This window comes from Ipomoea triloba, chromosome 1 (genome assembly GCF_003576645.1).
Source record: "Ipomoea triloba cultivar NCNSP0323 chromosome 1, ASM357664v1".
In the NCBI taxonomy this organism is placed as follows: domain Eukaryota; kingdom Viridiplantae; phylum Streptophyta; class Magnoliopsida; order Solanales; family Convolvulaceae; genus Ipomoea; species Ipomoea triloba.
Window position 1 is genome coordinate 1,352,328 of NC_044916.1, and position 52,973 is coordinate 1,405,300.

Below are 52,973 nucleotides of genomic sequence, written 5' to 3' on the forward strand. Positions count from 1 at the left end.
CATAATTTAAATACTAAATGTTCACAATTTACCTTTTAAAAATTCACAATTTATATACTACGAACACAATATTAACATACACAATTTATGTGTTTTGACTTAGAAACACAATTTATATTACGTAACCTATGTTTTACGACCTATTTTACGACCTTCGTTGGATAACTCAGGTTTTCTTGACTTCACCGAACTTGTCCTTCACATCCATGAGAAGGTAAATCCAGTCAATCTAATTTCAAAATTTGAGACTCAATATTAAACTGTACACTTTTGTGCACAGAGAGTTTAACCAAAACGCAAACCCTACCTACGTCCCTACTATTGGAAGTAAGTTTAAGCAGGGCTCCTCATGACCACCGATAAAAGTGTATGGTATTGACCGGTGGTCGGTAATATTTTAAGATCTTAAAATTGGTAAGATGACGCGAAAATCTTAAATTTCTGACTACTTTTGAATGGTCAGAAATCTCAAAGTAGGATATATTTTCTTCCTAGGAATCCATCTAAGAACATTATCTTGGAAAAAAAGAATCAAGTGGGTGCTACTTACGTGACATTTCAACTATCAAATATTGGACTCTTAATAAACTGTTGATTTCTTTCAGCTTCTCTTCTTCATCAGACAACCATCTTAGTATCCTGCAAAAGAAAACCCAGAATTGAACTTCAGTGTTGAACTCTAATCTAGTAGAAACAGTAGTTATAGTGAATTTCCAACTAAATAAACTGTTGACTTGATAACCACAAAGTTACAAGTTCGACTTTCGGTGGAAGCGGCCTATAGGCCTTCGGGGCAACCTAGGCTGGTTTATTTCCTTTTGGTCTTTTGCCAACTAAAGTCACAAAACGAGGTTTACTCAGTGCACACCCCACACAGTAGTTATAGTGCAACTCCAACTAAATAAATTAAACTGTTGATTTGATAACCACAATGTTACAAGTTCGACTTTCAGTGAAAGCGGCCTATAGGCCTTCGGGGCAACCTAAGTTGGTTTACTTTCTTGTGGTTTTTTGCCAACTAGGGTTACAAAACGAGGTTTACTCCGTGCACACCCTCAGATAGTGGCTGCGAGTTTCCCTCATCACTAAAAGAAACAGAAGTCACTAATTTAGGTACCTGTCCCTTGCATAATTGGAATTGGAGAAGTATATTGCAGAATCTATTCTAACAATCAGAATCCCAGGAATCCTTGTTGCATCAGGATACTGCTGTATGTTCCTGTAAACATTAGTCCTAGGAATCCTTCCGAGGACTGCGATCCGTGGCCTTGTAACTTGGAGAAGGATTTTCGCAAAGGAAATGGCTACCTGTTGTGCAAATCACCATTAAGAAGTCCGGTGGACAAAGAATCAGAATTGAATGATGTGTTTCGTCTCAACTAAAAGTATAAGCTGATAGTAAAACAGGAAACCCAAAAGAGGCTTCGTTTATTGTCCTTACTGCAATCAAGAGGCCTATTTCGACCGAGTGGAAGAGGACGCCCAGAAAGGCGCCCATACATGCGACGAAATCAAACTTATCAATCTTCCATATGAGCACCATTGCAGGAATGTCAATAATCCCAGCAACTGCAGATATGATGATGGAGGCCAAGATGGCATTTGGGGTGTATTTGAACAGTGGGGTGATTAGTTCCAGTGTCAAGAGCACGACAAGTGACATCACAATGTTAGACACCGCGGTGTGGCATCCCGCCATATAGTTCACTGCAGACCGCGAAAACGATCCTAGAAAAGTTCCGAAACATTTCACAACCAGTTCCTCCACAGAAATAAAACCATTGACGGGTTAATTCCATTTTCTGTCCTGGATTTTTAGTAGGTGTCATTCCACTTTTAGTATTTTTTTTTTTCCAGAATATCCCTTATTGGTCCTAGTATTCTGCAATAATACTAGGACCGACAAGGGATGTTCAAAAAAAAAAAAAAAAAAAAAAAAGGACTAAAAGTGAAATGACACATAAATCTAAGACAAAAAAACCATTGACAGAAAAGTTCTGGTACCTGTGGCTATATAGCAAGATGTTAACGAGCCTACTACGTTCATCGTCCCTAACGCTACCATTTCTTTGTTCCCGTCTATCTGGTAATCCTTCATTGCTGCAAACGTTCTTCCAATGGCTGTGGCTTCCTGGAAACCTAGAACTTGTTAGTGACAGTGACTGACCACAAACGCGGGATACTGTTAAGAATGTCGGACAAGATTTTAACTTACTGTCAATGCAACCATACCAGCAATCGCTCCAATCCTGAACCCTTTAGCGAGGTAATCACCCGAGAAATACAATTTATTGACAGACGAGGGATTGATGCCCTTCTCAATATGATTAACCTTTTTTAAGGTTAAAGAAAAACATAAAACAGTTAGCACAAAGTTACCACAGAAACAACATTGTTGGATCGAACTTATGTTGATGAGCACTTACAATCTTGACGCCATGCTTTTCAGCGTGTGTGATGTAGACAGAGAACGTTGAGATGATAACCGAGATTAATGGAGCAATTGCAGGCACCCAGAAAAACTTCTTGCTCTTCTTCCCCTGCAACGGGTAAGAAAAATATTTGCAGAATTGAGGAAAAAAAAATACGCAATCTGGCTATAAACAAGAAGTGCTATAATTTGAAGATTCTTACGATGTACTTGGCAGCGAGAAGGAAAGCCAAGAAAGTGACTCCTATTACTATAGTCTGCCAGTTCCACTGCATTTTTTCAAGAGAAAAACGTAACTACCCCTGGATTCATTCAAGAAAAATCGATGGAAAGCAGAAAAAATATATATAAAAATAGAAAAATAAAAAAATTCTCACCCCGTGATGAACTGAACCCCACACCGATTTCATCACAGATATAAGATCGGTTTTCTTGGTGAACTTCTTTATGCCAAGAAGGCCTTTGAGCTGTTGAAGGGCGATGGTTATGCCTGCACCACCCATGAAGCCAACGATAGCAGCATGAGATAGAAAATCGATCAAGAAACCCAATCTGCAGGAAGTTGTGAAGTTAAAACGAAAAAATAATTAGTTAACTTGATCATATGCATCGTGTCATGCTTCTTTCTCGATTAGTGAATAAGTCTGCCCATGGTTTAGCTCGGGTTGCTAATTCTCAGTCTGGTTCTAGTTGGATTAATTCTGTTCCTATTTGTATTGAACACTTATTCTAATATATGCATTGGCTTTTGGTTTTCAAAACAAAAAAGAAAATAAATAAATATGCATCGTGTCATTTATGTATTATCTAGGAGGACATTAAACAACCTGAAGAAACCGAGCACGAACTGAGTAATCCCAGCAAAGAATGTAGCAGTGAAAGCGAGGCGTTGATACTCCAACTTCTGTTTAGCGGGATCAATTTCATTCTGTAACATGTTTCCCAGCAACAGAGACACCACCGCCACTGGCCCAATGGCGATATCTCTCGAACTACCCATAAATGCATATATCAATGGTGGGACGAAGCTACTATCTGTAACGCCACAAAGAGAAACGAAAAAACAAAATAAATCAACACAGCTAAAGAAAGGCAGACTAGAAATACGAGATTCAGAACAGGTTTAGCATACAAAGCCCAAACTGAGGATCCAAATTCGCGAGTTTTGCGTACCCAATGTCCTGCACATAAGACAAAGTTAACAAAACCATCGCAAAAACATCCTAGTAAAACCTACATTGCTGCATCCTCAACTAACCTGCGGAATGCACAGGCTAGCAATGGTGAGTCCGGCAATGAGATCGTCTTTCAACTTCGAAAGATTGTAGCTTCTCCCCCATTCAAGAATGGGGAAAACCGCTTGGATTCCTAGGAACAACTTCTTCAGCAAGGACTGATCCTTAAATTGGCGCAAAGGGTCGTCGTGGAAGAAGGTCTCCTTAACAGTTGCTTTGAATTCATCGAACCAGCTCTGCTTAGGAGGCACTCCCACCTTGTGAACATATGGCAAGCTATCCGAACGCCTGCCCGAATTAGCACTAATGTCTATACTATGAGATGAACTCGGCCCTGCCCCCTCGTCATCATCTATCTTACTCATTGTAACCAGACAACAACAAAACAACCTTGTACAAGGAAACACAAAACAACAGATTGTCACAAAGGAAATCAAGCTGTAATTACAAGAACCAAGAACACAAATGCAGTCATACATGGCAGGGAGTGAACAAGAAGCTATTGCTTATATAAAGTGAGAAAAATTGAAGACAACTAACACTGTCTAGATGCAGAAATCCCATACAGCCACTAAACGAACCAAACACAAACAAACAGAGCATGTTCATGTTCATTTGTTAAGGTTTTTGAAAATTATGTTCATTCATTAGTGTTCGTTAGCATGTTCCTTTGTTTTGTCAATTAGTTGCGTTCGTAACAACCAAGCAACTTTGTTCATGAACATTAAACAAACAAACACATGTACATGTTCATGATCATAATTTGTTCATGAACAAGAAGCAATCTATGATCACGAACAACAACATAACAACTATAAAAAAAATAATACAAATAAGTCGAAAAGTAACATCTAATATCAAAGTAAAACACGAGCATGTTTGTAAACATTAGTAAACAAACTATCAAACGAACAATAAACAAACTTGTTCACGAGCTCTTAGCAATAAGCATACAAATGTTCAGACTTTGTTTATTTATTACACGAGCTCTAAAATTTTTCATTTATATTCATTTACCTTAATAAACAAACATAAATACTCACACGAACACAAGTAGTTTACCGAAAGCTCTATTCAGCACACACTAAAACAATCTAATCCCATAGGTGGAGTGCTATAGGGATGAATTTAGTGTCAAAACTCAAAATACATACAGACAGACTTGTGACTTGTGAATCAGAAACATGTAAACCCAAAAAATGGGGGAAAATGCTTACTTGGATGGACGGCAGAGATGAACTAAGGTCTTCGGAGACTGAAATCGAATATCGCCGCCATGAACGCGGTTAGTATTGTTGATCTTCCCGTCCGGGTTCAATGCATCCAAAACCAAACTGTTTTCTAGTTTTAAGATTTCCGGGCTGTCTCCGCATCGATTGTTCGATACCACGACGAGAGTTTCTCGTTAATATACTGTATGTATATGTATATGTGCGTATAAATGTATATAAGTTGTTGGCCGGATAACGGCATAACAACTGTTTTCCCAATTATATTATATTATCATTAGGATTCTATGTATTCTTTTTTAGTAATATTCACTGTGTTACCGTGCAGTATGCGTTCATAACTACTTGAAAAATCGTTAGGTATCTATGAAAATCGAACCAAATTCTTCCGAAATTCTTCTCACAAAGAAAGTTTACTTGTCACTTGAGCTACCCAATTATGCTTAATTACCCCAATTATGCTTAATTATATATGGTACTATTAGAATTGTAGAAAAATGACAGCATGTTGCCACGTTTTCCCATAGGACAAAGTAGGAACGAATTCCCGTAGATTTGGAACCATTTTTTAACGAGCAAATACCAATTTTAGTCCCACGACTATTAGCAAAATGACAATTTTGGTCCACATGTTTCATTTCTACCAATTTTGGTCCCACGACTATTATTTTAGTGTCAAAATTCATTGCGTCGGTCACCCATCCGTTTAAAACGTGCCGAAATCTAAAATTTTTGAAGATATTTTCGTCCTTTTCAACTCAATATCCCAATTTGAGCATGAATAAAGAGATTTAAGCCCTAAGATCGATCACAATTCATAATTCCCCTCCTCAAATTAAGGTAAAATAAGGAGAAAAACTGCGAATTTTGATCGATTTTAGGACTTAAATCCATTTATTCATACTCAAATTAAGATATTAAGTTGAAAATGATGAAAATACGCTTAACAATTTTAGATTTTTACACGTTTTAAACGGATGGGTGACCGGCGTGATAAATTTTGGCACTAAAACAATAGTCGTTGATGAAAATTGGTACTAAAACAATAGTCGTGGGACCAAAATTGGTAGAAATGAAATATGTGGATCAAAATTATCATTTTGCTAATAATCGTGGGACTAAAATTAGTATTTGGTCATTTTTTAACAAACCAGTCAACAACTTGGTTCGGGACGTTTGATCATTTTCCTTATCACATTAAATAACGTCATATTTTAGCATCGATACTCATATATATAGTCCTAATATAGCTAGAATGGCACCGTATTGTAGCATAAGTGCTCATATAGTCCTAATACAACTAGATATAATTAAAATTGGATCATTGACAAATAATAAACAAATATAAAGATACATGAAATTGGATTGAAGAAAATATTATTTGGTATGGAGTCTGCAGGCAAATATATTAAAATATTTATGAATGAAATTTTATTTTCATAGAATAGAGGATTAGAAAGGTATGTTTTAGCTGGTATTGTTCACACTTTAGTCAAAGAAATTGAATTATTGTATAATTATAGATGGGTAAGTCCGCACGTTAAGACAAGTATATCATCACTAATTCTCTAATTACTAAATTACTAAATTTAGATTAAGTAACGATGAAAATGATGGAGGGAGAGTGCCGTATATATAGGTGTGTGTGTGTGAAGAAACACAAAAAAATTGTTTTCATATTCAACTTGCGAGCCAAGCTTAATTTGAATTGAGTTAACTATTGTAACTATTTTAGATGAAAAATGTCATAGAAAATGACAAATTTGTTCTTAAATATAAGTCACTTAACTATTGTATATTCATGTTAAATAACATAGAGATATAAATTTAGTCACCTGTAACCAAATATTAGATCGGAAGACCAAGTGTAACAAGATTTAAAAAATCGTGAAATTAAATATGAAAAAAAAAATTAATACTCAAAAATCAAATATGAAAATGGTCCAATAATTATGAAAACAAAGTCGGATCGGAAATCATTATAGTTGAAAATTAAATATAAACCCATACATACATACAACACTCCAAGCTGCGAGTACATGTTATACTCCCTAAGCTATCACTTACATTATATTGTCATTAATTGCTAGCATATATAGGCTGAGGGAAAAAAAAACATGAAACACAAAACATATTGAAAATCAGAATGTCGCACATAAATCAAGGCAATGCAATAGCCACATTGGATCAAGATCCAAGTACTTATGTATGACTAGGTTTCCCTATAATTCTTTACTCTCTTTGTCATGGGGACCAGCCCCATTAATTACACAACCACTTGTTCTAACTACATACACTGCATGCATGTGATCATCTGATCGGTATTAATGGCACTTTTCCGGCGATGTTCCGGCGGCCTGCCGGCTTCAACAGGGCCAAAACTCTGCCCTTTTTACTTTGGATACGCTCTCCAGTACTCCCGTAGGGGACACGTTCCCCATCACCGTCACCTTCTTGTTTTCCAAGTCTATACTGAAAGATGTCACTCCTGTATAGTAATGGATTTGGTGAGTCTATATAGTTTGATGGTAAATTACGCTTTTATTAAGTAATTTTACACTTCAATTTTTTGATTCGTGTTACATTTCCAATTAGAATCACACTTGTGTGAGACCGTCTCAATTTGTGAAACTAGTCGGATCAACATAAGTTAGGTCATACAAAAATTTATTAAAAAAAAAAGAAAAAAAAAAAGACCAACTTATAACAATAACCATAACTCAAATTAGAATGGTCCGACCCGACCCACGGATTAAGACTCTTGCGAGACACTCTCACCCAAATGTTTGGATGAACTATCATTTTTCATTATTAATCTATTGATTATAAATTTGTTAACATCTTTAATCATTTTGATGAGTTTTTTTGTTATGGGTAACACTTGTGTAAGACCATTTCACGGGTCTCAATCCGTCTTTAACTAATGGATCAAATCTTTGATTAATAGATCGGATATTTGACATCATTAATCAAATATTCAACGCTTTTCACAAATTAAGACTCGTGAGACGGTCTCATACAAATTTTTGTCTTCTATTATAAATTGACCAATTGAATTAACAATGTTTCAAGCTCTATATTACCGTTCTAAATAGATGGTTACAGGATTGAATCCTTGGTGGAAGAAGAATCATGTGTAAACAAAAAAACAAAAAACAATGTACCTTCCATTTTAGAGAGGTGTTTCTTGACTTTACTAGCACAGCCCTGACAATGAAGAGAAACTCTCATCACCACCACCTGCCGCCACCGCCGGAAAACACAAACCACCACCCGTACACATGCATTTATACCACCCATTTGATTATATTAAACCACCTCAAATCATCCAATATAACAAAACATAAAACAAAAAGTAATAATAATAATAATAATAATAATAATAATATATGTATGACTACCTGGAAGACATGAGTGTTGGAAGAGGATAATGTGGATGCCGCCGGCGGTGGTTTCCACGCTCTTTCTCGACGACCTTCGCCGCCGCTACCTTTTCTGACAGGAGCCAGTGCGAGTGAGGCGGCGGAACAGCCGCCGGAAAATAATAACGTCTTGCTACTACGCCTCGCCGGTGGTTTCTTCCGTGCTTTTTCTCGACGCCCGTCATCGCCGCTACCTTTTCTGATGGGTGCGAGTGCGAGCGAGGCGGCGGCGGCGGAGCATCCGCCGCTAAACAATAACGCCTTGCCACTACGCCTCGGCGGCGACGTCGGCAATGACCCATACTCGCGGAATGTGGCGCGTGGTCTCTGCACTAACCGCATATACTTCTCGTTCCCGGCAAAAGGCGAAATTCCCTCTACTCCAGAATGTTCAAATTTCGGCCCAACAGAATAATAAACAGGTAAATTACTATAACTCAGCGGTCCATTAGATGGGAGCAGCATGTATGTTTCATTACTAGTAGGGACGAAGAGCGTCGGGCGTTGATGATGATGACGGCGAGTCGGCGGGGTGTGCAACACGCGCCCCCGCGGCAGGGCAACGGCGGCGCGGGAACCAGTGGTGGTCATGCTGCGGCGGAGAACCGCCGTGGCTTTGTCGGACCGGCACGAAAACCCTCTCCTCATCATATTCATAGTCTTCTTCCCCGTGGATCCTAACACCACCTTCTTCATCTTCAATTTCATGCTACCTTAATATGTATGTACGTCTGCAACCAACGGAATCTTGGTCGGCCGGTGAATATTAATTGGAGACGCCGGAGAATTTAAAACTAGGTGCATAGATGTCCCAAGAAAGGGTGCGCATATATAGATGCACATAGTAGTGTTACTTTTACTTCTGGAATTTATCTCTAAATGTTTACCTTTAAATGTGACAATAAATGTTTTATGATTTAATTTTATGTTGATATATGGAACAATAATTTTATTATTATTATTATTATGACAAAACCTCCAAATATATTTATATTATAAAATTATTGTTCCATATATCTAATGTGTTGAAAATGTATGATGTAATGTAAACTACTATATTGGCATATTGCCATGTATTGTCAGAATCAACATGGAGAGCAAAGTAGTAGCAGCAAGAACTGAAACCTGCTCTTACATTATTTTCAAGTAAAATAATAATAATAGTAATATATACCCATGGAGTGTGGATGAGATGGCAAGGCCGCACGAGTCCCTTCTAGCTTAATAGTAGTGTTAATTTATGGGTGTGATCTTATTAATTGATTATTTTGTTAAAGATAGAGATTTTTTTTTGTCAGGTGATGAGGTATCCTAACTAAATCCTAACGGTAGGAAGTACCATACTCAGGGTCGACCCAATCAAGGCCAGATTGGTTTTTTCATACAAGAGGGGATTTGAACCTTCAACCTCTTTTAAGGGACAAGAGTGCACGATTACTCACACCAATTAAGCTGGTTTTCAAGTCAGAAAAGTTGGTCCAACAATAATATGCATTTAGTAGTTTACATTTAAATATTCATCTCGAGATATTCCACCTCACGACAAGAAAAAATAACAAGCAGTGTTGTAATACAAGTAAAACATTTTATTTCCCACTTTTTAATTTGAAGTGCTAATTAACCATTGATTCTATAAGTAACTCACTTCTCTGACTTTTTCACTCGATCAATACAGAATATGTGACGATGATACGTATTCCCGAACATATCATTAATAGTTTCCAAATAGCAATGGTTTTTAATACATGCATGTACGGATAGGAGGAACTAGTTGATGTATATGCATGCCTCAAATTAAATTAGAACAGTTGATAAAGGTAAGTAAAAAAGCTAGGGTAGATACCTCAATAATTCAACTCCTATTTCATTACCCTGAAAATGACTTGAGAAAGCTCTTGTCTTTGGGGTACAACTGCCCTACCCACCTACTAAGTATACATGCATATGTATGTATAGTTCTCCACATGTAGTATATTTAGCAGGCGGTTCGACTTTTGTAAACGGTGTATAGTTCTCCAATCTCCACATGTAATATATTTATCTAGAGGTTTGATTCTTGTAAAGGCCGGGTGCGCATTATTATGGGTAAACGCTTGTCCTGATGCGACTTGAATCGAATTTGAATTAGTCTTACTGTAATTAGACATCCAAGGTTATTGTAAGGAAAAAATGAATAATAAAAATAGATTATCTCTTATCTATAACCCATATAAGAAAATAACAAAATAGTAACAAATTTAGTAACGGAATAAATAACTGTAACTTAAATACTTACAACGTAATTAGACATCTAATTAGTGTTTCAATATTTTACCAACAAAAATTTATGAGTAATTTAATAATTTACCAATAGATTTTTCCTTGGTCAATTTGATTTTTTTTTTATAATATATCAATGTGGTAAAGAATTTTACCCCTAATAAACAGCAAACCAAACACAAGTGAAGGTAAGAAATGGCAGAAGATGGTGGGTAAAAAGTGCAGGGAGAATCAGAAAGTAGGGAGGGCAAGTAGATCAGATAGAGATCTACTACCCATATAATAAGAATAGTATAATAGCAAGTCACGGTAAATTTCTCTAGTCCCTCGAAAAGAATATGTTAATAATTTTTTTTGTTAAAAAAATAAAATAAAAACGTTACCAAAAGAAAAAAAATGTTACATTTGATAGTTTGATAAACTCAAGATATACGGAGTAATTTTTAGTGTGTAAAAAGGAATTATATTTTTAACATAAAACTCTGGAAAAAAAAATACAGTGAATCAAACTCTCATGAAATAAAACCCTGTCACATATCTAGATTTTATTGGAAGAACAAAACACATAAAATAAAAATTGTGACGACCAACTTCGTTACGTTTTTCTTTAATCAATCGGACTTAATCCTCCAATAAAATCGAGTAAAAATTGAAGAATAACTATTCAGAATTAGGCCAAATACCATTATCATACGGAGTATAACTCAATGACAAGGCCCCTAGTAAACAGCAAACAAACCAAAACAATTTAGAAGGTAAGAATTGGTAGAAGATGGTGGGTCAAAGGTGCATATATATGGAGAATCAGAAAGTTTGGAGAAGAGCAAGTACAAGTGCATACAGAGTTGCAGAACATATATCAATTGCATGTAGAGAGAGAGAGAGATGTAGATCATCAGTCATAAATGAATGTAAGGTCAAGATTCTAGCTGACAAAACACTGCAGATTTCAGCTTCCTACACTGTTCTCCCACCCCCACTCTCACCCACCCACCCACCCTGGTCCCTAGTATTGCAGCAAAAAAGCTTCAAGCTCCGAAAATGATATATAGATTCTCATAGAGTAAAACTCATGATTACCCATCATGATAGATGAGAATAATAAAAACTTTTCATAGGGAGCTCTTTATTGATCTTCTTAGTTTGAACCAGTTAGATGGGTAATCTAAGCTGACTTGACGGGGATTTCATTCAGAATGCACTCTCGGGCAGTCGGCTAATTACTGTGTGGACCATGGTGCACACAGTGCTACGTGGACTATAACAAAAGATACATTTTTAATATACTAAAAGTACATTATTTAATGTACATTATATAAAATAATGTACTTTAGTATTCAAATAATGTATTTTTTCTAAATACAATATATATTTTTAATATACTAAAAGTACATTATTTGTGTACTGAATATACGTTATTTGATAATATGGTCCACACAATAATGATAGTGTAGTTAGTGAGGACTTTCCTATAAATCAAAGAGAACAATAAAATAACCCAATGGGTAGTTCAAGTGGCAAATGAACTCTTTTTGTGGGGAAGAATACCCGGAGAACCCGGGTTTGACTCCCCCTGGACCAGCTTCTGTGCCTCCTGGAGCTACGGACCACTTTTCTTCTTCTTTTTTTTTCCCTAAAAGAAGTCTATCTAAGCTGAAAGTGAAAATAAAATAAAAGTTGAGTAGTGTAATATTACTTTTCAAACTCTATCCGATTTCGCCCTCAACAAGTAACCAGTACCACTGTGTACGCTCCATATATGTACATGCAAAATAATTGAAGATGTAATTAATTAAAGTCAACTTTTCAAGAAAAAAGTTTGAGATGATCTGACAATATAAACCAACTTTACTAAATGGGATGGCTTTTGATTTAATGATAGTCAAAGTTGATAGAATTATAAGAGTTAATATCATAAAGACTACCCTAATATATGGTAAGTAAATTGAAACCAACTAAATGATTAAATAATATAACAAATGTATATAGGAGTGTTTGGTAAATAGTTGTTAGTTAATTGGGTTAGTGAGTTTGACTAGCTAATAGCATTAATTGATTGAAGAAACATATTTGGTAAATTGATCGTTAGGCTGTTAGCTGATAACTGATTACATGCAAAATGATTTTCTCAAAATCCTGATCGAAACAGTTTTTTGAGTAAATTTTTTAAAATTTTAACATTTTGAAGCAATAAATTGTTACAAAAAGTTGACTAATCAAATATTCATATTAGTTATTTAACCAAGTCAAACGACTAATACTGATCAAACAAATCAAAATTGACTGCCTCGAAAATTAAATAATGTAGGATGATAGGAATGAAGTGCATTGATAACATTGGCCACAATTTCAAAGCTTTGGTATTACGTACATAGGTGTTCCTGGTCCCTTTTACGCAGTACAACCGTAGCTAGCTAGGAACCTAGGACCACCGATGAATAAAAAATTGTTGGGTCGGGGCCGCCATCAACTTGAAGGGAATTGTTAGAAAAAAAAAAGAGTGAAAAAAAAAATATTTTTAAATTTTAGAAAAACAAAAAAAAAAAAATAGATAGAGTTAATATTAGCTGAGTCTTCTGAGTATAATAGCATCATGTTTAATTTTTAAAATTTCTGTGATCCTTTCGTTTCTTAAAGTAAAGACAAAGTTAGGACTAAGACTGATTATAATTTTGAAAGTTGAAGAACTATTGATGATATTAAAATTTAGAACTAAACGTGACAGTGATACTATGCTCGGAAGACCTCAACTGATATTAATGCTTAATGCTCAACATCTTCTGGCCTATTATATTTACATATTTGTTATAAAATAAAGGGAAATTTGCACGTTTCCTATCTAAGTTATATAGTAATTGTAGGATTCATCCATACTTATCGTGCTCACTTCTTATCCCTAAGCTAGTAAACTATAACTAACGTTGCAAATTTAATCCCTAATATTTTGTTAGAAAAGATAAAATTTACAACGTTAGTTATAGCTTAAAGACAAGAAGTGAGTACAAGTAACAAATAAGACTAATCCTAACGATGACAAATGCAATTTTCTCTAAGGGTGTGTTTGGTAACCCGGAAAATGTTTTCTGAGTTTTCGGTGTTTGGCAACGTTCGGAAAATGCGGTCAACGGAAAATGTTTTCCGTTAACCAAGGAAAATCAGTTCATTTTTTCGGAATGGCCAAAATGACCGTTTCGCATGTTCTCGACCAAAATGAACCAAACACACTAAGACAGTTTTCCATAACGCAACCAAACACGGGAAATGAAAGGCCAAATAGGTCAAAACTTGAGCCAAACCTGAACTCAACTTAGCTCAAACCGAACTTCGTACTCTAAATTCTATATTGAGCCAAATTTCAAACTTTTAACGTTCAGACTCAATTCAATTACTGTACATTCTTACTCTGGGTAAAATTGTTGGTATATATTTACCAACTTTAACAGCATTCCTTATATAATGCCAACATTGGGCACTGCAAAAAATCACAACTTTGCACAATGTTGTCATTTTCAACTCCACAAAGACTGATATGGACACTATTGACTCAAACCAGGACAAATGTTTCACCAAAAACCCCTATTTTGTTTCCCAAACTACCCTTTTTTGTGTTTTTTTCGATGACGAGAGAAGCCCGCAACCACTACCTAAGGATATGTACAGCTAAAACTCTGCACATGTCTAATAGCCAGCAAACGACACAGGAAAGGTAACTAAACTAAGAAGACCAACGGACATGATCGAGAGAATGTTGACAAGAACTGAACTCGTGATCTTTAGATACAAAAGTCATGCTGCACCCACTCAACCACCCTTTCGGGGCTTGTAGAACTACCCTTTATACCTAAGGGGCACAACTCTTCCTTATCCAATGAATGTGAGAATTAATTGCCACGGAGAATTCTCAGCATGGACCTACAATAATTAACATGAAAGCCAAGTATAAGGAAGAGCCACTAACTATTACAACTGGGTAGATGAAACATTGGTTGGAGACTAAATATATAGGGTACACACAGCATTTATACATGCACCAACCTGAATAAATTATAGCCCCGCCACCTACAAGTAAGTAATCAGTGGAAGACGAGATAGAAGTTCTGCTACCTGTATTCCCGGGGTACAAAATAGGGTATTCCGTGGGAGACTAAAGAATTAGGGCCGGTGAGGTCAGAAGGTCACTCGGGACATTGACAGATTTCATAAACCTTGTTAATGAGTAATAGATGGCTAAGAACCCGAGCTATGGAGATGCAATATCACCAAAATAAACTGTTATGCCTTTCACGTAGCCATGAAGCACGTTTTCTTCAATCTGGACGAGCAAAGCTAGGTTTTAACTTCTAGAGGATTTTTTTTTTAGAAAAACGGGTGAGAAATATTCAAGGAAATGTGTCGGTATAACTGGTTTATACCTGAATTTGTAAAGGGGGCGAAGATAACCAAGAAAGCTGTTCCACCTGAAGCAAGTCCACATTGCGGGGCAAATACATCATGATGTTAGGTGTAATGTTTTGCGCAGCCTGAAATAATGAATAACTGCAGAAGTGATACAATTAGTATTTCTAAACCACAAGAAGATCGTGAAGGCAATGTTAGCACAACAACATATGCAAATATCCTTTGCATTGAATAGCAATAGACGATAACAAAGACTGTTAAATTGACGTTTTAATAATTATGTTTCCTCATGTTTACCCGCCGGAAAATAAAATTTATTTTCCCACACTTCACACTTTGAATCATAATCTGTTGCAGGGTGCAGAACATACCCATCTTTTGGTTTCAGGAGATCGAGAGTATACGTGCTTCTCAATTTGTAAGTCGGGCCACCCCATGGTGGTGAGAGAAATACAATGTCTCCCTAATGAAGAGACCAAAACAAATTCTTAGAGGAAACACACAAATAAATAAAACATTGCATCTAAAATATGTCTGCAGGAATGAATTAACAAAAACGAGAGATCGAACGATGAGCCTGTATTCAAAAGCACATTTCTCTCCCCCGTAATCTTAGTCAATGAATTCACAAGGATGGTTGCCCTCAGATGAATAATCAAAAAGGGAAATGAAGAGCAAAAATCCACTACATCTTCAAATATTTTCTTTTAATTTCAGTTCATTGATTTTTCTCATTCAGAACTTAGGATATGTGTGGTAGTAACACTCGGTAAATGAACACATTTTAGCAGTTCGATAGGAATTCATCAAAATTTTTCAGGTATAGCACGCTAAAGTCATAACCGAGAAACCTAGTTTCTCATCCATGCACCCAAAAATCATCAAATAATTACTGAGTACGCCAAAAAGTGACAGCAATCACTCCAAATCTCCAACACAAAACTTCAAGGAGATGATGTAAATGCCATTCCACAAAGACTAATACTTTTAGCTGCTATAAGTAAAGGAACATGTCCTATTCTCGAATCTTTCAATGCCAACATAACACAAGTACGGTACTGCCTAGACTAACATAATACATATGCCAATGAATGTCCAAACGTCTTTAAATGTCAGGGATCAGCTCAAGAAAAGCATTACCTTCAGAAATGGTGCCAATTGGAAAAAGTCTCCGATAAGGAAATCAATATACTCCTCCACTCCATATATACTTGCATTGTTTCGAGCCATTTCAATCTTTTTAGGGTCAATGTCAATTGCGATAACATGGTTACACCTAACAATATACAGTAAATATTAATGGAACACCAGCCAAGTTGGTCAGACTGTTGACTTAGTAACCAAAATATTAAAAATAGTAGTTCGGAGCAACCTGAGCCAAATTGGTCGGGTTGTTGACTTGGAATACACAAAGTTACAAGTTCGACTTCTAGTGATAGCGACCTCTTATTGGCCTTCTTGGTTTGTGCTAACGGGATTTACCCTGTAGTGACTTAGTAACCACAATATTAACAACAGTATTTCGGGGGCAACTCGAGCAAGTTGGTCAGGTTGTTCACTTGTTAAACGCAGAGTTACAAGTTCGACTTCTAGTGATAGCGACCTCTTATTGGCCTTCTTGGTTTGTGCTAACCGGATTTACCCTGCAGTGGCTTAGTAACCACAATATTAACAACAGTATTTCAGGGGCAACCCAAGTCAAGTTGGTCAGGTTGTTGACTTCGTAAACACTAAGTTACAAGTTCGACTTCTAGTGATAGCGAACTCTTATTGCCCTTCTTAGTTTCTGCTAACGGGATTTTTATTATTGCCCTTCTTAGTTTCTGCTAACGGGATTTTTATTGTAGTGATTGCGAGTTTTTTTTGTCACTCATAAAAACAAAAAATAAACGAAATAGGGCATGAAGAATAAGCTTACTTTGCGGCAAATTGAATGGCGTTACCGCCGACGCCGGTGAAACCGTCGATGACGACGGCACCGCCGAAGCAGCGGTCGGCTTGTCTGGCGGCGATTTCTTCCGGCGTGACGGAAAACCACCCCTCTTCATCCATCTTTATGCCCTCGTCGTACTTGGAGAAGAGATTGAATCTCTGAAGCCAATACTTCTCGACCATCGGACTAACGCCTTCACCGTCTCCAGGCTCTTCCGCTCTCGGCACCGCTTTCACTTTTACTGGTTTTTCACACAGTTATATAACAGTGAGAAAGAAACTGAAAATTCATACATAAATATATTCAAAAAACAGAAAATGCAACAAGAAATATTGGCTTGAAAGTTGAAACCTCTTCGTTTGAAAAGCTTTCTGCGCTTCCTTGATCGACGGCGTTTAGGCGCCATTGCCACTGAGAACTGAGAAGTGCTACAGAATACGGACAGTCGAAAATAAGTCGGGTCATCCGGGTTTCCACGGATCCAAATCAACCCAATTTGGAAAGTCGTGCTGAGTTTGATTTGATTTCAGTACGTCTTCAATTATTTTATCCACTTAGTGACCCTTCAATTTTAAGTTTAACATATAAAAAAAATGTTGATTCTATTTTTGGTTTTAGATTTATAAATGGCGGTCCAGTCAACTTAGTATACCATTCATTAGTTGAATTATTAAGGATGAGAATGGAACCTTCATAGCAGCAAGATTTGTTTCACTCCTTGGGGTTTGTTCGCCATCCGAAGCTGATCAATGGGGCTAAGAGAAGTTCTAAGTTGGTTCAAGTCTCTGAATTTCACCCACTTCCAAATCGAATTAGGTGCTTTACAGGTTGTTTAAGGGCTAAATTTTAAGAATTTTTTTTTGCTTATTGTAAATATTAAATATTTACTTTATTTTTTTTCAAATGTGTGTATTTCATTTGTAAAATTGCCATCGAATACTCTCAAATAGGGGCGCTCATTTGCTAGTTAAAAAGACCTTTTCTATGTCTAATTGTAGGGATTGGATTTATCTTCCCCACCCTTCCATTGTACTGTTTTGTTTTCAGACTTAGGTTGAATGCAAGTTTCGTTTTAGTTAAAAAAAATAAAAAAATAAATAATTATCCGGCTCTTTTATTGAGCTTCCAATTCAGAATAAAAATTTCATATTTTCGGCTACTCTTGAGCTCAAATGTGCAAGTTGAGGCATGTTGCATTTCTTTTTTTTTTTTTTTTTTTGCTTTTAGCTTCGGGCCTTAGTAATTGAATCTCCTAGAATATTATTGGGCTTCGATTATTCTTAGGCTTCTTGTTGGGGTTGCACACTTGCACCTCGTCATTCCAGTTGTTATGCCTTGGACCCCAAGGTGGACCTGGATCCAATACCACGCTGTTTCACAATTTTATTTTATTTAAAAAAATAAAAATTAATAATGTTAACGACTCCTCATTGTAACAGAACACAAACTCTACATTTACAGACCCTATATTCTATATTCACAATTTGAAAACTCTGCATTCACATATTACAGGGCTATATGTTTAGTAACTATAATACCACTATTATGCATTCACACATTCAAAACTCTATATTCACAGGTCCTATACTCCATGTTCACAACTTGGGAACTCCACATTCACACATTACAGGGCTACAAGTTGCTAGAACTCTGTTAACTCTACTACAGATTCGCACATTCATAACTCTACATTCACAAATTCTATACTCCATATTCACAATTTGAAACCTTCACATTCACACATTTCAAGGCTGCTAGAATTCTGTTAACTGTACTACAGATTCACACATTCATAACTCTACATTCACAACTTGAAACCTCCACATTCGCACATTTCAAGCCTATATATTTAATAATTTTATTTAAAAAAAAATAGTGAAACGGCGTCGTATTGGACCCACGTCCACCTTGCAAGGTGGACCTGGTCCACGGCATAATTTGCCTCGTCATTCTTACTAGGCCACTACTTATAATTGGCCTGGTTAATGAATTTTCATGATTTTTTTTTTGTTAAGTACAAAATAAGAAACAAATATCAGTAGTTTGCTTCCTTGCGTAGTGCGTGTGTGATTTATAATATAGTGTTATATGGAAAATTTTAAAGTAACAATGAACATTGGACTTGTATAGTTATCCCCCGTACAATCACGCGTGAGATATATCTAAAAACTACAATTAATATTAGTTAAGTTATTTCCTAAAATATAAATATCATTTTTATAAAAATGGTTTACATTGTTATTATCACACAATAATATAAGTATATAAAATCTAAATAAAAAAATTTATAAGAGTGAACTAATGCTTTATTTTTATTCTTATTAAGTTGTACATTGCGCCCGCTACAAATATTGTATTATCGTATTATTAAACAAATTATCTTGCATCGTTACATTTTCTTTAGTATATATTAAATGTTACTATAGTTATGTTATATTTAATCATTTACCATATCTAAAATACTTACTTTAACCTAGTCATACCATAATTCTTACTTAAATTATCAAGTATACATTAAATATAATATAAATGTTACAAATATGAATTTTTAAAAAATTTATATACTATTATTTAATAGAAATATTTCAGTATAACTACAACTTTAACATTGAAAATTAATATTGTACATCTATTTTTGCGTATTATGCATAGAAAAGATTAGTGTTTACATGTGTGTGCATGTGTGTAATATAATATAGATATGATTGGTACTAATGTCAATTGTTATTGAAAATTTTCTTACTATATGATTCGTTGATTGTTTAAAAAAACAATAACAAAACAATAACCTTGTAGTCAAGCGGCATAATTGTAACTCCCAAATGAGATGTCATATGTTCGAATCTCAACGAAGACAGATACTACATTATAACAGAGTCTGTAGTACTAAAAATAATACAAAGTAATAAATAACGAGACTTAACTGAAATTATATACAATTTAAACTTTTTAGTTAGTTTGACCAATAAATAATAAGTGTGACAGGTAAAATGAGAGAGATGGAGTATTAAATAAAATTCTCACAACTTCTTTAATATTATCGATGATTAAACTAAACCCAAAAGCGGTAGATTCTGCAACACGTCATATGCTTCTAGAAGAAACACAGATTCCAGTACATTGCACCAAAAATCAATAAAATAAAATAAAATTTATCTATATATAAAAAAAAAGTTCATACTTGAACCAAATTCGTACTAAAATAAAAATAAAAAATTCGTACGGTGTATTAACTGGTTATATTTAATTAATGTGGATTACATGCATGCTTCTTCTAAAAGTCATAAACTTATAATTATAATTTATTTCACATTTTTGAAAAAAAAATTAAATTAAGTTCATTTATTAAAAAAAAATAATGTCAAATAGTATGAAATTATGAATGAAGAATACTGTAAATAGAAGATAATTGTGACAATTTGTGTAATTATTGAAAGTAAAATTATTAGTATATTTACAAAAATATTATTACACTTTTTTATTTTTAGTGGTCAACATTTTATTATTAGTCAGCATTGTAGAAAATAAAGAATTGGAAGTGTATTTTTTTTCACATTTTTTTTCTATAAAATTGTGTGTATATCAAACATACAAATAGTGAACTATATATGTTATCGGTTCAATTCTAGTTTTGAATTGAGGCTTTAGATTCACATATACGAATTATAATCTTCACATAGAGTTTGAAATCAATTATATATATATATATATATTGCATTGGTATTTGTATATCATGGGATGAGACTAATCCAATTAAGTTTTAGTCGGTCTTATCTAGGAGTAATTCTCTCAAGGTATGGTTGCATATACATGAATTCGAATTTATAAGTTATAAAGTCAAAATGTTTGACTGTATACATATAATCAGGGAGAATTAGTAATTGTATAAGAATGTGCATACTAATCTCATTGATCCGTCCATATAGGATTATTAAGGATGGAAATTAATGAAAAAATTTAAAAAAAAAAACATGATGGTATTTATGTAATTAAAACAGTACATTTGGAAATGTTTGATAGTTCATCTGCAGATAATTAATAATGTACACAATGAGTGTACTATTATAAATCATGAGTACGCAATCAATTATATGTGAATGCACTATAAAGCGTTTCAAAATGCACAATAGTAAGTACAGAAATGTCATCATGTTTTCCCTTAATTTCAAACCATTAATCATCTTAGATAAACATATGTGATTAGTTCGCATGTTGTCATGTTGTTACTACTACTACTATTACTACTTCTCACCCGATCCCGTCCATATATATATTATTGTCCTAATTTTCTCTTATATAAAATTAAGTTTGAAAAAAATGTTTCAATTAAAATTCCATATAGTACCTAATTTGGTTGAATCAAGCAATGCCGTACCAAATATATAAACCTAAGATTAATAAAATTTGAATAACAAATTATTGTATGGTAGATACCAATATTCAATTTTGACAGCTAAAATGAACTCTTCAATTTTGACACAAAAGCATCATTCTATACGTTAAGGCATTGGCATTTGATATGTTATGCCAAGTACTTCATTTATAAGATAAAGACTATTAACAATGGAAGAAAATCCTTTCCAAGCAATAGTAATTTTATAACATTTATTGTGGTAAGATATATATCTTGTTTGATAGAAGTATTTTTCTTATTGGTTTATTGTTAATTAAAAGGTTTTTAAAAAATATTAGAGAAATTTTACATGATTTTTGCAAGTATGAGTGCATATGTCATATGTGGAGGAGAAAGAAGAGGTTGGAGTGTTGCAAGAGAACCTTGAGTTTTTTAAAATTGTGGGTCCCACTAAAATAAAAAGCAATTGCCTCAATGCAGCCCCAGTCGAGCACGTGTACTACACGGTCCGCTGGGCACGCTAAACTTAAGTTTTATTTATTTTTTTATTGTTCAGTTATTTTTTTTTTTTTGTCTTTCCCCTCTCATCTTCTCTTTCATAGTCGCACTTGCAAAAACTCTTTAAAAACTATAACTATTGAGGATGCTCTAGTGAGTACTGAAGGACAAAAATGTCAAATGATCATACTCTCATCATTAAGGAAACTTTTATCCTCAAAACAATACTTTCCACGCCTTGCCCATGTTGTTGTCTTATCCTCCTTAAATTTTGCTAAGGAAAGTGATATTGCCTTCTACACAGTAGTAACACTGTAACAGTATCTTCAAACAGTAATAACAAAGCACATGATCAAATATCTCCCGACATAGTGTATCTGGATACTCCTCCCAGCACCGCTTACCACAATTTCCCTGTGCCCAATCTCCAGAAATGCTCTGATTCTTCAAAATTCCACTCTGGGTTCATCATATCTTTCACGGGTATTCATTCATCTGTGTGCTTTTATCGTCCAATTCTGCTTTCAAGATTGAGTTTTTACGTCTTCTGGGTTCTGGTTTGAATGATTGGGAGCTCTCAAATTTCTTGTCTGTTTGTGGGGAAGTTTGTCTGTTTTTTACTTTTGATGATTTATATCAGCGTATAAGGTTTGTGTCTTGTTATGATTTTTGGTGGGAAGTTGCAGTTTTCTTATGCTGAATTGGATGAAAAACATGGGATTTGATCCATATTTCTTGAATTCACTGTTCTTTGTGATTCTCTTTCCAGAAATTTGCTTGGTGTGTTCATCACTCTTTACTTAATTTATCCCAAAATTGTATTTTGAGTGACGAGAAAACCCGCAGCCACTACTCCTCGAGGGTGGCAATAGGTAATCCCGCTTACTCCTCGAGGGTGGCAATAGGTAATCCCGCTTTATTACCCTTGCAGGCAAAGTATCCCAGTGTAGATTGTCCATAACTGACTAGTTCAAACTAAGAAGGTCAATAGGCCTCTCCTGTTGGGAGTTGAACTTATAGGTTGCCCGTTGCCCCATAGCTGACTGGTTCAAACCAAGAAAGCTAATAAACCGCTCTCATTCTGGGTGTCGAACTTGTAACCTTGTGGTTACCAAGTCAACAGTCTGACCAATTTGACTGGGATTGCCTCCACCAGAATTGTATTTTAAACAGTGGAAAGTTGACTAGAAATGCAGGTGCTTTTTATAATTGAGAATTTGAAATTCAAATCTGACAACAACAAAAAAAGTAGTGGAAAGTAAACATCCATCAGATAAGTGTGATTGTGTTATCTATACCTTTAATCTATGCAATTTCTAGATTGAACTCTGACAGCTCAGGAGTAGTATATATAAATTTTGTATAGAAGTATAGACATCTGACAATCATGTATGGATTTGATGACATACATATGATGCTACTTGGTTAATTTTGTTCTAGTATGCTTTACTCTCGCTTTCATTCGTTGTCAAGTAAGCTTGATTATCAGTTATCCAATCAGGAAGTTGCTCTGTCACACGTTTGTTAGTTCTCGTTGGACTGGCTGCAATATAAGACTTCTGTTCTCTCGGGATTGAAGGTTAGCGGGAGTATAACAGATGGGTGGTATATTGAGCCTAAGCAATCCTGATTGCCCCACGACCGAGCTAAATGAGGTTTCGCAAAGTGAAATGTGTAAAAGACAGAAGATATCAGTTAACGTTTGGGAAGATATCCCGGATTTGATTCCCAGCCTGCCTAATGAGATATCCATCCAGATTCTTGCGAGGCTCCCGAGAAATTATTACTTGAATGCAAAGTTAGTGTGTCGGGGCTGGAAAGATGCGGTTACGAGTCCTGAGCTGTATAAAGTAAGAAAAGAGCTTGGAACGACTGAGGAGTGGCTCTACGTTTTGACTAAGGGTAGTGGCGATAAGCTTTTATGGTATGGCTTAGATCCGGTCTCGAGGAAATGGCAGAGGTTGCCACCGGTGCCTAGTTTGACCGTGAATGATGGTTCTAGACGGGGCTTGTCTGCTCTTCGGTTATGGAGCGTGGTGAGTTCAACAATCAGAATTGCGGGTGCCATAAGGGGCTGGCTCGGGAAGAAAGACTCTCTTGACCAAACCCCGTTTTGTGGTTGTGCTATTGGAGCTGTGAACGGTTGCCTCTATGTGCTGGGAGGGTTTTGCAAAGCCTCAACCATGAGATGTGTGTGGCGATATGACCCGATAACCAACACTTGGAACGAGGTCAGTCCTATGTGCGTTGGTCGGGCTTATTGTAAGACGGGGGTCTTAAATGGCAAGCTTTATGTAGTTGGAGGCGTGACTCGGGACCAGGGCGGGCTGACCCCTCTCCAATCTGCTGAAGTATTCGATCCACACACGGGCGTTTGGGTGGAAGTCCCGAGCATGCCATTCACCAAAGCTCATATGTTGCCTACTGCTTTCTTAGCTGATTTTCTTAAACCTATGGCCACCGGGATCTCATCTTACCGGGGAAAGCTTTATGTTCCACAAAGTCTATATTGCTGGCCATTTTTTGTCGATGCTGGGGGCGAAGTGTATGATCCAGAGACAAACGCGTGGGTTGAAATGCCAATGGGCATGGGCGAAGGCTGGCCTGCAAGACAGGCAGGAACAAAACTAAGTGTTATCGTCGACGGGGAACTCTATGCTTTGGATCCTTCCAGCTCGTTTGACAGCGCCAAGATAAAAGTGTACGATTCTCAGGACGATTCCTGGAAGGCAATCGAGGGAGACATCCCCATCCGAGACCTCACTGATTCAGAGTCCCCATATCTACTGGCAGGCCTTCTTGGCAAGCTCAACGTGATTACTAAAGATGCAAATCAAAACATCCTCGTCTTGCAAGCAGACAGGCCTAATCAGAACCAGAACGAGAATGCCCCGTCTCCTCAAGACAAATCATCCCAAGAACACTCGGAATCAGCATTACCATCTGATACAAACATATGGAGAGTTATTGCATCAAGGAACAGCGGGGCTGCTGAGCTGATCAGCTGTCAGATTCTCGATATGTAACTATGCCCGTTCTCGAGGTCAGTTCGAATCAACCACCACTTAGTTTTATGGTTTTTCCAAGTATGAAATCTTAACTTACTCTGCAGGAGTGAGCATTTCACTCCCCTACTTATATAAACATAGCATATATATATATATAGTTTACAGGCTGTGTGTATGTATAATACAGCAGATAGTTATTACGTTATTATTATCGTTACTATTATTCCATTAATAAAACGTTAGAAAGGGTTCGTTGTGCATGTACTGAACTATTGAGTAAACTGAGTACAACTTCATAGTTGGTTCTTGAAATTCTGCAGCACTAATGTTGATCAGTATATGTATTAAGAAACATGTTTTGAGTGAATAAAATGTTCCCCATAGAATTCATAGCAATACATTTTCAGAAAGGACTGCCTATTATGCTTTTTTTTCTTTTTTTCTTTTTTTCTTTTTTGAATTATGAGGGAAACTTGCAGCCACTAACCAAATGACCACAAGGAGGTAAACCAGAATCTCGCCTTGTGACCCTAGTCGGCAAAAGACTATAAGGAGGTAAACCAGAACCCCGTCTTCTGACCCTAGACAACAAAGGACTACAAGGAGGTAAACCAATCTAAATTGTCTATACCTGACCAACTCAAACCAAAAAGGCTAATAGGCGATTCCCGCTGGGAGTCAAACTTGAAACTTTACAGCTACTAAATCAACAGTCTGACCTGGGATTGCCCCGCTTTTTCCATCATCACTATGCAGTACACAAAAATATGAATTACATTGGCACTTCCATAGTCCTGGCAGTGAGTTTTGCACTAGTCCTACATACACATATACCTTACAGGCTATGACAGAGAGCCATTGAAGGATCATCTTGGTCCAGACAACACTTCATCTTGGAGATTTGGTGTGGAATCAGGGATGTTCCAACCAATAGGGTGGGGCGCCTGGCTGTAATCGGCCCTGAACATTTCTTCCTTCTGCCACTCCTCCCACTTCTCGGCCAGCCCTTCGCCTTCCAGCATCCCCACGACTTCTGCCATTCGTGGACGCTCCATCGGGGTGCCCTGCGTGCAGAGCAGGGCGACCTGAATCAGCTGCTCCACTTGATCTTCCTCATACATGCCCTGAAGATCTGCATCAACTAGTATTTCATACTTCTTCTCCTTCAGAAGCCCCTTCACCTGAAATCGCCGGGAACGAATGTTGAGCATATAAAATATAAATGCGTAATCTCATTATTCATACAAAACACATCATTAGTATCAAAGCCAAGATATTCATGCAAGTTATGGAAGTAAGTTCCAGTAAGAGTTTTTTCCACATTTGGTCCTACGACTATGGTACAATTTCCACATTTGGTCCGTCCGATCTAAATTCCTGTCCCGATGACCAAATTTCAGGCAAGTAATTTATCTTAAAGGGTAAAATTGTCATTTTGCATTACTTTTTTCTTAAACTTCTTAAGGACTAAAAATGACAATTTTGCCCTTCGAGATAAGTCACTCACTTGAAATTTGGTCACCGGTGACCGGAAATTAGGTCAGAGGGACCAAAAGTGGAAAAAACTCGGCTCAGTAACATGGATGAAGTAGATTATGGTGATAGTGCTTACCCAATCGAGCAACATAACATCATCATCGTTGGCGAGGCGAGCAAGATCGAACGCCCTCTGTCCCGTGATGATCTCCAAAAGCATAACTCCATACCCAAAAACATCAGTTTTCTCAGAAGATTTACCAGTTGACAGATACTCAGGAGCTATATGCCCAATTGTGCCACGCACTGCAGTGGTAACATGAGTGTCCTTGTAGTTCATGAGTTTGGCCAGCCCGAAATCACCCACAACGGCTTCCATCTCCCTGTCCAGCAAAATGTTTGCAGCTTTGACATCGCGGTGGATGATCTTCGGGTCACAATGGTCGTGCAAATAGGCGAGCCCTCTAGCAGCCCCGAGGGCAATATGCTTCCTCACTGGCCAGTCCAGCGGGGGCACTGATTCAGGTCGGTCTGCAAGCATTTTGCAGAATTAGACTCTCGTCGAGCTGATACTATGTAAGAGTATGGTATGCAATGCATACCTCTTTTTTTTTTTTGAGTACTATTAACTCTGTTATAATGTAGTATCTGTTCATATCTGTTACAATGTAGTATCTGTTGCAATGCATACCTCTTAAACGTGAAGCAACGCTCCCATTCTCCATGTAAGGATAAACGAGCAACCTTTCAGTTGGTGTCATGCAGAAGCCACGCAACCGGAGGAGATTTCTGTGCACAGCCATACTAATCATCTCGACTTCGGTCTGGAACTGCATCTCCCCGCCCTGGCTGCGTTCCTCCTTGAGTCTTTTCACTGCAACCAACGAGCCATCAGCCAATCGCCCTCTGTACACCTTGCCAAACCCGCCTCTCCCGAGTATGTTCTTGTTGCTGAAATGATCCGTGGCAACTTGCAGCTCGCGCAGAGAGAACTTCTTCAGCTGTCCAAGGTGGACCTCGGGGTCCTCCTCAGCTGCAGAAAGAGTAAAAAGTGAGAGTACATTCGAGTGCAAGAGACAAATCGAGTAACAGCTCGACACCAACCGGGAACATCAAAGAAATGGACTTGCGGTTTCCTTCTCCGCCACCACGCCAGCAGAATTGCAGGAGCAGCAAACAAAATTGCAGCACCTGCAGCCACTCCTCCAGCAATGGCACCAATAGTGCTGCTCCCCCCTGCAAAAGTTGGAGTTTCATGTAATCCAATCAGTAATCTTTTGTCGTCATAAAGAGAGGATTTCTGAATATGCTATCTTATATTGTCATATAGAAAATAGAATGCAAAACCCTAATGCTAGAAGACTACAAATAAGTTCCATATGCCTACCTAAGACCGCCTAATCTACAGAGATTCCATATATTAAATATATATTCCATAACAAGTTTAAACTTTTAGTTTAGACGGAACACGTCATTCAATATCATATCAGAGCCAATAAAATAAACGAAAAAAGAAGATGATTTTTTCCACGAATAGTAAGTAAAACAGGTAAAATGTGATAGAGAGAACAGTAGCAAACCTGAAGAAGAGGCTGTTGGGGAAATCGGAGCTGGTGGAGGGGTAGGAGCATATTTTAATCTTGAGTTGTTTAGGAAACTGAAGCATTGCAAATTAGCCATCAAAGAATAACCCAATACAAGAAAATATAGCAATATGGGGCAACCCTAGTCAAGTTAGTTGGGTTGTTGGTTTGGTAACCACAAGGTCCGAAGTTCGACTCTCAGTAGAAGTGGCCTATTGACATTTTTGGTTTGAGGTGATCAGCTATGAGCAACTTGGTTTACCTCCGTATGGTCTTTTGCCGGCTAGGGTCACAAGGCAGAGTTTACCCCATGCACACCCTCTGGGTAGTGGCTGCGGATTTTTCTCGTCACTCAAAAAAACACAAAGACGGACCCAGTACACACCCTCAGGTAATGACTGTAGGTTTTTCTGGTCACCCAAAAAAACACAAAGAAAAAAGAGCAATACAAAGAATGTCCTAACTCCTAAGACAAACCTGAGTTCAGTGAAAAGAGAAAAGGAACCATTGATTGGAACTGTTCCTTGCAAAAAGTTGTTTGAGAAATCACTGCATTCCATGACAAGGACTATTAGTTCTGCACAAGGAAGAAGTAAAACTTGAAACTCTGAAAAATGAGCCCTATTACTCACAGGACTTGCAGTGACTGAACCTTGGTTAATACTCTGGGAATGGTGCCTCCCAAAGAGTTATTATTGAGCCTCCTTCAAATTTCTCGCAAAAAGAAGAAACTAAAACATTAGGTTTCATAGACAACTATTGACCCTCTTGAATGCAAGGTTGTAGAAGGCCCTAGACGCTAGTCCGGCGTCTGGAGGTGCCTAGCGCCTAGGCACCCAAGGAATAATTAAAAAAATAATAATAATAGGCTCTGCCGCTCTACACAAGTCTAAACGTCGTCAAGTAGCTGTTACTCGTCATCCAAAGTTTCCAGTGGCCACAACCACACTCCACGTTATCGTCGTCGCCATATCCGTCCAGCTCTGGAGGTTTACGAATTACGACTCGACTGAGTTGGGTGCTAACTCGGTTGATTTAGGGGCCGAGTTGAGCAGCTAATCGGCCGGTCGACCAAAAGGCACCTAAGGGTGAGATCCTCTCAGTTGTCTAGGCCAATTTTTACAACATTACTTGAATGACAACAAAAGAGACTCCAAAGCCATGTTTAACATGCTGATGAAAAGCCTTATTGACATCACTTGGCAATTTCATCTAGTTGATTTAGGCGCCGACTTGGGCGGCTAATCAGCCGGCCGACTGAAAGGCACCTAGGTGTGAGATCCTCTTGGACGCTTGGACCAATTTTTACAATATTGCTTGAATGACAACAAAAGACACTCCAAAGTCATGTTTAACACGCTGATGAAAAGCGTTATTGACATCACTTGCCAATTTCATCTGGCTCTCAACTTAACTTTTCAGTTGAAACGAAACACATCCGCAATAAGAAACAAAAGGGTAAGAGGGAAAGTATATCATACAGGAACCTCAGTTGTTGAAGATTGCCCAAAGACACAGGGATATTGCCACTCAATTGGTTCTGGTAGAGATCCAAGCTGACCAACCTTGTTAAGTTTCCAAGCTCACTTGGAATTGTTCCACTAATGTTGTTGCTATACAGCTCCCTGGAAAACCATAAACAGCACAAACATTTTCACCCAAAATTCAAACTTTTTGACACCAGACAACCTTAAAAATTACCAAACAACTGAGGTAATAAGATCTGAAGCTTACAGGTACTGCAACTTCTCGAGCCGGCCAAGATCTGGAACCAATCTCCCAGTCAAATTCGCGTTCCCCAAATCGCTACAAGGAAGACGAAAACCATGAAAATTCAACAACGAAAACGAGAAAGCCAGAAAGGTAGCTAGCAACATGAGTTCTCGAGCGGTTTTACACTCTAGTAACGCTGTTTTCGCTGTCGCAGGTGACATGAAACCAGGTACAGGGATTGACAAGGGTGGCATCCCAGCTCTGAAGAACATTGTTGGGATCAAGCAGATTGGACTTCAGGTTACTCAATGCATCACCTGTCTTACATAAAATGCCCAATTATCAGCTTCAATCTTTAGGACTACTTACATAACACAATAATAGCCCTATCATTGGCTGTTCCAAACATTGTGGAGTACTATGTAGTTTCCTTAAACTTTCTTACACTATTACACAAATTCCCATTAGGCTGTGGATGGTCATGCTATCAACTCAATCCGCATGGGCAGCTCAGTTGGGTTCTGGGTGGTAGATAATGGACAATGACACATGATCAACTCCTGACATAATGTTCAACTTTTGTGTACTAAAAGTTCATTTTAGTATACTATCAAAAAATTTAACTTTCTATATATTAAAAATGAACATTCAGTATACTAAAAGTGAATTTTTATCCACGGTCCATATTACAATGGGATGGGACCATGGTTCATAGTATAATTACCTCGCTTAATGTGGTGGCGGGGTGGGCTCATTATGGGCAATAGACATTAGTCCTCCTATCTAATAGACGACAAATTATTGTGTGGACCATGGTTTACAAGATCATAACAAAAAGTACATTTTTAATATACTAAAAATATATTATTCATGTACTGAATGTTCAAGACTCAAATAATATACTTTTTCGGAATACAATGAATCCCTCCTCGCCCACAACCGGCCCAAAAGGGAAGTACCTTTCCCTTTGGGGGTAGGAAAATCATGATCGGGATAGCGAACCAAATTGGGTGTGGTCTTTTGTCGAAATGGAATGGCTTTTCTTTTTATTTATTATTTATCATGAATGATAAATAGGTTAGGTTCATCGTTACAACCAGTATGCCAACTTCGCGTATTTTTTTGTTTGACCCCCTGTAACTCTTCCTCAGCCAGGCTTGGGCAGAATAGCAGAGCAAGTACAAGTATTAGTAGCATAACAAAAAAGCCTTCCTCGTCATTAATATGTTTGCTTGGAACTCTCGGGAGAATCGATGACTGCATCTTTGATGCACGTACATTTCTAAATGTACATTATTTAATAGTATGATCCACACACCTATGTAGACCATATGTGTGGACCATGGTCGACACAATAATGATTGCTACTAGACTGCCCGGGTGAGACAGTAACACGTAAGAGTTTAACTTAATATGGTGAATTTTTTATAAATAACAACACTAGTCCTCCCACCTATTATTATCACTCCAGTATCTTGTAAGGCTCTCGGAGTGAGGGAATTGCCCATTGTGGGCAACAAAAACTCAAATTCAAATTGCAATAAAATATCAAAGTCAATAAACTATACTAAGTGAGAAAATGAACAAACCACAAGAACAGACCTTCAGTGTTGCCGGAGACTATAGACCCCCGCCGGAGAAACGCCGGAATCAAGCAGAAAGACAAGAAGAAAGCCAAGATTTTCCTCCAATCCATTACTCCCAACCTCTCCCTCGTCATCACCAGCTAAACCCAAGATTTTTTCCTTCAATTCCTCGACGCTATTTTTACTGAGCTCCAAGGAACAAAGACAGACAGGTAAAATAAGAAAAAAACTTAAATTCTGAACAGCCAAACTCGTGAAAATGGAGAAGTTCAATATATTCTTGCGGATTTTGCTTCTTTTCTTTCACTTCTTTCCTGGAAATATGAGAATCCCAGAGAGAGAAAAGACTTTTACCCTTCATTGGAGAAAAAAAGAGAGTGATAGTGATACAGTGATGAATAATCAGAGCTCAAAAGTCTTCCCAGGAAACGGTCTGGAAATTGGCATGAACAGGACGGCCGGTGAAGACGCGGATGACATTCTTGGCATGGCGCGGGAAAAGGTTGACCGAAGCTCAAATGTTTTTTTTTTCTTTCAAATGTAATATCTAAACCAATAATCTCACTTGGGAGGGTCACAGCTATGCTGCTTGACCACAGTCAATTGTTTACTTGAATAAGTATTTGATTTTTGCTCTCATTTGGAAGTTTGGTTTATCTCTTTTCCTTGTTAAAAAAAAAAAAAAAAAAAAAAAAACACTTTTTGTATTTAGAGTTCAATGGATTGTGTTATGGGGTTGAAACATGTTAACGGATCGAGACAAGGAGCACAATGTGAGCTAGTCCAAGATGCATAGGAGACGATCAAGTAATATAATTTTAATTTGCATGTGAATTGGCACGAAGTGGGATGCATTAAAGGATATTTCTTGATTTAAGTATACTTGGGGTGAGTTTGGTTGGGGACTTTTATATATACCCTAGTATGTATTTTGATATTCATTACCATGTTTGTTTGTCTGTTTTTGTTATTTTACTATTAGAATTAAATCATTTAGTAATTATTAAAACTCATTACCCTTTACTCCTCTAGTCTTGAACAATGGAATCTAAAATAAAGAAGAAACAATAAAAAATAAAATAAAAATGTCATTGTCCATGTGTTAAATATGGAATTGTAACACGCGCGCACACACATGTGTGTATATATGTATTATATGTATTATATATTTTTTATATATTTAGTTATTTTTATTTTAATTAATTTTTTTTTATTCCAATTCATATTTACTACAAAACAAAGTAACTCTTTTTACTTAAATCCATTTGTGTTATTAAGTATTTGATTTTCTATTACCATTCTGATTCTAATATTTGAACCAAACACATCCTTAATCTCTTAATTATCTATTATTTTGTACTTTCAGTCATTGGTATTATATAATTATCTCCATTAGCAAACTCTTTTTTATGATGCTATTTTTGTTATTTAGAATCAATATCCATTGTTAAAGTTTCATTCTCTCTCTCATTTTTAATGTGAAAGTTGATTCTAAATGATAAAATTAAACTTATATGTGAATAGAGTTTGACAATTATATAACAATAGGGACTAAAAATGCAATATTATGAATAATTAAGAGGTTAAATTTATTTAAATTAATTTATAGGGACTAAAATTTTAAAAGTGAACCAATTCAGAAGCTAAAATGTTGTTTTCCATTTGAAGAGTAATACTTTTTTCTTTTTTCTTTTTCTTTTTTTCTTTTTTTCTTTTTTGATCAAGAAGGGAGGGGATTTGAAGAGTTATACTAATAATGTCTTATAAATATGGACTTTATTCTATAATTGTGTATGTTATTTTCTCGTACCTATAATATTTTCTCATATTCATTATGTTATTAATATTGTATTATTTATAAACATTGAAATTAATTTTGTTCGTATCGAGTAGGACTCCGAACTCCCTACTCAAATCGAAGACTCAATACTTTTAATTAAGCTATATGAGATTCACGATTTCACGCCATCTCATCGACATCACATTTGTATGAATAATATATAGAGTGAAATAATATTTTTTTATAGAAATTATTGAAGTAGACAATTTATATGATATTAACCACATAATTAATATTGGAAATTTGTAATATTGTTTGACTAGATGACTTTGACTGATATTACTACCAATAATTAGCAAATTCGTAGCTAATATTAATTGAATAATATAATTAAAAGTAGAAAGAGACATCAACGGGCAACTTTCCAAACTGATGACTACAAAATCTAGGCAAACACGACACCGGAAGAAGTGGAACGAGTCAGCTGTTCCACGTGTCACTCTTCCACATATTTCATTTTCTCATATTAACTTCTTTTTTCTTTTCTTTTTTTTGTTGGAAAATTCTTTTCTTTGTGTTAACTTTTCTTTTCTTGTTCACACATGCTTTTTGGACTTTCGTTCCGTGGATTTAGTGGTAGACTTTGTGCTATAGCTATCACGGTAGTTGTGTTTGTAACACAAGTGAAATTGGTTGATTATTTATTGGATAATCATAAGGTTTCAAGTTTAAATTACTGTAAAATCTATTTATTGACATTTAAAATTTGAGTCAATTAATTAGAGTCAACCTAGGTTAGTGGACCTCATTAGTTATTATAGTCTAGTGCGCACCTTCAACTGTGTGTCTGTGTGTGTATATACATATAAAATAAAAACACTTCAGGAGAGAACTAAGAATATCTCAAAGTCGTCGATCTAGAAATATATAATTGGAGTCTTTTAATGACACCATAATGATATTTTTAAAAACAATTTAAATAAATTCGTAGTATATTTTCTCAAAAAAAATAATAAAAAATCGTAGTATATAATCATTACTTTATATACATAAATTGAGTTCATAAAAGTCATTATTATGAATACATAAATTCACTAGGCACATAAACCACTACTGTAAATACATAGGTTCACTATTATTGATACAATTTTTATAATCTGTAAAATTATTTATATATATCTACAATATTATTTTTATGTAAATGGATTCACAATATAATTTGCATTCTTTTGTTAGGCCATTTGTTCATGAATATATTTGAGAAAGAAAATAGTTGTTGCCTTGTTGGGCCTCTAGTTATGGATTACACGATCCTCTAGAAAGAGATGACCCAATATGGCTTTGAGATTGGGAAGGAAAAGCCCATTCGTTCTAAAATTTTAAATAAATAAATAAAGCAAATCCTACTTGTCTAAGAACAGCTATTTTTATCATGGACAATAGTCTACATAGTATTATGCACACTAAATCAAAATGATGAGGTACAAAATTCGTACTCGTGAGGTACAGAATTTCATAATACAAGACACAAAAAAGCACAACACAAGATACATACACATGTTATATATTCGCTTATTTTTCTAATATGATTTAGGTACATAATTTATGCTTTTTTTTAGAGCACATAATTTGTGTTTATAAGCATGAGATTTTACAACACCGGACACAGAAATTCATAACATAAAACACAATTATTAATTTATTTCGGATATAGAATTCATTCTTAAGATACAAAATTTTATAACACAATACGCAAAAACTTACAATATAATACACATACACATGCACCAGAATTCACATTCGTCCATGATATAAGGATTGATGATTGGAATCCACATTTTCATATTTTACGAGTTATCATAGGGTTGCTCTTTGGAAATTGATAGTGACATTTGACATGTTCATAAACTTCATTTGTGTTAATTGAATGATATAATCAAAACCCTTTGAAATAGTAATAGAAGTGTCTATCACATTGCATAGTAGTTAACACATAAGATTTATATATATACACACGCTAGCTTACACTACTGGTACCAATAGTTCCTGATATAATTAGATAGATTAACTGGTTGTATTAAATATCGTAAGCATGTATCGGGGTAAATAATAGTCTTCATTAATTTGTGTTGAATATCATCTTATGATTATGAATCTAATGATCACCTTTTCAACCACAAGATTTCCTCTATGGGAATGCAATATAGTTGAGCGAGAATAAAAATCTTGGATAAAATCTTTATGTATAATTGGATATATGATCCCCACTCAATAAATATCATATGGATTTTGCACATGGTGTGCCCTCTGCCCAAACAATTGATCAATATTGTATTGTTGTGAAGATTCATTGATTTTATCTTATTTTTAAAAAGAAACCCACCGACATAAAATGCATAACTATGTTCATAGAAATTTGGAAATATTTTACTGGCTGGACTTAGTGTAGTGGTTCGTCGTCTAACTTAATATCACGACTAAAGGTGTATGACAGTGATGCTCGTAATTATGGAAAGTGTGAATTAGATCTCTTAACTCGTGCGCGCATTAAAACTAAGGTTTGACCAATGGGTTAATTGTCCGATTCATAATTTATATCTATAGTGACTCTGATCTAAGGGGCGGGGTGTCCCGAGTTTCGCACATACGAGATCATAAGTTTGTTAAACGGTTGCAGAACCAAGTTGCCCAGGCATTAGAATTGCTTGACTGTGTGAAGTGGTTTTCTTGTATTGTAGAAAAAAAAATGAAAATATTGGAGAATTTAATTTAGTATGGAGTACCAATAATATACTGATACACTGCATAATGTTGCATGAATTGGGCATCCGTTGTGGGCTAAGGGTCAGCTCTAGGCTCTAGGCTCTAGCTCAGCTTTCACCCATTGTCCAATTGTTATACAGTGGACCATAGTTTAAAAATAACATCATTTCTTTTAAGTATAGAAACGACAATCGTTATTTTTTACAAATTTTGTATTTATAATGTGTTCAGAATAAAATGAAATTACAGTGAATCTAAATTGAAATTGAATAACAGTTTCACATATTTGAGTATATATTGTCCAATGAAACTGTTGTTGAATTAAAATTATACTTTAGTGTCTCAATAATTGAAATTCAATAACATGTCTCCCATATTGAGTGTATAATGTCAAATGAAATTGTAATTGAAACAAAATAAATTTTAGTTGTGCTGAAATGAAATTATAATGTATATAAAATGAAACTGAATACATCATACAAACATTATTAATTAGACAGAACGTGTGCCGTTTCTTTTCATTTAAAGAAAACGACACCGTTTTAAACCATGGTATACACAACAATTAAAATTTGACACCTTCATCATTTTCGTTTATGAAAGAGGTAGCTACGAATCCGGTCTTCTTCTTCTTCTTTTTTGTTTTGTTTTGTTTTGTTTTGTTTTTTTTTTGTTTTTTGTTTTTTTGTTTTTTTTTTTTTGGTTTTATAATTAGGGCTAATTTTTATTGAGGTTGCGAGTGATTATGTCTGGATAAGTTTTGTGAATAAAATATCCAATTTTAATAGTACATTTGCCTTTAATTTCTACCATTTCATTGATTAGGTTTTCTTCGATGGATATGTGCACATTGGAAGCCACAATAGGAGAAACCTAATAAAGTGATGAAGTTGACTACCAAACCACTCATTAAGGACCCAAATTTGAAAAGAAAAGCTTTGATGATTTAACCTCATTGGCATCAAATATGTTGGCAAATTATTAGGTTTTCCCATGTGATGCATATGCATGTCCATGGCCTTTTGGAGCAAAACATTTAAATCTCAACTGGCCATTGTATCCCCAAGGAATATCCATTCCTACCCGAAACTCCGAAAGAGATCACCAAGTGCGTAAAATATGATTCTCATACTTGAAGATCACGAGTTTATTTCTTATCAAGTCAATATCTTCTCAATCGAGTTCGTCGTAGTACCTTCTCAGTTGAACTCGTCGCATAAGATTTTTCTAGTACAATTTACTTTTCTTATGTCATTTGTACACTATTATACCAGAATATAACACACACATTTAAAGTAGTGACTGAGGTTTTTCTTCGATAAAAAATAATAAAAGAAAATAGCCATTCATAGTCCCCACCAATCCACTACTTTTTGAAATACAAGTGAGACAAAGTAATTACACAGCAGAGAGGTTTTGGCTTGCTTGCTTATTTATTTGTCAGCAAATGTCGGAGGTATGCAATTCATCACTCAACCATTTTATAATCACTATTTAGGACATATTTGAAGGAGTGATTCAATTGTTTATATAATTTTGATTTCTAAAAAGTGGTTTGAATGATTTAGAGTTTGATCTGATTTGAGTATTATCATTATAATTGTAAAAATTTTAACAATCTTATAATCAGAGCTCTAACTATTCTTATCACAATGTTATTCCAAATGGTGTCTTAGTAAATACATTCAATTTCAATTAATTCGAAATTCAACTATTATAATGAAAAAATAAATAAATTGTGTGATTTAAAATTAAAGGGCAAGATAATCTATTAATTTGAAATATTTTGCCATTGGTGTCTTAGTTGCATTATCTTCATTTTATGGGCAAAATTAATGTTATGTTCTTGGTTTGAAAATGAAAAATAAATAATGCTACCATGATCTATCAATTTTTTGAAAGAAACCTATGAAATGATTCCCTGAACCAAATGAAACTATCCAAAGTTGTGTGGTTTAAAAGACATTAAGGGCAGCATTCATCACATTTATAGCGAAGTTTCTACATAAAAAAAAAAAAATAGATTGAATAATTTTATATTATGATCATTTTTAATATAATCCATTAATTCTTCTACTAATGCAGAAACTATTTTATACTTAGCCTATGTTAACAAAGAAAACTCACTACAACTATTCAGGAGTGTGTAAAGATAAATTATGCTAACAAAATTATGTGCATGATAAAAACTAGACTATAAAATATTTAAAAAATTAAATTCATAATATTTTAATACAATAATTACGATTACCCAAACACATAAATAATACTTTATAATAATAATAATAATGAGTTAATTCCGGCAATGGTCCTCTGACTATGTTGATTTTTCAAAATCAGTCCCCGACTTTTAATTTGGACAACTTAGATCCCTTGACTTTCAAATTCTTTCCAATGTTGGTCCTTTCGTCAAATTTTGGTTAAGTTGAGGTCAAATGAAGGGGTAAAATTGTCAGTTCACCTATTTAGTGTATTATTACTCGTATTTTTCCTGTTCTATACGCTGTATATATGAATATAATGTCAGTCGAAGTCTCAATCGAAGCAATATAATCTCATATGAACCTGATTATATTCATATATATAGCGTATATGACAAGAGAAATACGAGTAATAATACACTATACAGGTGAACGAACAATTTTATCCCTTTATTTGACATCAATTTAACAAAAATTTGACGAAAGGACCAACATTGAAAAGAATTTTAAAATCAAGAAACTTAAATTGACTAAATTAAAAGTTGGGAACTAATTTTGAAAAATTAATACACCACCCGTATAGACACCTCAATTGATTATCAATAACAATGAATCAGGATCGACATTTTGGCCAATACCTATCCTCACAAGGATTTAGGGAGTAACAAAATTCCCCGACATTGTAAACCAGCCAACATTAAATTGGGCCACCAAAAATGGATAAAGTCAATTAATTATTTATTTATTCATTTTTTTGAATAAATTTATTTATTATTCATTTAATTTTTAAGAGTAGATGCTAGATCTATGTATTCGTGATCCCCTTTTTATCTTCTAGTTACGTAAATAATTTTGTTTACTACAAAGCTTTTTGCCAGGCAATGATTGACCCTAACATATACAGTAATAAATTATATTTAAATAAAAAATGTTTAGGTTCAAAAACATCCGAAAACCTTTCCCAAAGAAATTATGTTTCGAAATTTTTTGATGAGATATTTGTATTCACTAGTCCACTATTAAAAAGTGTATACATAAAGGAGACAGTTTGAATCTTAGCTATCAACACTCAAAAATAAATTCAATAGGAATTGTGATTTATAAGTAGTTGCACACCGTAGAATTGTTCACTAAATCAAATTAAATTTAACTTGGACTAGATTATTGCAAGGTCAATCCAAGTTCTTTTGTATTCAATACTCATCTTGAATAGTTCAAGTATTACTTGAAATTGATATTGCTCCTAATTAACTATTTCAGTTAAGTCTTTTTTTTTTTTTTTTTTACTCTGTACTTATGAACTAAATCAAATCGTGACTGCATCTAATGTTAGGTTACATTTTTATAAGAATAATACTATACTTGATCATCATCATTATCATCATCATATCGTTGTGTCGTCGTCTAAGGCAATGTGTAATGATATGGTATAATGTTAATTAATGTTTTTGTTAATAAATTCCACATTGGACCCCATAAGTTTTGATTTATTTATTTATTTTTTATTTTTTTGCAAGACCAATTGATAACTTAATGAGATAATAGATTGACTTATCTATAAGAATAAGATGACCGATAATTTGACAATAAAAGAGGATAAGAAGATAATGCCACACTTAATTATTTCGATTGTTACTTTTATATATATATNTTATGTGTGTATTATATTTTTATATATATATATATATATATATATATATATATATATATATATATATATATATATATATATTTACTTATTTATTTATATAGGAGATGGATCCCATGAGATTTCATCTTAATCATCCAATTAAATTTAATTAATGGTAATAATTGAATTTAAAAACTCATTTATAGTAGGATATATTTAATACATAGGAGTGTCATAGTAATTTTAGTCACTTGTTTGAATTGGAATATAATTGAAATACAATATTATCCTTATTTAGAGAGTTTCTATCCATGGTAAAAATCAAAACCTACAAAATAAAAAATAAAAAATTAAGCACATAAATCATGTTGTACGTTTTTTTAATATGCATACGACACGCAATCTGGTGTGTGCATTTTACTTAGTGTCGTCCCTGATTTGTGGAATAATATTGAGCACAGTGCATATCCGTCTATGATTGTGTGCAATATAAATTATAGTAGTGTGTAATAATACGGTCAAAGGCTGTGAATCCGTACGATTCTATCTACACTAGCGGTGAGGACTTCAATATCAAGTTAGTCGTTTTGTTTTCATGTTCATACTAGGGGTTTTTCCCATATTTGAACATACTTGATGGTTTGGGTAACAACAAATTAAAGAAGCAAGCTTGGGGTGACCCTTTGCTTGCATAATGATGGTTTTCATCTTCTTTGCTTGCATTATCTCGCGAATTTTAAGGTTAAAATTTTGTTTTGTGATATTTCTGTGGTAATTAAAACTATTTTAGGTTTATGAAGCTCTTGACCTTCGGATTGTAGCTGTAAAAGTTGCCGTGTAAATGAATAGCTTTGTTTTTTCCATGTTAACTTTGTGTAACTTACTTGTCTATGTCTTTAGGAAATTAAAAAATTGATAGGCAGTGTAAATGAGTTCCTATTTATGATTGCCAATATATTTTGGTAATGTATAAGTACCTTGTGAAGAATGCAAGATCGTGATTACAAATTTGTCACGAAAAACTATTTACAATAGTGATTAATGTGTGCAGATCTATACTAGGGAACCGTCATGATACCATCCAATCACCATAAGGGCAAGTATACTACTCCGTCTCTTTTAGGTGGGGGAGTGTTAATCTTGATGTCACGTGCGTGGATTATGGCAATAGGCACTCCGGTTTCCCCACCCGGCCATAACCACGCTCAAGCATCTCTATGATCATTTCTTGTCCTTTCTATATATATCTCTTTCATTCAAATTTATTTTTTGAAACGAAGTTGAAAAAAAAAAAAAGAAGAGAGAATTATCCAATGTTTTAAAAGGAGCATGGAGGGTTTCAGTTTGATGGGATGCCTAGAAGAGCGTGCAGTTTGATAGATGTATAGTAGTGAAGAATCCATCCTACGTGGAAGGTGAATCAATGGCAGATCTGCCATAGCTAACCGGCGAATCTGGGCAGATCTATATTAATCGTCCGATCTCTGAAGGAAGTAGGACAAATATGGTCAGCTAAGCCATGACAGTATGGATTCCAGGCAGACAAATCTGACACTACACTCAAGTTACTCAAACCCATCCTCCGCCATGATAGCGACTTCTTATGTGTAAATGTGTAATCACCCACTACTATATATGCATTAACTTTTTACTACTCCGTAGATTTTAATTCTTCCAATTTGGTTGGAAGTTGGTCAAAAAAGAGAGGGAAAAGTGTCAAATACGGTGTCTAACGATATTCAAAATGTGTAACAAAAAAAAAAAAAAAACGATATTCAAAATGTCAATTAAGTCTTTAAACTTTTAAAAGTTGTCAAAAATTTGTGTGAGACCGTCTCACCATAAGACGGGTTGGGTCGGGTCAAAGTGCAAATGTAACACTTATATGCACAAATTTCATACTTATATGCTCAAATGTAATACTAATCAGGAATATAATTTTTGTTACTTATTAGGGTAAATGTAATACTTTTAAGGGAAAATACAATACTTTTACATTTCAATTTAAAAGTGTTACATTTTTTCTCAAAAGTATTATATTTGCCCTTATAAGTGAGAGACACTTGTCAACATTACTTATTATGAAAAATGTATTACTTTTTCTCTTATAAGTAACAAAAATTGTATTTTTGATTAGTGTTATGTTTGAGCATATAATGTGAGATTTGCACATATAAGTATGACATTTGCATGGTGCTTTGACCTGACCCGACCCGTCTCATGAATAAGGATCCGTGAGACGGTCTCACACAAGTGTGACTCTTAAAAGTTATAATTAAATTTTTAAATATACTATTTTAGAGTAATTAGGTCAAAACATCGGTTGTTGACATGTAATTACATGTCATTAAGATTCTGACGAACCTTGGACAAGATTTCAACAATATTTTGGCAAAAAAACTGACGAAATAATGGTCGATGTCGATTGGTTGCCTTCTTCAGGTAGTGACTGTGGAATTCCTTCGTCACTAAAAAAAAATCATACTGACCATATATGACTATAAAATTTAACGATCAGCCTCACTTACATAGAGAGAGTCGAAATACATCGCTAGACTGGACTTTCATAACTTGTCATCATGGTGCATACCCATTCATCAACCAAAGCTCATCATATTAGACTCACTTGCAACTTATCATATTGGCACATGCTGATAAGTTTGCTATAAATACCTTATGATCTAGGCACCTTCAGTTCATTCCCATCTCACACTACACATATCTATGACCCTAGTTTAGAATTGATCAAAGGCGTTCAATCCATTCCGCTCAACCATCTTCCTAATCACATTATAATTAACATGTTTTATCGAGCCTTTATGCTACAACATTATTAATAAAAGAGGTTCATTCCCTTTTTCACCTCTCTATTAAACTTCATCCAACAATAACGAGGATTTGGATTCCTACCACCAATTTTTTTTTTATTATAAAAAAATACCTTGAATATAACTTATAAGTATAATATTATGGAAAAACCTAACTCCCATGAAAAATAACCATTAATTTATATATGCAAAGTAAACAATTACGACATTTTTTTCATTATTATTACAAATAATTACTTCTTGACATGTTCACATGTTAGATGAAAAATTTTCTACCAATGCATTAGAAAAATAATATTGCACCTACTTTTGTATTTATTCCGTATTTCACTCTCATGATGCACATAGATTGACCCCACATATTACACCTACTTTTGTATATATGCATATGGATGTTTTGAAGTTATTACATCATCAATATCATATCCGATCCCCATCTATCTTGAATGGATGAGGTTTTAAAAAAAATGACAAAATAAACTATAAAATTATGTTTAATAGTCTCACATATTATTATTATTATTATTATATTTTTTAATTATTATTTTGAGTACTGTTTACACTGTTATAATGTAGTATTTATCCATATATACTTTCTCAACCTACTAAAACACAAATAGTCAATATATCCATTGAAGTTCGAACCTATGACCTCACATATTATTTCTAATTTCACATTTTAAATAATGAATCGAGAATACGTAATAAATTTTTTTTTAAATAATACGAGATTGATCAAGAAATATAAATAAATTTAGAAAGTAATATTATATTTACTTTCATTTTTGTAGGTATAATATCCTGATTGATCTATCCAACTAAATCATAATATATATTTTTAAATAAAAATAAAATTGCAATTCTTTTCCAGCGTGCAATGATTTTGGGCATGTCATGTGCTTGGCGAGTCGGTGCTATTGGATGATTGGATACCGCAATTGATTGTCACGCAACACTAGATATATCATAATCTCGTTTCTCTCTCTATTTCAATGCTTTATTATGCATCCCAATATAATCAAATTAGGCTCTCACTACTAATGATGCTTGCTATAATAATAATAATAATAATAATAATAATATTATTATTATTATTATTATTATTATTATGGAAAAGGGTCCAATACACCCTCAAACTTTTGCTAAGGAGTCAATTAGGCCCTTGAACATTTGAAGGTTGCAATTAAATCCATAAACATTGTATTTTGGAGCAATTAAACCCACTGACATGTTGGTGACTTGTGATTTCAGGTCAATTAGGTTTTCGGTGACCCGACGGCGAACATCCGGCTAAACTCCGGCAAACCTTAGCACTTAGGTCAAAATTAGTCACGGACAAACGGTTGCCGCCGAAGAAGTCCGGTCGACGGAGATTGGCAATCTCCTGTCGACGGAGAAGCCATCTCCGTCGACTGGAATGGCGACTAAACTGGTCACCATCTCCAGATGGCGACCAACTGGTCACCATCTCCAGTAGACGGAGATGGCGACCAACTCGTCGCCATCTCCAGTTGACGGAGATGGCGACAGTTTGGTCGCCATCTCCGGTCGACGGAGATGGCTTCTCCGTCGACTGGAGATTGCGACCAAACTGGTCGCAATCTCCGTCGACCGGAGAAGGCGACTAGTTTGGTCGCTCCTCCGGTGGCCACTGCTCGCTGGTGATTAATTTTGTCATAAATGCCTAAGGTTCGCCGGAGTTTGGCCGGATGTTCGCAGTAGGATTGCTGGAAACCTAATTGACCTGTAATCACAAGTCACCAACAGGTTAGTGGATTTAATTGTTCCAAAATACAATGTTTGTGGATTTAATTGCAACATTCAAATGTTCAAGGGCCTAATTGACTCCTTAGCAAAAGTTTGAGGGTGTATTTGACTCTTTTCCCTTATTATTATTGTTGTTGTTGTTGTTGTTGTTGTTAGAGTTGTTAGAGTTAATACCTGATTTGGTCTCTAGACAATTAGGATTTCACCTCTTTGATTCTCAACTATCAAATTTGCCCAGTTTTATCTCCAATTATGCAATTGGTAATTAAAATGATCATAATCAGGACTATTTTGATTTGGACAACAAACTATTTTAGATAAAAGTTACATAGTTGCGATGAAATTGAGCAAGTTTAAAAGTCAAAGTGAAATCATAATAGTCTAAGGATAAAATCGCTTATTATTATTATTATTATTAAAGTAGAACATGATTCTTATAATAACCATAAAGTATGACACAACATATATAATAACTTACTAGATACTTTGACACTTTGTAGTATTTTATAGTTATTATAAGAATCATGATCTAATTTAATAATAATAATGAGAAAAATGCTTTATTTTCTTTCTAAATTTTTTCTCCACTATTTTACTTTTTGAAGTGACTTTGTTTATTATTGAGTCAGTTGAGTGATAATAAATTGATAACTCAGTACCGCTGAGGCTCAAACCCACCACCTTCCGTATAAATGGAAGGGTTTGATGCCACTGGACCACAAGGTCTTTAGCATACTGATAGATGAGAGGAGACAAATATGAAGGGTATATAGCATTAATTAAAACTCGAGATAGCCATTCAGGGGTCAACATAACCGTCGACTTAATAAAAGGTAAAAATTACAGGCCTTTTTTTGGCCATGTCAAGTAAAAAATTCACTATTTTAAAAGTATTTTTGTACATAGTGTATGGTTGTCTTCTGTAGAGAAAAATGGAGCCACGCTCCCTCTTGTTCTTGACTGAGACTCCTTGTTTATTCTAGAAGAGTGAGTAGTGTACATGGTGACTGGGATATCCTATATATAATATAATGGGGTACTTATGGGTAATAATGGATAATAAATAGGTCATTAATTGGTGATTAATGAGATTTAATGTCATAATTAATGAGATGAGAAGGTTATGAAAGAATGATTTAGGGAGCTAAGACTGATTAGTCACGTCTCGAGCGTTGACTGTCGAGTCAGAGTGTCATGCCTGACTGCTTGCTAGGTGGTATCGATCAGGTACCCATGCTGGGTATCCATCATATATTAACTCAAAAGGGGTGACTGAGTAGGTTATTTACATTTCTGGTGTAGTTTGCATAGGTTATTAAATAAAAAAGTATGTTGAGTTTATCTCGTCAAAATAAAACATCTCTTATTTTATTATTTTAAGGAGATTCAAATTAAACAAAAAGTCATAGACAATGATAAAATATAAAGAAAAATGTATTTTCTTTATTATATTATATTATATTTTAAAAGCTAGCTTGTTAATAATTTAGAATTTGCATGGTTAAAATTTCTTAACATATATAGTTGTAATTATTTTAATTTCAATTTTGTACTAGTTTACATATTAAAAATTTGTAATTATATTGTATGAGGTTATATATACAAGAGTTTTTCTATGCATACCTGTTACTATTTTCAAATTTTGACACGGTTACAATTTGGTATGAAAGGGACTTCATCCAAAAAATATGCTAACATGTTTTGGTATGATATAGTAACATTGGGGATTGGTTCACCTCATTGTAACAATACCAATTACCAAAAATAGTAAAAAAAATATAATACATTTTATAATTTGGTAAAATTAAACTCAACCCTTTAATTTTAGTAAACAACATGATTAGCACAATAAAGTATGTACAAGTAGTTTAATTGATTAATGGGTAGCATATTATGGACAAGAACATAAGATTGAGCCATGATAATTGATGTGAATATAAGAAGATTACGAGTTCAATTATTGTCATTTTAAAATAATAACTGTGGGTTAGGAAGAATATGAAAAATACTAACTAGTTTTCAAGTTGCCATGCCGTCTAATAAAAAGAAGATGGGAAAATTGTAATTTATGATGCTCACAGATATATCAATTATTAATGTCATCACTGAATTATTAGTATGTAAAAATGTTGCTCTTCAATTTTAAAAACGTGACATATATTGCCCTCCCCTAAATTACTAATAGGGTAAATGTGGTTACCGCAGTATTTCATGTTCAAATATCACATTGTTTTTCTCAAATTTTCTTTCTTCGTTTGTTCTCCTTTTGTCGACGATAATATTTCTCCTTCTTCCTATTAAGGGAGGAACAATATATGTCACGTTTTGAAAATTGAAAAATAACATTTACACTACTAATAATTCAAATATGACATTTAGGAGGTGTTTGGTTGGATGGAAAATGTTTTCCAAGGAAAATGTTTTCCTTGAATTTAAGGAAAACTAGATTTTCCTTTGTTTGGTTGGATGGAAAACATTTTCCTTAAGAACAAGGAAAACAAATTCCTTGGCCACCCCTTGGTATTTTGTTTTCCATGGAAAACAAGGAGGACAATTATGCCCTCATTAACATTATTTAATTACCACCATTATTGTTGTTGTTATTATTGTATAGGGGTATGATTGTCTTTATACCCATTATTCCTTACAATTCCAAATCCAACCAAACAATGGAATTTATATTCTCAGTAATTTATTTTCCACCAACCAAACAATGAAATCTATTTTCCTGGTAATTTGTTTTCCATGGAATTTGAATTCCGTTTCCTTCAAATATTTTCCAAAGAACCAAATGGGCTGTTATAATTGACATATTTGTGAGTGACATAAATTACAATTTTTATTGACCGCGAGTTTTCCACATGAAAAAATATTTAAATAATGAATAAGTGGAGACCTGAGACAATGTTTCATTCACGAGAAGCTACAAGACATGAAGACAAGTAGACAACGTGGTTTAACTATAAAAACATCACTCCTCGAACCTCAACTTGCTTACAAAGTAGTTTCCATTTTCGTTTTTCTTCTTCCTTATTTCGTAGTAGGGAGAGGCCATGGAGAAACCAATGGCCTCTGTGCTTCTCTTTTCCCTGTTTATCTCCCAGTTGCTGAGCCCGGTTCAGTCCCAGACCGGCCCGGTCTACGCCTGCGACACCGTGAAGAACCCGGGTTTGAAGAGCCTGCCGTTCTGCAACCCGCGGCTGGACGTGAAAAGCCGGGTGGCTGATCTGGTGAAGCGCCTCACGTTGCCGGAGAAGATTACTTTCTTGGTGAACACGGGCGGGAATGTGAGCCGGCTGGGAATCCCGACGTACGAGTGGTGGTCGGAGGCTCTGCACGGGCTGTCGTACACCGGGCCGGGGGTGAATTTCTCCGGCGTGGTGCCCGCCGCCACTAGCTTCCCTCAGCCTCTACTCACCGCCGCTTCTTTCAATGAGACCTTGTTTCACACCATCGGAAAGGTGACTTTTTTTTATTTTTTTTATTTTTTATAACTTCAATCTCTGTTTTTACAGTTAAAGATTTGATTTTTATCACTCACATTAGTATAAACTTGCTCATTTTGCTCCATTCTTGAAATTATCAGATGAGTCTCTTTAAGTCTTTTCTGCTCTGATTGCAGTCTGGAATACTACTTTCTTGTTTAGGTATTGTTTGGTTCTTGAGATGAGCCCTCTAATCTTATGTTTTGGTTTATCCAAGCTAGGATTAGGTGGTCCAAGAACTAATAAAATGTGGAATAGGGGTGGGATAAAGCAGTGATTTTGGACCAGATAAACCCTTAATGGAGCTGTTTATGTTAATCTTTTTGGTTTACGAGAGAAACCTGTATTCACTATCTGTTTATGTTAATCACGAGAGAAACCTGTATTCACTATCTGAACTCTGAAGTGAACATTGGTAAACCCCGTTTGACCAGAAACCTTGTTGGCACTTGGGGGTAAATGAGTCTTGCCATCTAGGTTGTCCGAAGACTAATATGCTCCTCTCATTAGTAGTTGAACTTGTAACCTTGAAGCTACTAAGCTATTGACCAACTTGACTGGGTTGGGTAAATTATGTATTGTGACCCTAGCCTGCAGAGGACCACAAGTAGGTAAATCAACCAACTTTGTCCATAGTTTATTAGCCCAAATCAAGAAGCCCGATAGGCTGTTCCCATTGAGAGTTAAATTTGTAACTTTATGGTTACGAAGCAAACAACCGGACCAATTTGGTTGGGGTGTTGCCCTTTATGCTAATCTTGTCGGTTGTTTCTAAGGTAATGGACTAATGGTGTTTCTTCATCAGGTAAAGCATTCTTGGCAGATCAAATTGACTAGTACTGCTCAGTAGAGTTCTGGGTAATTTGATGTGAAGTGTGTTCTTACATTTAATAATGTAATTTTGAATTTTCACAGATTAGGCAGATCCAATGTGAATGGATTAATGGAAATACCCAATCATTAAAAGCTCCAATAATGGTTCAACTAATACTACTGGCTGACAATAACTTGTTTTAGATAGTAGCATATGAAAAGGACATATACATTGGACTCCAGCTTGCAATGTGCTATGTTTAGTTCAAACTGCATAGTAGTTCTCGATATTTGGTTAAAATGTTGAATCTGTTTGAGCTAAAAACGTTGGTTGTGAAATGTGAATTGTGAATATGAATGTTAGGATTACCTAATTGTCATTCAAAGAAGAAAACTAAGTTATTGATTTAGTACTGGAGTAGTTACAGATGAACTACTCCAGATGATTTAGTAAATTTAACAACTGATCCCGGGGTAAATTTTATAGAGAGCAGTTGAGTAGTTACAGATGAACTATTGATGGCTGCAGGTGATTTCCACCGAGGCCCGAGCAATGCATAACTATGGTTTGGCGGGGTTGACATACTGGTCCCCGAATATGAACATCTTTCGGGACCCTAGGTGGGGGCGGGGTCAGGAAGTCCCGGGGGAAGATCCGACTCTTACCGGGAAGTATGCTGCTGCCTTTGTTAGGGGCCTGCAAGAACGAGACGATGGCAACGAAGAGAAGCTCAAAGTTGCTGCTTGTTGTAAGCATTATACAGCGTACGATGTGGATGACTGGAAAGGGCACCAACGATACGATTTCAACTCTGTGGTATCATTCCTTCCCCTTTTGTTCCCGTGTAGATTTTATTTTTTATTTTTATTTTTATTGAATCTTATACTTTTTTTTTTGAATACAACTAACCCTATTACATTGTAGTATCTGTTCATCTATTTATTGAATCTTATACTGTTCTCAAAGAAATAAAACGATTATTTCTCGTACGATGAGTTAGGTAACAGCACAAGATATGGCCGATACATTTCAACCCCCGTTCGAGTACTGTATTCGCGAGGGAAAGGTAGCAAGCGTGATGTGTTCCTACAACCAGGTCAATGGCAAGCCAGTTTGCGGGGATTACAGCATTCTTGCAGGTGTCATTCGAGGCCAGTGGAAATTGAACGGGTAATGTTTCGTGACATCAGTTATCAAAATTGTATCGGGGTAGGCTTCAACCGAATGCTAATGTAGTAATATGACTATCCATCTTGCAGATACATAGTAACAGATTGTGATTCGTTTAATGCCATGTACAATTACCAACACCTCACCAAAACGCCTGAGGAGACTGCTGCTTTGGGATTAAATGCAGGTGAGCCCATCTTCGACACGATTTAGAAAACCGTTAATGTATGAATGGTTAGTTCAGTAAGTAGATATATTAGATTGACAATTGACAGAGAAGCCACAGAAAGACAGCATAATAGCCTTTGAACTTTTGCGTCTTCTATAGACTTTATACAACCATACATAGTACCCACAAATGGATTACAACTAAGGTATCCTATGATTCACATTTGACTTAACATGTAAAAGTGTCTTAATTCACTATTTGCACATTTTTCTTATGCTTGTCGTTATGTGCTCTTTGTTTAGTACTTATTTAGATAAAAAACGTGGTTTAATGTAACAGGGGTGGACCTTAATTGCGGGCCGTTCTTGGCCAAGTACACTCAAGGGGCGATCGACAAAGGACTAGTGAAGGTATCGGAAGTTGATAGAGCTATCTCGAACAATTTTGCAACTCTTATGAGAGTTGGATTCTTTGATGGGGATCCAAGAAAGCAACTCTATGGGAAGCTCGGGCCGAAGGATGTTTGCTCGCCTGCCCACCAGGAGCTCGCCCGTGAGGCTGCAAGGGAAGGAATCGTCTTGTTGAAAAACACTGCTGGCTCTCTCCCTCTATCCCGCGCTGCCATTAAGTCCTTAGCTCTCATCGGCCCCAACGCTAATAACCCCTACACAATGCTTGGCAACTACGAAGGTATCTCTGATATATTTTTCTTGATAAATTCCAACAATTTGAATACGGGTTTTCATTTTCTTTTCCCGGGATCGATTGAAATGTGCAGGTAAACCGTGCAAGTATACTAGTCCTATACAAGGCCTATCAGCCTTGGTTGCAACGAATTACTCGCCTGGCTGTGATAACATCAAATGTGCCACTGCCCTACTCGATGATGCGAAGAAAATAGCAGCCACGGCTGATGCTGTGGTCTTGGTAATGGGTTCTGATCAATCTATTGAAACTGAAGCGCGGGATAGAGTTAACCTCACCCTCCCCGGGCAGCAGTCATATGTAGTGTCAGAGGTTGCAAAGGTTGCCAGGGGACCAGTAATCCTCGTTTTAATGTGTGGAGCTGGCATGGATGTTTCGTTTGCAGTTAAGGATCCTAAAGTAACGAGCATTCTTTGGGTTGGATTCCCCGGTGAGGCTGGTGGAGGAGCAATTGCTGATGTTATTTTCGGGTATCATAATCCAAGTAAGTGCACATTTCCTCTTCAAGAAAACAAAAAAAAAAAACTCTCTTTTATAGAGCTGTCGAAACAGGGCGATGGGACCCCGCCCGCCAATAATACGGGACATAAAATTCAAAGCCTGCCCAGTCCGTTTGGGGCAAATTATTGTGTGGACCATAACAAAAAGTACATTTTTAATATAGTTAATGTATATTATTTATGTATTGAATGTACATTATACGATATAATGTACATTCAGTACACAAATAATGTACATCCCCTGAATAGAATGTACATTATTTTTATATTGAATGTACATTATTTGATAGTATGGTCCACACAATAATGATTGGTTCGTTTGGTGGGGTGGGGCGGGCTAGCTAGGCAGACTAAGCTCGTTTTGACAGCTCTACTCTTTTAGTATCAGTAGACTGAATGTTCCTGGTTTTAGGTGGAAGGCTACCAAATACATGGTACCCACAATCGTTTGCAGACAGCGTATCCATGATCGATATGCGAATGAGGCCAGACCCGAAAACTGGCTACCCTGGCCGGACCTATCGCTTCTACACGGGCCCAACGCTGTTCAAATTCGGGTATGGATTGAGCTACACCAAGTTCAGACACAGCATAGTTCAGGCTCAAGACTCCGTCTCCCTCGCCCTCGACCAAGGCCACGCCTGTCGGTCCACAAAGTGCGAGTCTGTCGATGCAGCAGAGCAGACCTGCACCAACTCAGCCCCCCTCGACATTCACCTGAACGTGAAGAACGTGGGAACGGTGAGCGGGGGCCACTCGGTCCTCCTCTTCTCGTCCCCTCCAGCTGTCCACAACGCCCCCCGGAAACAGCTGGTGGGATTTCAGAAGGTGCATTTGAGCCCTAACCAAGACGAGGTTGTCGTGTTCAATCTCGATGTTTGCAAGCACTTGAGTGTTGTGGATGAGGCTGGGAACAGGAAAGTGGCCTTGGGACTTCATGTTCTTCACATTGGCCATCTGAAACATTCCTTGACTGTGGAGATCTGAGAAACTGCAGAAATCACAGTTGAAAATTTGTTGTATCCTTTCCTTTTTCTTCACCAAATCATAAGAAAATCAGGAATCAATGTGTTCACAAGATTGGAACTTTCCAAAGTTGGAATGAGTTTGAAGGCAATTGTAACAAAGCTCTCAATTCTTTCAAAGTGTCCAAATTCTTGTGTAGACTCAGAAGTTATGAAAAATTAAATGAAAGGATGATCTTTTACTTTTCCTTTATACAACATTGGTGCTTTGTATGGTCTCGTATGTGGGTTATATTGATATTGTCAACACTTTGATTTATGGTAAGTTCGTAATTACTATCTAAATGTGTGCTTTGAGTGTAACCCACTTTATGACCTTATCCAATAAAGGGACTATCATAAAATAAATCAGTCTAGATTGCCATTAGCCCGTCTTATATTGAATATTGATATTATACTATCAACACTTATTGTCACAGTATCTTGTGCAACAAACACGTCATATGCAATTGCACTTGGTACAAAAATCATAGGCACCTTAAAAAAAATTCAAGTGATGTAAAATATTTGATAACAAGAATTTCTACTATGTCTTAATATCATATTTTATAATTTAAAATAGTAAGAGTGTACCTAAAAATGAACCTATATTGCATTAAAAATAAACTTTTAGTATATTAAAAATGAACATGTAACAGTCTTGAAATGGGTGATCGAGTGAATAGAACGTGATTTTCGTACCAAAACATTATGAGTTGATTCTTGCTAATACCTTATGGGTTGGACTTGTCTCACGTGGTCTTCTTAGTGCCGTTTAGGTTTTATGTGTAGTTTGTGAATTATTATATTGAAGTAGAGTTTATCTAATACACACTCGAGTAGTGAATATGAGAGTTTCTCTCATTACTAAAAAAAAAACGTATTATAGTCCACGCCTCTTGTCTCCACAGTATAATTTGTCCAATGTTGGGCAATAGTTATACTATGGACCTCCGAGTCCACATTGCAAGGTGGACCTATGTCCATTTACATACTAAATGTTCACTATTTACACACTGAATGTTTATAATT

At 35.6% G+C, this 52,973-nt stretch overlaps 6 protein-coding genes across 9 annotated transcripts in view; 2 read left to right on the top strand and 4 right to left on the bottom strand.

The window, feature by feature from the left end:
* The window catches only part of LOC116033279 (sulfate transporter 1.3-like), a 6,033-nt gene extending 1,013 nt beyond the window's left edge, over nucleotides 1–5,020 (bottom strand). Inside the window, exons 1-12 of the mRNA XM_031276033.1 lie at nucleotides 4,884–5,020; nucleotides 3,690–4,056; nucleotides 3,564–3,612; nucleotides 3,259–3,466; nucleotides 2,809–2,983; nucleotides 2,635–2,700; nucleotides 2,427–2,540; nucleotides 2,216–2,332; nucleotides 2,005–2,131; nucleotides 1,442–1,728; nucleotides 1,118–1,308; nucleotides 551–639 (exon numbers count right to left, since the gene is read on the bottom strand). Of these exons, the coding sequence (XP_031131893.1) occupies nucleotides 551–639; nucleotides 1,118–1,308; nucleotides 1,442–1,728; nucleotides 2,005–2,131; nucleotides 2,216–2,332; nucleotides 2,427–2,540; nucleotides 2,635–2,700; nucleotides 2,809–2,983; nucleotides 3,259–3,466; nucleotides 3,564–3,612; nucleotides 3,690–4,031 (1,765 nt within the window). The 5' untranslated portion in view covers nucleotides 4,032–4,056; nucleotides 4,884–5,020. The remainder of the gene's footprint in view (nucleotides 1–550; nucleotides 640–1,117; nucleotides 1,309–1,441; nucleotides 1,729–2,004; nucleotides 2,132–2,215; nucleotides 2,333–2,426; nucleotides 2,541–2,634; nucleotides 2,701–2,808; nucleotides 2,984–3,258; nucleotides 3,467–3,563; nucleotides 3,613–3,689; nucleotides 4,057–4,883) is intronic.
* Nucleotides 5,021–6,845: 1,825 nt separating this feature from the next.
* Nucleotides 6,846–9,101, bottom strand: LOC116021198. The gene is made up of 3 exons (XM_031261813.1): nucleotides 8,297–9,101; nucleotides 8,060–8,135; nucleotides 6,846–7,383 (listed from the first exon to the last, which is right to left on the bottom strand). The coding sequence occupies exons 1-3, from the start codon at nucleotides 9,023–9,025 to the stop codon at nucleotides 7,262–7,264; spliced, it is 927 nt and encodes a 308-aa protein (XP_031117673.1). The 5' UTR covers nucleotides 9,026–9,101; the 3' UTR covers nucleotides 6,846–7,261.
* A 4,782-nt stretch (nucleotides 9,102–13,883) lies between these two features.
* LOC116020359 (trimethylguanosine synthase-like) lies at nucleotides 13,884–17,433 on the bottom strand. 3 transcript variants are annotated; one of them, XR_004098803.1, is made up of 7 exons: nucleotides 17,259–17,433; nucleotides 16,893–17,148; nucleotides 16,115–16,250; nucleotides 15,346–15,437; nucleotides 14,989–15,112; nucleotides 14,681–14,888; nucleotides 13,884–14,488 (listed from the first exon to the last, which is right to left on the bottom strand). XR_004098803.1 is itself a non-coding variant. In XM_031260841.1 (6 exons), exons 1-6 carry the CDS (start codon nucleotides 17,311–17,313, stop codon nucleotides 14,817–14,819), a joined length of 735 nt encoding a protein of 244 aa, XP_031116701.1. In that variant the 5' UTR covers nucleotides 17,314–17,433; the 3' UTR covers nucleotides 13,884–14,816. The 3 variants fall into 3 exon arrangements, 1 of the variants encoding a protein (XP_031116701.1); XR_004098802.1 differs by having other exon boundaries at nucleotides 14,612–14,888; XM_031260841.1 differs by having other exon boundaries at nucleotides 13,884–14,888.
* A 4,595-nt stretch (nucleotides 17,434–22,028) lies between these two features.
* On the top strand, nucleotides 22,029–25,150 carry LOC116031756 (F-box/kelch-repeat protein At1g22040-like). The gene is made up of 2 exons (XM_031274059.1): nucleotides 22,029–22,242; nucleotides 23,261–25,150. The coding sequence occupies exon 2, from the start codon at nucleotides 23,358–23,360 to the stop codon at nucleotides 24,783–24,785; it is 1,428 nt and encodes a 475-aa protein (XP_031129919.1). The 5' UTR covers nucleotides 22,029–22,242; nucleotides 23,261–23,357; the 3' UTR covers nucleotides 24,786–25,150.
* A 165-nt stretch (nucleotides 25,151–25,315) lies between these two features.
* On the bottom strand, nucleotides 25,316–31,606 carry LOC116031744 (BRASSINOSTEROID INSENSITIVE 1-associated receptor kinase 1-like). 2 transcript variants are annotated; one of them, XM_031274042.1, is made up of 12 exons: nucleotides 31,480–31,606; nucleotides 31,142–31,309; nucleotides 29,724–29,856; nucleotides 29,561–29,632; nucleotides 29,308–29,451; nucleotides 28,459–28,530; nucleotides 28,304–28,375; nucleotides 27,824–27,900; nucleotides 27,348–27,479; nucleotides 26,935–27,276; nucleotides 26,380–26,774; nucleotides 25,634–25,948 (listed from the first exon to the last, which is right to left on the bottom strand). In XM_031274042.1, the coding sequence occupies exons 2-12, from the start codon at nucleotides 31,257–31,259 to the stop codon at nucleotides 25,634–25,636; spliced, it is 1,872 nt and encodes a 623-aa protein (XP_031129902.1). In that variant the 5' UTR covers nucleotides 31,260–31,309; nucleotides 31,480–31,606. The 2 variants fall into 2 exon arrangements, with proteins under 2 accessions (XP_031129909.1, XP_031129902.1); XM_031274049.1 differs by lacking the exon at nucleotides 31,480–31,606 and having other exon boundaries at nucleotides 25,316–25,948; nucleotides 31,142–31,473.
* Nucleotides 31,607–47,076: 15,470 nt separating this feature from the next.
* On the top strand, nucleotides 47,077–52,160 carry LOC116024544 (beta-xylosidase/alpha-L-arabinofuranosidase 2-like). Its single transcript, XM_031265461.1, has 7 exons — nucleotides 47,077–47,555; nucleotides 48,922–49,209; nucleotides 49,394–49,563; nucleotides 49,653–49,750; nucleotides 50,072–50,422; nucleotides 50,511–50,921; nucleotides 51,350–52,160. Exons 1-7 carry the CDS (start codon nucleotides 47,148–47,150, stop codon nucleotides 51,922–51,924), a joined length of 2,301 nt encoding a protein of 766 aa, XP_031121321.1. The 5' UTR covers nucleotides 47,077–47,147; the 3' UTR covers nucleotides 51,925–52,160.
* The last annotated feature ends 813 nt before the right edge of the window (nucleotides 52,161–52,973 follow it).

Coding starts and splice junctions, on each gene's coding strand:
- LOC116031744 (XM_031274049.1), bottom strand. CDS start 31,259: ATGACGAGGGAGAGGTTGGGAGTAATGGATTGGAGGAAAATCTTGGCT. Junction 29,452..29,560: donor CTCGAGAAGTTGCAGTACCT/GTAAGCTTCAGA, acceptor ATGGTTTTCCAG/GGAGCTGTATAGCAACAACA. Junction 27,901..28,303: donor TCTCTTTTCACTGAACTCAG/GTTTGTCTTAGG, acceptor GCAATGCTTCAG/TTTCCTAAACAACTCAAGAT.
- LOC116031756 (XM_031274059.1), top strand. CDS start 23,358: ATGGGTGGTATATTGAGCCTAAGCAATCCTGATTGCCCCACGACCGAG.
- LOC116020359 (XM_031260841.1), bottom strand. CDS start 17,313: ATGGCGCCTAAACGCCGTCGATCAAGGAAGCGCAGAAAGCTTTTCAAA. Junction 16,251..16,892: donor GCCATTCAATTTGCCGCAAA/GTAAGCTTATTC, acceptor GTATATTGTTAG/GTGTAACCATGTTATCGCAA. Junction 15,113..15,345: donor CTCCTGAAACCAAAAGATGG/GTATGTTCTGCA, acceptor TCACTTCTGCAG/TTATTCATTATTTCAGGCTG.
- LOC116024544 (XM_031265461.1), top strand. CDS start 47,148: ATGGAGAAACCAATGGCCTCTGTGCTTCTCTTTTCCCTGTTTATCTCC. Junction 49,564..49,652: donor GGCCAGTGGAAATTGAACGG/GTAATGTTTCGT, acceptor TCCATCTTGCAG/ATACATAGTAACAGATTGTG. Junction 50,922..51,349: donor TTTCGGGTATCATAATCCAA/GTAAGTGCACAT, acceptor TCCTGGTTTTAG/GTGGAAGGCTACCAAATACA.
- LOC116021198 (XM_031261813.1), bottom strand. CDS start 9,025: ATGAAATTGAAGATGAAGAAGGTGGTGTTAGGATCCACGGGGAAGAAG. Junction 8,136..8,296: donor CCAACACTCATGTCTTCCAG/GTAGTCATACAT, acceptor CGGTGGCGGCAG/GTGGTGGTGATGAGAGTTTC. Junction 7,384..8,059: donor ACACCTCTCTAAAATGGAAG/GTACATTGTTTT, acceptor ATTACTATACAG/GAGTGACATCTTTCAGTATA.